Source organism: Vipera berus (assembly GCF_964194415.1).
Source record: "Vipera berus genome assembly, chromosome: 1".
Classification (NCBI taxonomy): Eukaryota; Metazoa; Chordata; class Lepidosauria; order Squamata; family Viperidae; genus Vipera; species Vipera berus.
In genome coordinates, this window is record NC_138202.1 from 276,307,644 (window position 1) to 276,379,732 (window position 72,089).

Here is a 72,089-nt window from a genome sequence, read left to right on the forward strand (position 1 = left end):
CACCTTTGGTGTCTAGTCATGCCGGCCACATGACCACGGAGACGTCCTCGGACAAACGCTGGCTCTTCGGCTATGAAACGGAGATGAGCACCGGCCCCTAGAGTCGGAAACGACTAGCACGCATGTGCGGGGGAACCTTTACCTTTACCTTTACCTTTATATGGAATGTTAAAAATGAAAATTATCAGTTTAAACAAGAGATAGCAGATACAAAGAGGAAGAGAGGAAGTGTTAAATATTGAAATAAAAAGAAATTTTGATTACTACTTAAAAAAACAACTGAAAATTAGCAAAAAGGAAGGATATCATATTGTATCCTTAATTTGTTGACATAGAGGGTGAGAAGTTAAGTAAACGGGATGTGTATTTTGAATATTAGATTTTGTGAGGAATGGTGATAGATGAATTGGAAGTATACTAAAAATCTTGGGAATGATAAATATCAAACGTTAAATCTAAATGTTAGTGGAAATTAAAATTGAAAAATCTATTAGGTCATTGATTGTCTAAAAGATTGTATGTTAAAACAATTAGAATATGTGTAAACTAAAAACTATGGCTATATGTAAGAAAGGTATTTTCTGTGGGATTGATAGGATAAAACCTGTCTTTAAATCTACAAACAGACATGAATGGAAAAAGAGAGGAAATGTTTATGGTAGCAATTTGAAATCTGTACTAATGATATCTGTATGTAATTGAATTACTACTACCCAGCCACCACGTTGCTTTTCAAATATGTGAATGTAATATTAGAAAATCAATAAAATTTGTAAAAAAAGAAAAGAAAAGAGAGAGACCTCAAAATGTATGCACTTCTAACTAAATTATGGTGTTACCATCTTCAAGTGACTAAATAGTATTCAAATTTCAAAAAAAAGTAATACAGTAGAAAAATGCAGTAATTGGAGCTTGTAACTCCCTGAAGAGAGAGATGATAGATAGATAGATAGATAGATAGATAGATAGATAGATAGATAGATAGATAGATAGACAGACAGACAGACAGACAGACAGACAGACAGACAGACAGACAGACAGATGTGTTTTTCGATTATACAAACTGTTCATGTTATCTTTTCTCCAAATGGTGACGATGAAAGTCTGAACACTTCTAAAGGGAATAGATTTTTCACAAAACAAAATTGCTGGTAGGCTTAATTTTAAGTTATGTAAAAGCAATTGTTTCTTTATAAAGAATTATCGCTCACGCTTGTGAGGGGCGTGAGGGACAATAACAGTGAAAGAAGCTTAAATTTGTTTGTTTTCTTTTAATTTCTATAGGATCTATTGATTGCACGCTTAAGTTCTCGCATCCAGCATGGTATTGGGAGAACCTACTGAAAATCTGTGTTTTCATCTTTGCCTTCATCATGCCCATCTTAATCATAACGGTCTGCTACGGACTGATGATTTTACGTCTGAAGAGTGTCCGAATGCTCTCCGGCTCCAAGGAAAAGGACAGAAATCTTCGGAGGATCACCAGGATGGTCCTTGTGGTTGTGGCTGTTTTCATTGTCTGCTGGACTCCAATCCATATTTATGTTATCATCAAAGCCTTGATCCATATTCCAGAAACTACTTTCCAAACCATCTCCTGGCATTTCTGCATTGCACTAGGATACACAAATAGCTGTCTCAATCCCATCCTTTATGCCTTTCTAGATGAAAACTTCAAAAGATGTTTCCGAGAATTCTGTATCCCAACAACGTCAAGCATTGAGCAGCAAAACTCTACCCGCATCCGTCAGCACACCCGTGAGCATGCCTCCAGTGCCCATACAATGGACAGGACTAACCAGCAGGTATGACTAGAAGTGGAGATGTCGACCATGGAAAGAAGAATTCCTCCTGGAGATGACATGAATTCTGAAGTCACAGTCTTGACTGAATTATAGCTTCTGGAAGTTTTATAAAATTCTTCTGATTTATTTGCCCTGGCTGAGGCGATACGCAAAAATGGAAAGACTTATCCAAACATACGAGGGAAGTTGTACCAGTCCTACTATGACTAGGAGCTAGAGAACTCCTCAAGTTGCTTCTTGCATGGCCAGAGTCAGTCTGGGTATCATTGTGTTATATATTCAACATGCCTGAAAACAGAAGAGATGCTTGCGGTTGCTACTTCAGCATTCTAGAACTTTGTGTATTTAGAAACATCTTACACCAAATCAGAGCATTGGGCTATTTGACCTAAAACAAATGACCTGAACTAGCAGCTGCCTCAGAGCCAGTTCTCCAATATCTAATAGTCCTGCAATTACTAGAGACTTCCTGCAAATACATACAGGCAGTCCTCAGCTTACTACCACCACTGCTAAGCAAGGCAGTTGTTAAGTGAGTCATATCTGAGTTTACGAAAAAAAATTGCTTTGGTCGTTAAGCAATTCATTGCCATTGTTAAGTGAATGCCATGGTTGTTAAGCTAATTGGGCTTTCCCCATTGACTTTGCTTGTCAGGAGCCATCTGGGAAGGTCACAAAGGGTGATCACATGACCCCACGATGCTGCAGCTATGATAAATACATGTTGGTTGCCAAGTCCCTGAATTTTGTTCACTTGACCATGGTCGGGGTAGACAACCTTGGCTCTTTTATGACTTGTGGACTTCAAGTCTCAGAATTCCTGAGCCAGGAATACAGTGTATGTATGTATGTATGTATGTATGTATGTATGTATGTATGTATATGTATATAAAATTCCTTGAATTTACCTCCTGTTCTTTAGGCCAACCAACATAACAAAGGTTTCAATTGTATATAATTTGCTAAGCAGAAGGCAGTAACTTTTAACCCACTCACACAGGCAATACTTGGACCAATATTTCAAATTATAATGTCTTCTGAATGCAGTATGCCTATTATTAGTCATAGTATAGCTATTATCATTAATATTTTAACAATAGTTTCTGGTATTAATCATACACATTACAGGCTTCTCCCATAAGAAGAGATAACCAGACATAAATGTATATACATAATATATTTATATAAATTAACACAGTGTTTTAATGATTATTTTTATATTCTACCCTCAAGCCAGGATTCTAGGCAGGAAATATAACTTACGTACTCCAAATGTTACTCTCACAGATAAACTAAAAGGCGTTAGAGTGACTTGCTAACATTCAAAGATGGCTTTTCGCCTTTTTGTTTTCTTAGTATTGTTGATTTCTATCACCTAACACTCTTTAAATCTACTTCAGGCTTAAGTTATTTAACAACTCTCAAAAACTGTCCCTTGTGAGGGTTTCTGCCATTAAGTTTCTAACCAAGACGGTGAAGAAGGCGCTTTGTGGGTTTGACTGCTAAATGGTGCTGATACTTTCTCTGCATCACAGAGTGTGGGAAGAATCAATTAAACTTGATCTCTTTATTATACAAGAAAGATCCCCACAGAAAACAAACATCACAATATTTTGTTTGTTTGTTTTTACTTGAGAAACCCTGTTAGGAAAATGGAAAACAATCAGTGTAAAAAAAACAAACTATGTGCATCTCTGAAATTGTTTATTCATTCATGACAAAATAGAGTTTACAGAAAGGTACAGTATATCCAGTTCTGAGGGCTTTGAAACAGCATACACTCCAGAACTCTCATGCTTTTTTAATGACCCTGCAATCCCTTACTTTGGTGTGGGGTTGGGGCGACTGATTGGAGCTGAGCATTTACAGGCCAGATGCCTTTCCTGATGCCTATGCGGAGTTCACAGCAGACAATTACTCATTGTTCCCAGAAAGAGAAATATCTTTCCCCTATCTAGGACTGAACTCATAGCCTCCTGATTATGAGGTGAGAGTTACACCTTTAGGCTACTATGCCACTCACTAGATCTCTTCTAACCTGTAGAAAAGACTCCAGTAATAAACTTTATCAGAATGTACAAAAATTTGGATTGGGTACATGCCAGCTGACTTTAAGAAATGACATCCTTCAAATGCACTGCTATTGTATCCATGCAGACCCTCAGGAATAGACTGAATGAAAACATAGCATATACTGTACGTTCACTTATAATCTGATAGGGTGGGTTGTTCTTAGTCCTTTCCTTTAAATATTGCCATTGATGGGAGCTAAAGAGTATGCCTATTCTGTGGCAGCCCCTGCCCTGTGAAACATCCTTCCTCTTGTAGTTTGGCAAGCCTCTATCCTCCTAGCCTTCTCAAAAGCACTTGAGGTTTGTTTTTTCCCCCCAATAACTGTAACAGGGTGAGCATCCTCAAAGTTTAGGAGATCTGATCATTTTAAATGACATTACTGGAATTACTCAGCAAGCTAACAAGTATGATACTGAGGTGAGCACATAGCTTTTCACCCATGGCTCAAAGCAGAAAGAACTATAGGAACATGTTTCTACCAATGTGTTTATAGAAGCAGTTTGAAACCTGGCGTACATTATCCTTTGTGTCTGTAAATAAGTTTGTTAAAGATTTCTCTCTATTCAGTGTGGTAGGTTTTGAATGAATGGGATGTAAACTAGTAATATCATGTTTTAATAAGTGAAGAACTGCCAGTGCAGAAGGGAGGATCTGCCTGACATCTTTACAATGTTTCTGGTAGACAGTTCCATTACTGCTGCTGCTGATATTTATTACGGAGAATCTTGAAAGGTTTGCAAGTATACGTAGTATAACCTTGATGGCAGAACTCTGTAGGTAAACACGAACCAATTTTCAAAGGCTCTTCTTGCGTCACCAGGCATATATGGAACTCCTAAAGTTCAAAAGCTGTGCAGGAGAATTTGGGAGAAGAGAAATAAAAGTTTGAAACCATTGCTGGAGAGATCTTACAGGCTCTAGAACAGGGGTGTCAAACTGCCGGCCCACGGCCCGGATGCGTCATGCAGAAGCCACACCCACCCCATTGCCAGCAATGGCAAAACCATCCCAATACGTTGCGCGACATCACGTGACATCGTGAGTTTGACATGTCTGCTATAGAACATGACAGGAGCAGATGAGTGAGAAAATAAGGGTGGTAAGAATTACCACTTGATTCTAAGAATCAGAGCTGATTTGAAGGAGATAACAAAGATTAGAGTTCTTTGAAAGCTAAGAAGCAAATATTTTAATAAATCTCTGTAGAGGTATTTTAGTCTTGGAGCTGGCAATCTTCTTTCTTAAACCGGGTCCAAATTGCATGCAATACAAGCTAATTCCACTTCCTTACCTCACCCTATAAAATAAAGTGTGGTATGGAAAACAAGTATATGATAAAGCCCTATCACTATATTAAGTGCATTTGTGTATAGGAGTTTGAAACAAATCCCTTTAGGTATAAACAATTGTAAAGAATTTTTTGTTGATGAAAATATTCTTAGCATCTAATCCTTTGTGGTGAGGAATACAAGCTAGCTGCAATGATAAAATAGGTCAGTTCTATCCCTGAGATATTGAAAAAGGACATTCATTCACTAAAAGTACAATCCACATCAACTGAAGATCACTCTTTCATAATAATTGAAGCTTCTATCTACATTGAACACCAAACAAAACTTCTTTGTCACGTGTGGAAAAATAGTGTGAACCATCTTTCCTAGCTAGATACAATTCCAATATTTCCAAAGGTATCAGATTATGTAATATTCTTTTCAGACAGATGACATTGAATAATACCTAGGAGTGGTAATTCACGTTATTCTTGCATTTTCTATGAAAAGTGACTAGGGATAGCCAGTTCTGTAAATACTATTGTCAATATCTGTATAGTGCTAACACTTGGGTAATGAAATATATTGCACTACTTCATTTTTTAAATAAACATATTCATCTAATCTGATTTTATCACATGTATTTAAATAAAATATTTTATGTTTCAAAATTTGCATAAATTGAGTAATAGAATAATATTACATGTATATGTTATGAGTCTTCTAAAATAATGCCATTGTGTGTAAATGTTTGTAAAAATGTGAGTGTAATTGTTTCTGTAAAGTAGTGCAGCATTTATATGCATACATTAAGAAAAAATATTCACACAGCATGAAATTAAACTATTTGTTTCAAAAATAAAATATAGCTCTATGTATATAATATATATAACATACATACAATGTGTTATACACAGTTTTCTACATCATTGCAAATGTTGTCATTTGTCTCTCTGTGTGATTGCCACTAGAATTAACAACTTACAAACGTACACTCAAGTCAGAATAATAATACTTCTTTGGAACAACCAAGACTAATAATCATGCACATCATTTGTAGTTAAATAATATGTTATACTTGTTTTGTGTTTTCTGCAATTAAATTGTCAAAATGCACATAAGTAGCAAAAAAAAAGATTATTTTTCCTGCATTAAAAACAAAATCATACCCATTGCTCCCTTTTAAAAATGTTTAGCACTCCGTTTTCACTGCTGGTTTGCAAAAGAAAAAGTTTGTAGGAAGGAAATACACTATTTATCTTTTTTTATTGAAAAGTTTTAAAATACATTTTATCTTTAACAATCCCCCCCTCCCCCTCCCCAACCTATCCCTCCCTACCCCTCCCCCCCTTTCCCCCCTCCCCCCCCCCCGACTTCCCAGAGCTAAGTACAGGGTATAAAAACAAAAAACAATCATAAACATCCATATGCTACCAACAATAAATTCTTAAATCTATCACTCTCTAGCTCATATAAAATAACTACAAGCAATATTAATATTACATATAAAAAAAAGAAAAAAAAAGAAAGGAAGACTTATTCAAATGCTAAGTGAAACTTTTTAGTCCCATATTTCTTCTGAATATATTCAATCCATTTTTCCCACTCCATAATATAACGTTCTTGCGAATGATCTTTCAAATAAGCCGATACTTCCAATACTGACCTATTAAAAGCCTTGCTGCTGTAACTAAATTTAACATCAACTTAGTGTCCACACCAGTAGCACCTGTAATTATACCCAACAAAAAAAATTGCGGACAAAACTTTATCTTTTGCTTGAAGATCTTCTGCATATTCCACCAAATTTTTATCCAAAAGGCCTTGACCTTTTTACAAGTCCACCATATGTGAAAGTATGTTGCATCTTCACCACCACACCTCCAGCATTTTGGCTGATAATTCGGATACATACTTGCAAGCTTTTTAGGATCTAAATGCCATCTATAAAACATTTTATAAAAGTTCTCTCTTAAGTTTTGAGCTTGTGTAAATTTTACGTTCCTCACCCAGATCTTTTCCCACGTATCCATTGTAATAACTTCTTGGATGTTCTGGGCCCATTTTATCATACAGTCTTTGACCAATTCTGTTTCTGAATCAATTTCTATCAATGCAAGATATATCCGTTTGATATGTGCTGGACCCTGATTTCTAATTTGCTTTATCAAATTTTCATCAGTCATTGCAAAACCAGTTTTCTGATCTTCTTTCCACCTGGCCCGTAGTTGAGTATATTGAAACCAGGTTTGAACACTATTTATCTTGAGTGAAAATGTGAGTTAAATGAGATCAAATTATAAAAACTCGTGTATTTATGCATGGAGACTCTTTCTGAAATCATGCTTTTACCAGCTTCAACAATCAGCAAACTGCTTTTCTGTTAATTTATTATGGTGTAATTGATATCAGTCAGATTCCCACCTCATTGGTCATCTGGCCTGCATCTGAAAAGAAGTTCACTCTACCTCCAACCAATTGGAGTGTTCCAATCCTTCCTTTCCAGAAGTTGTTTAATTAACCCATTTTCAATATTTGGATCAAATCTGCCTTCAAAGAAAGAAAAGCAAAATAACAATGGATCAAAATAACAATACCAGCAATTAGGAACAGATAAGAGCATCACACAAGTAATTTTCTTTGAGCCTCACTTAAGATTTATTAAGAACAATTAGAAGTGATTAAATAACAATTACAGCAGGTAACTTTGCCTTCAAACATGGACAGACAATTCAAAAATTCTTACTCTCTTCTTCCATCTCTCCTGAAAAAACTGGCCAAAATGCTCTTGAAAAAATTGGAGAAAGAAATTAGCAATGCAGTCTTCTATTCCCTCCCCCCCCCCGCCGCCATTATTTGACATTTGAACTATTTTAGATAAATTTCTCATAGCAGTCAGAACAAAAATATTGATGCTAAACATAGAATATTTCTATACAGTAGGTAGGTTCATCCAATGCCTTCAACTTGTTTTTCAAGTTTGCACAGGGTATTCAATCACAATGTGCATTTCTTCAAAGCCAAATCTTCAAAGAATTTTGTTGTTGTTGTTGTTGTTAGTTGCGAAGTCGTGTCCAACCCATCGCGACCCTATGGACAGTGTTCCTCCAGGCCTTCCTGTCCTCTACCATCTTCTGGAGTCCATTTAAGCTCACACCTACTGCTTCAGTGACTCCATCCAGCCACCTCATTCTCTGTCGTCCCCTTCTTCTATTGCCCTCATTCTTTCCCAGCATTAGGCTCTTCTCCAGTGAATCGTTCCTTCTCATTAGGTGGCCAAAGTATTTGAGTTTTAGCTTCAGGATCTGGCCTTCTAAAGAGCAGTCAGGGTTGATCTCCTCTAGGACTGACCGGTTTGATCGCCTTGCAGTCCAAGGAACTCGCAGGAGTCTTCTCCATCACCATAGTTCAAAGGCTTCAATTCTTTGGCGCTCAGCCTTTCTTATGGTCCAGCTTTCACTGCCATACATTGCAACTGGGAAGACCATAGCCTTACCAAAGGCTAAAAGTAATCATTTGCAATAGCATGCAATATGAATGGTGCCACTAGGTTTTAAATTAATCTATTATAGTTGATATAAAGTAGCAAGAGTAGCTGAGAAAGGTGCTGGCTGGGGAATTCTGGGAGTTGATATTCACACATCTTAAAGTTGCCAAGTCTCAAAAACTAATCTATACCGTATAATGGTCTGCCTGATATGTGTGAATGAAATGAAGCTTACTAACAGAACACTTCTAAGTGCTAAACTACTAAGCTGTGAAATGCTTAAAGTTTTGCAAGCTCAGTCAATAGGTTATATGTCATGTTGTCAGCAGCTATTGATCAAGACACATTCCTCAATTCCTGAGTTTTGCATCAACTATATACTCATGTTTCATTTTTCAAGAGTCAGATGCAAATAGAATGAAAAAAAAAGTCACTGAATTCCAAAATATCTGGAGGCACCAGGCACAGTACGGTACTTTTATGAAAAGTCAGGCAACGTTATGTTTCTTTGTATTTCCCTGTATGGTGAGCTCCTGAATTGAAGAAAGCTATATTCTCAAAATAAATTCATTCACAATTTGCCTTGATCCTAACCACTTAGAATGGATTTTCCCACATAGAAACATGTCAAAACGGGGATTCCTGGGCACAACCATATTTTGTATCCTTTGTTATTCTTTGGTGTGTATCACATTGGATTTTTCCTTCTATAGTTTTAATAGGTGTGGCCACATTTTTGCTCTTTGAGGGAGGATTAGAATTTTAAAAGATAAAAAAGTAGAGAATTAAAAAATTTCCCCTTTAAGCTCCTCAAAATTCTCCAGTGAGGAAAATTCTCCAGTGGGAGGCTGCAGGGGATGATGGGGAGTTAATATCTGCAAGAGCTGAGGCACTCATCTTGCCTCTTAAATTCCAATTTTCAGAAAACCAAAACTTGCATCTTTATCCATTAAAGGGCTGCAGTGAGGTCTAGAATGCCTTTGGGCAGGGGTAGGCAACCTCAGCTCTTTTATGACTCATGGACTTCAACTCCCAGAATTCCTGACTCAGGAATTCTGGGAGTTGAAGTCCATGAGTCATAAAAGAGCCGAGGTTGCCTACCCCTGCCTTTGGGGGTACAAAAACTGATGATGGTTCCTATGGTCTTTGGGTCAACCCTGTGCTCTACAAACAAGCCATTTTAATGAAGTGTCTTTCTATTGAGAACAGTGGACAAAATGCACAGCTAGACAGAGCGTCAGCCTGCCTACCGGCTAGCTCTTTTGCTAATTTATGCTACTATGAAAAAAAAACATGGAAGAGAAATGTTAACAACATTGCCTAAACATGAAAAATTGTGACCCGACTGTTGCATGTACCGATGGATTTGAACTTATGGTTTTAAACAAAGGGTAGAATGTTTTTGTACTGAGGCAAAATCCGATATATATTTTTCTCTTCCCAATTGTTTCAGCCAATTTTTTTTTTTGTTTCATGAATTCTTTTTTTCTTTTTATTTTCCTTATAGTGGATACTACTTTCTTTAAGCACAGTGCTTTACAGCTAAATAAATTATTTTTTTCCTGGAAAATACATATATCCCTTTCCTTTGGTATGTGATGAAGATAGATGAGAGAGAGAGAGGAGAAATAGATAGATGAGAGAGAGAGATGATGATAGATAGATAGATAGATGATAGGTAGATGAGAGATAGATGAGAGATGATTGATAGATAGACAAACAGATAGATACATGATAGATGAGAGAGAAGAGAATTGGGTATGTGTAGTTTAATGAAGAGAAGGGTGAGGGGTGACATGATAGCAGTGTTCCAATATCTCAGGGGCTACCACAAAGAAGAGGGAGTCAAGCTATTCTCCAAAGCACCTGAAAGCAGGACAAGAAGCAATGGATGGAAACTAGTCAAGGAGAGAAGCAACCTAGAACTAAGGAGAAACTTCCTGGCAATTAGAACAACTAACCAGTGGAACAACCTGCCTCCAGAGGTGGTGAATGCTCCAACACTGAAGGTTTTTAAGAAGAGACTGGACAGCCATTTGCCTGAAATGGTATAGATGACCTCCAAGGTCCCTTCCAACATTATTATTATTATTATTATTATTATTATTATTATTATTATTATTATTATTATTATTATTATTATTATTATTATTATTATTATTATGAGAGAGGAGATGATAGAAAAGAGGGAGACCTCAAAATGTATGCAATTCTAACTAAATTATGGTGTTACCATCTTCAAGTAACTAAATAGTATTCAAATTTCAAAAAAAAAAGTAATGCAGTAGAAAAAAATGCAGTAATTGGAGCTTGTAACTCCCTGAAAAGCCACAAGGTTGCACTCATGTACCAGTTTTGTCAGTTTCATATCCTTACATGCAGCTGAAACTTATATGTGGCTTAGTTTGAAATAAATAAATTGGATTCTTTCCTAAACGAGATAGGGGAGATGGTGATGATGGGAAATACATTTTTTTCCTCTGCAAAAGAATTTGCCTGAGTATTTTTTAAAGATGGGGATTTATTTATTTTTCTATCATAGATATCACATCTTTCATCCAAAACAGTGATGAATTCAGGCTACATTGAAGTTTTGATAAGAAAGAAAGAATTCCATATCTATCAATCCTGTACTTTGGAGACTGTAATCATATAATCCTACATAGGATTGACACATGATCAATCTTTTAGCAAACCCTAGTTTCAAAGAAAGTATTTTTAAGTGATCTTGCTTTAGGCAGATATTGGCTGCATTTTGCACTTAAGAAGTTAAACTTACTGAGCCCATCCTTTTTAGACTTCGATGCTGTGGGCTGCAGTCATCCCTCAAGATCAGGCCACATGCCACTGTTCTGAAACTGTATCATCATGTTCTTGTGCTTAGTTAAAAATACTTCAACACTGCACTTCACATCTAAAGTGTGGAGCAGCAGAAATAGAAGCCGTTAATAACTTTTCTTCCAGAATATTGTTGAGAGAATATTGGGCCCCAGGAAACAGGCCCACATTGGATACTATTATATGCAAGGGGATGGATAAATCCCACCCTACATGCTTAAACGTTCAAACCTGCAGCTGTTCTGTGCAAGCATTCCCTTAATTTTCAGCTCGGCCACAGGCTTAACTTGTGTCCCAGCAACACACTTTTTGGGCAGCAGCAGGTGCCGCAACCAACAGAGTCCTAACAATTCAACTCAGCTCTTAGCATTCTGAATATGGGCATTAGTTTGGCCAATACAGAACCATTTTTTTTTAATTTAATTTATTTTTTTACTAGTTTCCTTTCTCGCTCTTAGGGCAGGCTCATGCCATAATAATAGAAACCACAGAACCGTCTTCCTTTTGTTAGTTCACCCATCCTATAAAGCAGAGGTGCCCAACTTTTTGGGCACCAAGGACTGTTTACATGGAGAGAGGTTTTTCCGTGAACCAGAGGGGGCATGGTTTTGTGTGCTGCCTGCTTGTGTGGACCGGTTGCTTGCATGCTACGGTCCAGTACTGGTCCACAGACCAGGGGTTGGGGACCCCTGCTGTAAAGGAAAAATCGCATAGCATGAATGTAAGGGTTTTTTAAAAAAACTGTTCAAAATGGTAGACTTCTCAATTTTTATGGCCACCCACTCACACATTAAAAGACTTACCAGGAACTTTGGCAGGCAAAAGGTTGGGGAAGGCCAAATGGATTACCTGACTATTTACCTGTATAAATTTGATTAATAGGTAAATAATAAACTCCAATGTTCCTATCAATTTTTAATATTAAATCTTTGGTGGGGCTTTCTTTACCAGAGTGCTCCCTTATATCTTGTAAATCATCCATGCTATTTCCTATCTCAGGATTTGGCTAGTTTGATGCATACTATTCATTTACAAATTTTATATCAAGGTATTATTCTGCTCATGGCAAACCTGCAGTCTAGATGCTATCATCTCACTAATTCAGGGAGAAGGAAGAAACATTCAACCATGAAACAGTAACTACTGTATGAGTTCAAGCACTTGTACAAATTGGTTTGGGGGCTTGATGGGGTGGTGTGGTGATGGTAGGATTTTCACTGAAATCACTTCACTTCAAACCAAACATTCAAAGTAATAAATATACTACTCAAAAAATAAAGGGAACACAAGATAAGACATCCTACTATTAAATACAGTACATTGTGTTCCCTTTATTTTTTTGAGCAGTATATATAGCTACATACTCTAATTTTCCAAAAGCAATAGGACATTTTCACCGAATAAAAATGCTTTTCCTTGATCAGAGGCCATGATTTAAACATTTCTGCATGTCTAAAATTAGGACTAATTTCAAACAGGGGACTGGGGATCAGAAAGGGAACTGCAAAATGCAAGAACAGTAGTGCAAGCTCAGTGACCAATTGTGTGCATTTTTATAAGGAATCCCTGAAAGAAAGAAAAAAAGGCAACATTGAAGTGCTAGGCTTTGTTTAGATGGAATGTTGACTTGCTTCAATGTCATCCAGCTAAAAAACGTACTAAAGATATATGTATGCATGCAAACTGAAAAGGATTCAAATTTGAGAAGAACTGTCAAGTCATGCCTATCATATAAATTGGTTTTAAGAGCCATGGTAGTGTAGTGGTTTGAAAGCAGTATTGCAGACTAATTCTGCTGACTACCAGCAGTTTGATTCTCACCTGCTCAAGGTTGACTCAACCTTCCATCCTTCTGAGGCCAGTAAAATGAGGACCCGGATCATTGAGGGCAATATGCTGACTCTGTAAGTGCTTAAAGAGGGCTGTAAAGCACTGTGAAGCGATATATAAGTCTAAGTGCTATTGTTATTGCTATATCTAGGCAGTTTTCATGGCAACAAATACAAACCTTGGCATGTATTTGTTGTCTCACACAGCATCATGCCAAAGTCATTTTACCAATAAGTAGCAGCTATAACAAAATCTATAAAACCTGCAGAAAACCTGCCATTGCCTATTTGTGGGCTGCTCTTTTGGTTTCTAAATCTAATTTATACCACTAGACTTTCCTCATGATCTTCTATCCAAGGACAATTCGGGTTTGGTTTAGCTTTTTGAGATCAGCCACATATGGCTACGTGAGACTGAAAAAAAATATCTAAATATCTAAATAAATATCTAAAAAAATATCTAAAAAAATATCTAAAGCTTATATGTCTGTGTTTTGTACTTGTTTTCATTTACAGTTTGGTTTATGCTCCATAAAGCATTGAGGAAAGACGGACACATACATTTTGGCCAATGAATTTATTTGCTCATAAAAAAACAATTCAAATACAACTTTGCTGACATGATAAATGGATTTTTTCCCATAAACCAGAAGATATTATGACTGAAACTGTGTCCTTTGAATAAATCATGAGAAGGCTATATAGAATACAAACACCAACCTTCTATTATTTATTTCTTCTGTGACTAAAAACAGTCCATCAGCAGAAACAATTAAAGCATTGACAAGCTGTGGCAAAATTGTGCATTTTGTATAATTCTTACCCTGTAGTTTTTTTCCAGCCTAAAATTTCCTGGTACTCTCTCAACCAAATTTAAAATGACCCAAGTCTTCTTGTGTACACGCCCTACATTCAGAAACCCAAGAAATGCATTTCCTAAAATATTATACTTATTGCAAAGTTGACCCAATTCTCATCCACCAAATAAATGTTCTTCTTAGAACTGTAACAAGAGTTGCATCATGGTGTGCTCATTAGAGGAGATTTTTCCTATCTTCATGGAATATGGAAAGGGGAAGTCATGCTCTGGGCAACAATCTCTGTATTCCAGGGCCAGATTAAGGTCAGTTGATGCTCTAAACCAGGGGTGTCAAACTTGCAACATCATGTGATGTGTTGCAATGTATCATGACTTTTTCTCCATTGCCGGCAATGGAGTGGCCGCAGTTTCGGCGTGATGCATCTGGCTCGCGGGCCGGCAGCTTGACACCCCTGCTCTAAACCCAATGCTGCTCCTCAACTTTTCCATTGCTTAATTGATAATATATTGAGACTCAGTAAGTGCTGAAAACTAAAGTTGAGCATGGCAGTGAACGAATTAAAGGCATGATCACTAGGAGAAAAAACTCTATGGTGCCCCCCCCTTTCCTTGGTACTCTAAGCATGCGCTTATTTTGCTTATTGGTTAATCCAGGGCTGCTCTGTTCCAGTACAGAAATTACCAGTAGCAATGGAAACAAAACCTGAAGATGTGGCAGTTTAAACTGAATGACTGAAGAGATCAGTGATGGAAAATTCACTGCCTTCAGATAGAATTTCCATTGAATACTAATCATCCAATACAAGATGACTGTGTGGTCATTTCTAATTCTGTGTTCTCTCCTTCAGTTGTAGTCAGACTGTCTGGTGGCTCGTAGATATCTTGAATCAGAATGGAGTTTGTATTCTTCCACTCTCTATACTTTTTTGCTGTTAGCTGATGATCCTCCAGCAGCTGGTTTATCATGGCCAAGTCATGTTCTTTGCACTATCCAACACAAGAATTAAAAACAAGTTACTAGACGTAGACACTGGGACAGATAAATGATCCAAGTCTACTTGTGTATATACCCAACGTTCAGAAAACTGAGAAACTGTCTCTTAATTGTCAAGTCTCCTAGACTTCTCACTACTTTTTTTAAAAAGAAAAACTATTTCTCATAATTACTAATTAGTTCCCTTGTTTTTAAAAATAATCATTTCACAATAGAGAAAAATATTTTTTTAACAGTTGCTAAACATCCTACTGGCTGTAATAGTTACATTTGCATTATATGAATAATGGATTGCATTGCAAATAAGCTAAATGGGCTGGGTTTGTACAAAAAGCTAAGCTATAATCATATATGCATGTACATATCACTAACTAAAACTAAAATTAGCTACATGCAGTCCATCAGGTGAATGCAACCATAGCTGTTTTTACTAGCCTGATTAAGCTGTTCATGTGAATACATCCAAAAGGCTTTCCCCCCCCCCACAAATCCAAAACACCTAGAATCTCTCTCCTCCATCAACCTTTACCTTTAAGGTACTATTCAGAGCTCGGATTTGATGAAGTTTCTCATTTACAGAAGGGTTTTTACTCCTTTTGACAAAGGACTTCCTCAACTCTTTCTTAGTAGAAGGTCGCCGGTCCCCAATGGGAGATAAACTTGCTTGCTCTAAAGACTTGTACAGTTTCTCCATTTCATCCACAGAACATTTGGTACAATCTGCATGGGACATAAAAGAGAGGATTCTGTGATACAGTCCAGGTGAACTAGATATTTTTTTTTAAGTAAAGCATGTTCAGTGAATGGGAGAGTGCTCCTTCTGGTGGTCTGCAGAAAATTAGGAGGAAAAAAGTAATATATGGACTATTTTGACATTCTCATCCATGAGTTGCTCTGTTGACATGCTATATGAAGAATACTAAAAAAACAGGACTCAAGATTCCAGGGGCAATGGCCAAAATGTACACATACCAGAAATGATATATTGATGGTGGATGTCTCTATTCCAGCAACTTATGATTGAAATGTCTGGAGCAGCTTCTTAATAGGAAACATTTTCTCCACCTAGCAGTATAACTGGGCATATGACTGTACAGGGTCAACTATTTCATTTTTAGCAGCAATATTGTAATACTGTGGTGCACCTCAAACATGTGTAATTAAATACTCCCTAACATGTCTGTTTCATTTATTTTATAGAATTATGCAAGTATAAACATGCCATAATTGTCGTTGGATAAAGGCTAAATTTAGGTTACTACTTTAGCCCAATGTTAAAGAAAATGCCTGGACTCTAGCAGACTAGCCTATTATAAGATGCTATTGTAATGTTTCTTTCTGACTCATCGCCTCATTAAATGTGACTCAGTTTGTTGCAGGAAAAATCCAATGTAAGCTATAGTTAATTAAGCAAGAGCCAGTCAGGCAATTTTTATCTCCACAGCTTGAATGAGAATAGATAGAAAAAATTGTAGAATTTCTCTGCATGATATTAATTTCAACTTTTATAGAACATCTGTTCAAAATTCACATTAAAGAACTGAGGAAGCAGTTATCTTTGGAACCTATATGGTCTTTATCTGAAGTATACTAAGTTTTTTAGGTCTTATTCTCTGACATAATCAATCATTTTAATTTCTTTCAAAGATCTCTAGAATCCTCCAAAAGGGAGTAGACGACATTGATATACTAAAGCCTTCTTTTCAACTGGAATTCTTATAAAGATCTCACCAAAATCTTGTGAAATCAAGGTGACTCTGATCTCTGTACTTTGGAATGCTTTTCTTCTAGATATTCAAGCAGCCAATTCCCTACTGAAAATGTGCAAAAGTATTAAAACAACATTACTTGGGTGACTTTAGATCAATTTAATTTATTTCCACTTTTTTCCTTTAGGCCTTCAGCAAGTGTCCTTATCACTCAAGTGATACAAGGAAAATGTTTTGGCCACAATTATGTTTTTTTTTTTTCAAACGAAAGACCAGGATGATATCCCACTTGCATAGAAGAGTCATCCTTAAATCACAAATATATTGAAGCACTACTGCCATCCTTCTGCATTTCAGGGGTGCTAGAAGCTTCTGTCTATCTTGCCTAATTTCTGAAAATCAGGTGTTAGAATTGTCTAAAGTCATTTTCTACCAAGTATAGATATCTCGTAAGGAGGCAGTAAAAATGATTGAACATAAAAGGCACTGGACCTGATTCGTCTATAACAATTGACTGCAAAAGGTCTATAAATATCTCAGAAAAGAGGGTGTTATTGCTATCACAGACAAACAATACAACATAAATAAGGTCCATTCTGTTGTAGCTGTGTTTCATTTTCTACAATTTCCTCTTCATTATTATTAGTTTTTATAGCCTCATGTTAAAACCAAGCATATGAGGCTCCCATCAAATAAAAGAAAAATGACAACAACTAGTTGTTGCTTCTGTTTACCTGTTCTTTAGATTAGAAGCAAACCTCTGGATTATAGTTTTACAGTTTTAAAGTCAAACAATGTGCAACTGGGAATTCTGGTTATTCTTATCTTGTGCTACTACTTTGCTATTGTTTTCTTCTTTTAATAAAGATAGATAGTCAATCATGGCATTCTCTCTAGCCATTTGTCCAGCATTTCCTTCCAGAGAAGGAAATAAGAGAGGCCACATAAATGTTTGCATGTATTAAAAAGCATGCATTTCCTTCCACAGAAGGAAATAATAGAGGCCACATAAAGGTTTGCATGTATTATTAACACATGTAAAAAATTTAAAAGCATGCATTTTTAATACATGCAAACATTTGAATTTTAAGTTTTAAAAAGGGACATTCAATAGTGTGAAACTCCAGTGATACTAGTATCTCATTTCTGGCTTCTAAAATCAATTCACACCTTTTGCTTTCAGAAGAAAACTTGCAAATGATTGAGTTCTGCAAGAAACTAGTTAAAGCTTCCCAACAGAATAAGCATCTATTAAGATTCTGTTATCTCTTGTACAAAAATGCAGTAAACCCTCAGTTTAAACAGCCTATTCAGAAGGCAGAAGTGTACATTCATCATGAATGACCATCAAATCCCTGATTGGTGTAAACAGTCTATGCTGCAATTTTTCATTATTTTAACTTGATGACTACAGGAAAAGTTTATCCGTTATATTTGAAGTCTGCTAAACCAAGTTATTTTAAAGTCAAGAATGTAGTGACTTCCCGGTGGCAAGGCTCCGTCGATAGTGGTCATTTCTGACCGTCAGCCCCGCTGTTCCTTTTAAACCACGAAAACAGTGACGATCAGCTGTTTCACAGTTTGGGAATCCCCCCTTCGGGAGAAGGGGGGTGAGTATTCAGGCAAGAGGTAGAGCTCCCCTAGACCCCCAGAACTTAATCTGGGGGTTGAAGGGTGAGAGCTCCCTCAGAGCCTGAATTAACTCCAGACTCAGGACTCTTCTGTTTCAAGGCTTTGGAACAGAACAGGACGCTGCAACCATCCCTGCTTTCAACATTGTATTTTGGATTACTTGGACGCAGGCAGAGCTGAGCGGGAGAATACAGAAACAGCAAGTATATGATCTTTAACTCCGGTTTAACTTAAAAGAAGGGGAGGAAGATGGCGCCGGAATAACTTCTAAGAGAAAGCATGAAGTACAAAAGAACAAGGAAAATAAAATAAAAGCAAGGGGGAAGACAGAAAGTGGATTTTTAAACGTTGTAAAAGACTTTGTTTAAAACATTTGAAGTTGGTTCAAAGATGATTTAAGAGACTTGGCTATTTGACAGTGAAGCAACAAAGTTGCAATTAGTGCGGAAAAGTGAAAGTGAGAAACGAAAGTTAATTGTGTGTTAAAATGGCTTCCAAACCACCTAGATTCCCTGCTTCTAAAAGTGCGGGGGCTTCACCAGTTCAACAATCTGGTCTTCAATCACTGCTGCCACCCCCTGCAGCATCTGCACCCATATTAACATTGAAAGATTTGCAAGATGCTTTAAAACTCCAATCTGAGCAAATATTTGAGCAAGTGGAAGAGCTTATTAATGAGAAAAATAAAGAAATACAAGAGGATATTCTGCTGGCACTTCAAGGATTGACAGTCTGTATTTAGAATCTGGATGATCGTGTGGAAGAAGTCAATCAAAATAATTTGATATTGGAAGCCAAAGTCAGTGAAGCTGAGAATAAAATGGAAAAAATTGATGATGAGATGGTGATGATACAATATAGGAACATGGAGTTTGCTTTGAGGATCAGAGTTCTGAAAGAAAATCCACAAGAAAATTTGGAGGAAATAGTGGCAAAAGCTGTGGCGCCTATTTTGGGTTGGCGAGTTGAAGATGTTATACTGGAAATAGATAAAATATTTCACGTCAACTCTTCGATTGCTAGGCAAAGAAAATTGCCAAGGGATGTGGTTGTTTATTTTACAAAGAGAACAATCAGAAATGCGATTATTCAAGCTTTTTATAACAACAGATTTAAAGTGGCTGATCAAGAGGTTTTAATTCTGAAAGAAATTCCACCAAAAATTTTAAGAAGGAAAGAATTTGTTTTTCTGGCAGATGAATTAAAAAAACAACAGATTCAGTTTAGATGGGAGATACCAACCGGGATGGTGGTGAATTATGTTGGCACAAGGTATCGTCTTAATACAGTTCTTAAGGCCCAAGACTTTTATTGCAATATACTGAAGGCAGGCTCACCGCCATCCCCAGAAATTAAAAGGAGAGAGGAAAAAGAAGTGCAACAGACACAATTGGAAGGTACACAGCGAGATGAAGAAATCACCTTGCTGATTTCAAAAGAAGTACAGCAAACTTTGGAAATTGCACAGCCCTTGGTCCCATTAGAAGATCCAAGGGCTCAAAGAGTGACAAGAGCTGTGACTAGACGCAAGGAGCAACAACAACAACAACAGAAACAATATTCTACAATTACAACTCAAGAATCTACTAATACAGAAGCAGTGGGAGGAGCGAGACCAAAGAAGCAGATGTTTGTGAAGCTGCAAGATATGCTCCGAAAGCTTCAAGTCACAAAAGATGGCGACAAAGTTCCTGACATGGAATGTTAATGGTTTAAATTCACCACAAAAGAGAAAGAAAATATTTCAGTACCTGAAACAATTTAAAAATAATATTATATGCTTGCAGGAAACGCATATTCATGTAGCTGATCAAAAATATTTGATAAACTCTAGAGTGGGTATACAGTTTATTGCATCTGCTCCAGAAAAGAAAAATAGTGTAGTTATTTATGTGAAGAAGAATCTGACAGCCAATCTAATTGAAGCACTCTTTTAATTGGATTATATGCACCTAACCAACAGCAAGGAGAATTTTATAAACTTTTACATAACAAAATAATTCAATGGGATTATAAATCATGTATTTTAATGGGAGACTGGAATGGAGTGCTGGATACACAAAAAGATAAAAAAGGACCTTTTAAAAGTACACCAAATCACGCTAAATTGCCTAAATCCTTCTTTGACATGACAGACAATTTGGAACTGAGAGATGTTTGGAGAGAATGAAACATGGATGAAAGAGATTTTACTTTTTTTTCTGACAGACATCAATCCTTTTCTAGGATTGATTTTGTATTAACTACTAATGATTTTTTTTCTAGGGTTAAGAAGATCAAGATATGTCCAAGAACCTTATCAGACCACAGTCCAGTATGGATGGAATTGGACAAGGAGAAGGGAGATAGGAGATCTTGGAAGTTAAATGAAAACTTGTTTAGATATGAAGAAAATTTGGAAGAATGTAAAAAAATGAGATTTTTTTTGTTATAAATATGCATAAGGGTACACCCATTGAAATGGTCTGGGATGCAAGTAAAGCTTATATGAGAGCAGTGTTAATATATTTGAATAATAAATATAGACGTAGATTGGAATATAACCGTAAAGAATTAGAGGAGGAAATAAAGATGAAAGAAAAGACTTTTATTTTGGATTCATCTAATAAAAAGTTGAAAGAAGCAATTAATTTGCTAAGAGGGCAGTTTGATATGCTGATGGCAGATCAGGTGGCAACCAATTTACGATATGTAAAACATAATACTTTTTATTTTTTTTATTTTTTTTATTTTAATCCCATTTATATCCCGCCCTTCTCCGAAGACTCAGGGCGGCTTACAATTTAAGCACAAACCAATGTGCTTAGCAATATATAATGCTAATAAGCCAGGTAGATGGTTAGCTTATTTGTTAAGGAAAAAACAAAAATCACGTAACATAGATAAGATAGAATATAAGGGTAAAGAGGTGTTTCAGCAAAATCTTATTAAAAAGGCTATTAGTGAATTTTATTCTAAATTATATGCAAGGGATATAACTCAAGGTTTAGACATAGACAGGTATTTACAAGAAGTGAATATCCCTATACTCACACAGGAGCAGAGGGAAGGGATGAACCAACCGATAACTGCTGAAGAAATTATTTTAGCAATTAAACAATTAAAAGTGGGTAAATCACCTGGAACAGACGGTTTGACAGCTATTTATTATAAAAATTTACAATTAGAGTTGGTGGAACCTTTAAAAGAATTATTTAGGACAATTCAATCTGGAGGGGAAGTGCCTCCATCATGGAGAACAGCATTTATATCGTTGATTCCAAAGGAAGATCAAGATCTTACCCAACCTAAAAATTATACACCTATATCGCTCTTAAATACAGACTATAAGATATTTGCAAAGATCTTATCAAATAGATTAATGAAGGTTATGCAGCAAATGATTTATAGTGATCAAACAGGATTTATAAGTGGTAGACAAATGAAGAGTAATGTGAGACATATTGTAAATCTATTAGAATATTTGGAAAGAAATAATCAAGTCCCTGCAGCGCTTATTTTCTTGGATGCTGAAAAGGCATTTGATCAATTGAATTGGCAATTTTTATTTAAAGTTTTAGAGAAGATGGAGTTTGGTGATAAGTTTTTACAACCTATTAGGGCAATATATCAGAAGCAAACAGCTCAAATAATAATTAATGGTAGTTTAACAGAAGCTTGTAAAATTGAAAAGGGTACAACACAGGGATGTCCGTTGTCACCATTGCTGTTTGTTTTAACATTGGAAATATTATTGATTAAGATACGTGACTCAAATAAAATAAAGGGAATTAAAATTAAAGATCAAGATTATAGATTGAGAGCGTTTGCAGATGACTTGGTTATTACATTAGCTCAACCGACTCATTTGGTTATAGATTTAATGGAAATAATTTTGCAATATGGGCAAGTTTCTGGATTTAAGGTTAATAGACAAAAAACTAAAATTTTGTCTAAAAATATGACTATGGAACAAAAGGTAGTTTTAGAAAAATTAACAGGATTTGAGATAGCTAAAAAGATTAAATATTTGGGGGTATATCTTACAGACTCAAATGTGAAATTATATAAAAATAATTATGAATTGTTATGGTTAAAAATACAAAAAGAATTAGATAGTTGGAAGAAACTACAATTGTCTTTATTGGGAAGAATTGCATCAGTTAAAATGAATGTTTTGCCAAAATTTTTATTTTTGTTTCAAATGATACCTACGGTATACTTAAAAAAGATTCAAATTTGGAAGAATGGCAGAAAGGCATTAATAAATTTATTTGGGCAGGAAAAAGACCAAGAGTAAAACTCAAGATAATGCAAGATATACGTGAAATAGGTGGTCTTAAATTGCCCAACTTTAAATTATATTATGAAGCTGCGGTTTTATCATCAATTAGTAATTGGTTTAATTTAACAGAAGGAAGATTGTTGAATATTGAGGGACATGATTTATTATATGGCTGGCATGCATATTTATTGTATGATAAAAAGGCGGATAATATCTTTAAGAGACACATATATTAAGGTATGCCCTGTTGTGAGTTTGGAAAAAATATTGATATAAGTTAAATTATAAAATACCAATTTGGGCAATACCTAAGCATGCAATAGAAAATATAAGTCTGGGATTTAAACATGATGTGACTACATATAAAGATATTCTTAGACTGGAGAGGAATGGATGGCAATTAAAGCCATTTAATATCTTAAAAGAAGGGAAAATAGTACAAACTTGGTTTCAGTATGGTCAGATACAAGCTAGATGGAAAGAAGATCAGAAAATTGGTTTTACAACAACAGATGAAAATTTGGTAAAACAAATTAGAGATCAAAGTCAAGCGCATATAAGAAGGATATATAATGCATTGATAGCAATAGATTCAGAAATGGAACTTGTCAAAAAGATTGTATGATAAAATGGGCCCAGAATATTCCAGAGCCAATAACGATGGATGTTTGGGGGAAAATTTGGGTCAGAAATGTAAAATTTACTCAGGCTCAAAATTTAAGAGAGAATTTTATAAAATGTTTTATAGGTGGCACTTAGATCCTAAAAAATTAGCATGTATGTATCCAAATTATCAGCCTAAATGCTGGAGGTGTGGTTGTGAGGATGCAACCTATTACCACATGTGGTGGACTTGTAAAAAAGTTAAAGTTTTTTGGATTAAAATTTGGTGGAATATGCAGAAGATATTTAAGAAAAAGATAAGGTTTACCCCACAGTTATTCTTATTGGGTATTATTACTGATTGTACTGTTATAGAAATTAAATTGATGTTGAATTTAGTAACGGCAGCAAGACTTTTGGTTTCGCAATATTGGAAGAAGGAGGAACTGCCTACTATAGAAGAGTGGACTTTAAAAGTTTCAAACGTGGCAGAAATGGCAAAAATTTCAGCATACCTGAAAGAACAATCGCAACAGAGATATATTTCGGAATGGAGAAGATGGATTGAATATATTCAGAATAAATATGGGACTAAAAAATTTCATCTAGCATATGAATGATTATTAGAATTATAAGATGTACTATTATTTACCTATGTATAAGGGGAGTTAAGAAGGGACGCGGTGGCTCAGTGGGTTAGGACGCTGAGCTTGTCGATCAGAAGGTCGGCAGTTTGGCGGGTCGAATCCCGAGTGCCGCGTAACAGAGTGAGCGCCTGTTACTCGTCCCAGCTTCTGCCAACCTAGCAGTTCGAAAGCACGTAAAAATGCAAGTAGAAAAATAGGGACCACTATGGTGGGAAGGTAACAGCGTTCCGTGCGCCTTTGGCGTCTAGTCATGCCGGCCACATGACCACGGAGATGTCCTCGGACAAACGCTGGCTCTTCGGTTATGAAACGGAGATGAGCACCGGCCCCTAGAGTCGGAAACGACTAGCACGCATGTGCGGGGGAACCTTTACCTTTACCTTTAAGGGGAGTTAAAGTGTATTCACAGTTGGTTAGAATATTTTAGTTTAAGCTTGTTAGAGGCAATACCCTGTTTTCAGCTCTGGGAAGTCGGGGGGAAGGGGGGGAGGGCGGGGATGTGAGGGGGAGGGGGAGGGATGGAGTATACTTAAAATATACTGTAAAACTTTTCAATAAAAAAAGAATGTAGTAGATATAGAAAATATATTGCAATAGGAATTTCAATGAATTTGGCATGTTGTTAAGAATTGTTAAACTGAGAGTTGAAATGCAGCTGTGTGGCAGAAGCAGCATCTGGATTGACTCAGTCCACTTTATTTATATAGACTGGAGTTATGCATACGTGTACAAGATTATTCTAAATAGAAAAGGAACCCCCCCTGAAAATTCCAATATATACCATCACTTGGGAGTTGTATTAATATAGAAAATCTAGGATAACACACAAACAATAGCTTTCTTCCCATGTGTCCTCCAATTAAAACAGCCTGTCTGGGCATCCAAAGCACTTCTGGTGCTTTATCTTGGTCTGAAATCAAAGTGAAATGGCTCTTGATCATTGGCTTATTTTAAATATATCTGTACATCCAACTACAGATGTCTTGCGAAAAGTGAGTAATCAAGATCTATTTTGGTTTAGCTTCAGGCCTGAATAAAAGCCAGGTCCTCAAAACTCAAGGAGAGCACTTTCTTTCCAGATAATAGGTATAACTCTTTTCTTAACTCAGAAGCCAAAGGATTTGTATCTTGGCTGAATTGCAGTATATGTGACGGCTATTTTTCAAAATAATCCAGTTACCTGGATTTTGAAAGTACAAGAATCCTGGACTCTATTTCATTAAAGTTCAGACAATTTTATAGGGTACCTGCCTACTTCTAACCAGAGAAACAATTTTCAGCTGTAATGACTCAGATATTAAATCACCTTCTGGGAAGAAGCTTTGTCCAACACTTTCCTTCAAGCAAAATCATGTGCATTCTTGGAAATGTTTATTTTTATTTCGATATCTATCTTGTCTTCCTACCTACATTAAGCATTTCTAATGCTTACCAATGCTTTCTTTTTTATTTACCATCTCTTTTGCAGGCAGTCCTTGACTTGCAGCTACAACTGAGCCTGAAATTACAGTCATGGGTCGTAGGAGTTGTTAAGCAAGTCACACCGTGATCGTACTCAATTTTATGATCTTTTTATGAATGGTCGTTAAGCAAATACAGTGGTTGTTAAACAAACCCATTTTTCAATGGTTGGTTCTTTTACCAGAAACCAGCAAAAACAGCTGAATATCATGATCATGTAATAGAAATAGCACTAGCACTTAGACTTACATACTGACCCATAATGCTTTACACACACTCTGGACAGTTTAAAATATTGCCCCAACTATCTAGGTCAGTGATGGCGAACCTTTTAGAGACTGAGGGCCCAAATTGCAACCCAAAACCCACTTATGTATCGTCTGGTGCCGGGTGGGCATGGCCCATTGGGTGGGTGTGGCCCATTGGGTGGGTGTGGCCCATTGGGTGGGTGTGGCCCATTGGGTGGGCGTGGCCCATTGGGTGGGTGTGGCCCATTGGGTGGGCGTGGCTGCGGTGGTAATGGCAGACTAGGTGGGACTAAAAAGTTCAATCCATTCCAACTTTGCAAGATCTTTTTTTTCTGCGAGAAGTTGAAATTGATTGATTGATTGAACCTTTTTTTTTTTGCCCACAGCGGCAGAGGCCTAAAGTGAAATGGTTTTATAAAACCCAGCTGAAGGGTAGGACTGGGGCAATGGCATGCATGCCCACAGAGAGGGGTCTCTGTGCCACTTGTGGCACGCGTGCCATAGGTTCGCCACCATGGATCTAGGTCCTCATTTTATCAACCTTGGAAGGATGGAAGGCCCAGTCACCCTCAAGCCCCATCAGGATCAAAGTCCAGACTGTGGGCAGAGTTAGCCTGCAATACTGCATTCTAACCACTGCACCATCAGAGCTCCTGCAGCCTCATGTAACTCATGTAGAATGCTGCAAATGACAATATGGGCCAACTGCCAAGTGCCTACATGTGAACACATGATTATGGGGTGGGGGCATCTTCGGAACTCCAGAACTGGATTGCAAATGCCTTGTGGGGACGGGTCCATCATAATTTCAAATGTCACTGAGTGAGCGGTTGTTAAGAAAGGTCTACCTGTATTGTGTTTTCACACTGTCTTCTAGTTTTGTAAGACAATTTTGATTTAAAAGATGGATTGAAAGCAAAAAGGAGGAGATACTAGAATAAGGTATAAGGTAGCTTTTTGTTTTACTCACCTTTACTTAGAGCTGCCAATGCTATGTTTCCAGGTACAGCTAAGTTATTATCCGCATTGCCTAATGAAGATCTGTCTTCATTCACTGTATTCTGAATGTTTTCCTTGGATCTAAAACTTTCCACTGTTTCATTATAGTCTGTCAACTGGCAATCAGTATCCGCAGAGTCACCCCAGGCAGCTGGAGGTTGATTGTCCACTTCTCCTTGAGCAGAAGAGCTGCTAATTAAGTCAAGCCACGACTGTCTCTCCGAATGCAAGAGGTTGCACAGTGAGGAAGAAGAGGAACCTTGGGTTTTCATCGAACTGCTTTCTGGGTAAGATAAGGAACGTGGTACTTCATTTAAAAGATGTGATGTTGAGGAAAGCTCTTGTCCGGCCTGTTTTCCAGAACATTTTTTTTTTAAAAAGGGAAAAGATTGCATTGTTGTTATTGCCAAGAATCAATAAATTTGCTTTCATACAGCTCCTTGGATAGCTAGATGTCTGGAACTTAGCACTACTTCTAAAACTTCTGGAGACAACTGTAGCCTGTGGTCTCAGCTGAGCTAAACCCCTCTTGCTGCAGTTCTGAGACAGACGAAAACTACGATATTAATCCTGAGCTAGGTTTAACACATTTTAAAAACCAGGAAAAATAATACCTCCATCCCTAGAAAATGGACAAAAGGTATGGTGTGACTCGAAGCACTTTGACCCAGAAGGACATTTTATTCATTCCTTCGGGAAAGGGCGGTATATAAATCCAATAAAATAAAATAAAATAAATCTCCTTTAGTAGGCCCCTTGTTAAGTTTGGGGCTTATTCAAGAATTGGTTGGCCACCATTCTTTACACTGTTATTTAACTGTCATTTTTAGAGAGTATTTTTCAGGTTTTTAGGCCCAGAGTTTCCATAGGAAATGTTCTTCTCGAGGGAAAAAATGATTTCTTTTTTATTGGTACAGGTAGTCCTTGGTTTACAACAGTTTGTTTAGTGACTGTTTGAAGTTACAACAGGATGAGAAAAAGTGGGCTGTCACCATTTTTCAAGTTGCAGCATCTCTCTGGTCATGTGATCGAAATTTGGATGCTGGTTCATATTTATGACAGTTGCAATGTCTTGGGTCACGTGCTCACCTTCTGTGACCTTAGGAGAGGAGTCTTCAAACTTGGTCCTTTTATGACTTGTGGACTTCCAGAATTCCTCAGCCAGCATGCCAGGTTGAGGAATTCTAGGAGTTGAAGTCCACAAGTCATACAAGGATCAAGTTTGAAGACCCCTGCCTTAGGACAAGCAAAGTCAATGAGAAGCCAGATTTACTTAACAACCATGTGACTAACTTAACAATTTTCAGTGATTCACTTAACAACTGTAGCAAGAAAAGTTGTAAAATGGGCAAAACTCTCTTAACAAATGTTTCACTTAACAACAGAAATGTTGGGCTAAATTGTGATTTTAAGTCAAGGACAATCTGCACAGTTTTTTCCATGAAAAATCTGTTCTGAAGGTTGGAGGGCCTCTCAGAATAATATAGGAAGGCAGCAGGATAAACAGGCAAGAACAGCCTTTTCCCCTGGTAAGAAGGTTTTCAGAATTACAGACCTTTTCACCATAAAGTAGAAAAATGTGATTATTTTTTTTCACTCCTGACTTGCATAGGCATGTATGTACGTGTGAACACTTGTGTATGGGTGCATGTATGTGCATGTGGGTGCACACATACACTTATTCTCCATCACAGAATTGAACTGGTTTGGAGGCAGTTGGAAAGGATTGCCTTATCTTACTAAAACAGCCAAAAACTATTAGGAGAAAATATTGGCAATCACATGGCCTTCTATTCTTTGCAATAACATAATTTCTGTTTTGATATTTGCAGACTTGACAAGGCTAAAACCTGGGTGAGCCAGGCATCCCTCCATCCCTCAGCAAAAGGCCATTAATTATATGTAAAATACCTCACTGGTGAATATTTAGAAGTCATGGTTTGTGGATAACAGCTAGAAACTGGGCTGTCTGAATTACGTGGAAACATTATTCAGGGTAAACACTGAGGCAGCTCAAATCATTTTACTCCTCAAAGCTTTTGTAGAGTCTGTCTCAGGTACATTACGTTTATTTTAAAAAATGAACCATAGAGTTTTCAAACCACATTTCTCTCTCATTGGAAGCAAAATAATCAGGTGCATAGTCCAGAAGATGACATTTTGAAAGGCTTGTTCTCTAAATCAAGAATGAGAAGTTTGTCTGACTGTGGTGCTTTGGTTAAGTTCTTACTAATGCTAGCTAAAATATTCTTTGTACAGGGTCTGTATGTTCTGTCACATATCCGGTATTTCTCATCTTCAACAATTTTAACATACATGGACCTCAACTCCCAGAATTTCTCAGCCAGTCTACTTGCTGGGGAATTCTGTGGCTTGAGGTCCAAACGTATTAAAATTGTTGAGGTTGAGAAACTCATTTTAGTTGCTAATTGGCTTCCAGAAGAAGCACAACCCAAATACCTTACTGTATTCCCTTGTTAGTTGGAGAATAGTAGAAAGTCTTCTTTCTTTCTTCCTAGTTCCTGTCATCTCTAACCTCCTCTTCAGACAAAGATGCCATTTTTCTGTTCCTTTCCTGATGCTCTGAGGGATGGGCTTCATCATATCCCAGTCCCTAATGTGTCCATTTGTTTTTGACTTTTTCTTCCCCAAGGAAAGAAAACATGGTGAAAGAAGAACAGGGAAAGAGAGCTACTTTTGCCAATGGTGCTCTTAAATACTCCTTCAGGGATCAGGAGCAGGGACACTCAAGCACAGTGGAAAAACAACAACGTTCCTTATTGTTGGAGAGGGGGAAGGCAAAGCAAAATCAGCAGCTTTGTGAAGGGGAATTCAGTGTGTGTGTTTGTGTGTGTGTGTGTGTGTGTGTGTGTGTGGTGTTATTCTGGACTGGAAAAGAGGGACTTACAATCCATGAAATCCATGTTGTGCTCCTGACCTTTTTGTTTTTTAAATAATTTGATAAATAAATCAAATAGTTGTAAGGCAAGAGGACCATGGTGTGCTTATGTGATGGTTCTTTAAACTTTTCCACTCAATTCCTTGCATCCCACTGTGCATGTTTTATTTAAAAAAAAATGTTAACAGGACAGCCCTTGATGTTTGATCAAAAGTCCACCTTTTTATGCATAGTGCTTTGATTGTACCATCTTGACCATTGTCTTAACTTTTTTTAATGCACTTTGATATTATAAAGTGCCAGGAGAGGAGCTACATGACACCTGGTATAAAATGTGCAAAATAAGTGATACTTTAAAAGGAACAAAAACCCTAGTAATTTGCTTAACATTTATTTTGTCACATGACTGGCTTTAAACAGAATAAACAATTCACAACTCTTTCTATGGGTTGCTTATCTTGGAGCCATCTTTTAAACTTTACAGAGTGACATTTGGACAAGCCATTTAGCAAATGGAAGCAAGTTAATTACTATAATTCATACCAAATCAGACAGCAGCAACTCATCTGAATATGGAGGGGGTGGTGTCTCTGCATTTATTTCTGGATCTTCATGCTCACTTTCACTATAGCATTCTGAAACAAGATTGTAACCATTAAAAATGTGGAAGACATTCTATTTAATGCCCTGTAAAGCAGAAAGCATGTTTCATGATCACTTTAATGAAAAGCAGAACAGATTGGTTTCTGACCCTATCATTCAGAAAGGGAATGTTGAATGCAAACTACTATTCTATTCTATTCTATTCTATTCTATTCTATTCTATTCTATTCTATTCTATTCTATTCTAGAATAGAATAGAATAGAATAGAATAGAATAGAATAGAATAGAATAGAATAGAATAGAATAGAATAGAATAGAATAGAATAGAATAGAATAGAATAGAATAGAATAGAATAGAATAGAATAGGAATTATGAAGCCTCTTTTAGCAAGAAACACCAAAAGAGGTATGCAATTTATTCAGGAAGGCAATGTAAAAGTCACTGTACAGGAGCAAAATAAATCCTTGCATATACTACCTTTCTAATCACCAGAAAACATTGTGATTACATCTCTTAGAATGGAATGACTTAGCATTGCTCAATAGGAATTCTGGGAATTCTAGTTTCAACCTCTTTGGAAGATAACCATTGAGGAAAAGTCCTCTCCAGTGGAACTAAAAAAATATTATGGCCAACTTATTACTAGCAAACTACTGTAAATGGTAGGCCTAGGGCAGGGGTAGGCAACCTTGGCTCTTTTATGACTCGTGGACTTCAACTCCCAGAATTTCTGAGCCAGCCATGCGGACGCAAGGAGTGTAGCAAAGTAATTAGACCTCGCCATCCTCATTGCCACGAGATAAGATCTAGTAAAGGATCTTAGTCACGATTGGTCGGATTCAGATCAGGTGGATCTCCAACAGCTCTCTAGGCCCCGTCTCCAATGCTTCATCTCCCGGAGCTCCGCGGAAAACCATGGAGCGAACTGGGATCTGCACCGGGTCAGGGGCCGCAAGGGAACAACTCGGTCAAGTGCATCCGTGGCAGCCTTTTCCCAGGCTTCCACTAAGGCATCAACCGAGCTGTCAGCAAAGGAGGCAGGTGGAGACCCCAGTGCTGCCTGGAACTTCTCAGGGTCCATTAAGCACCTGGGGCGGAACCATCTTGATGGTTCAACAACTCCACAACGGGGGGTGGCAAAACAGAAGATCAGCCTCAGGAGATGATGATCGGTCCATGACAGGGGTATAACAATTGGGGAACCCCCACCAAGATCATCTAACCACCGTCCAGATAGAAAAACCAAATTGAGCGTGTGGCCCCCCACATGAGTCGGGCCCTGAATTACTTGCATCAGGTCCATGGCCGTCATGGAACCCATGAACTCTCGGGCCAACTCAGATGATCCTGAGGTAGATTGAAATCACCCAAAACCATAAATTTGGGGAACTCAACCACCAGCCCCAAGAGGATATCGAGAAGCTCAGGCAGGGCTGCCGCTGTGCGACTGGGCGGAAGGTACACCAGCAGCAAGCCCAACTGCGCCCTAGGGCCACATCTCAGGAGGAGGGACTCACACTCGGCTATTTGGACGATGGTGGACTCCTGAGGACAAAGAGTCTCCCTTATAACTACTGCCACTCCCCCGCCCCTACCCTGAGCCCAAGGTCGGTGAAGCACCCGGAAACCTGGTGGGCAAAGATCAACCAGAGGGACACCACCCTCTGGGCCCAACCAGGTCTCCGTAATGCAAGCCAGGTCCGCATGCTCACTCTCAATCAGATCCCGGATGAGAGGAGCCTTATTGATTACGGACCTGGCATTCAAGTACACCAGCCGGAGCTCAGGTGGCTGCTTATCCTCGCTCCCGGAGCCTCGGGAAGAAACCAGAGGGTCGGAGCGCTTCACCGCTTGGAGATAGCGGAGACGCAATTCCAGGATATTACACAACCATTCATATAATGTTAGTGTATTTGCCCATAAAATATACAGTCTGATACATTTCACCCGAAATGAACATTTTGTACTCACTTGATCCTATTAATGAATGTTTGCACACATTTTAATCTAAAATGTGCATTTCCATATGTGTTTTGTACCTTTTTTAGCTGATATCACATCATGAAAACTGAAGGATAACTGCTACATTCGTTATATTGGTACAAATAGAAATCAAGTAAGATGGTTTAAGAATACATACTGAACCAAGTCCTCCCATATCCCAGAACCAAGCTTCTTGAAAAATCCTGTCCCTATCCTGCAAAATATTATGTTAGAAGTATTATGTTCAATACTATCCATAGGTCATAAATGTTATTTAGATTACGTAAATCCTTCCCGAGGGATTCATCTTGATCTAATCAAATATTTAAACTCCCTATTATTATTTTTCCAAATAGTAGTCTTCGTATACAAAAGCACAAAGTGATTCCTTGTAAAAAGCTGACATCTGAACTTACCTTCTTCATTCTTTTTATTAGCCTGTTTGTCTAGGACTGCCACGCCTAATTTATTTAGCCACCTGAAATTTAAAATGGAGATACATTTGAATGGAATGTCCTATCAAGTCTGTCTTAGAACAGTGTAAACTAATATGCATTCATTTAAACACAATAAAGCAACAATAGCTCTTCTAGCTTGCACCCTTGATGCAGTCTAACTGGTCCTAACTCTTCCTTGAAGCCTTGTCTCTTGGGAAAAGAGAAACAAAAAGAGGCCTCATTGGAACATTAATGAGTGGCCGACAGCTCTCCATCATTATTAGCCCATATACAATTAGGCTGGCAAAGTGGCTTTTCCTTCACAATTGAAATTTATTTATCATTTATACAAAACATTTATACAGTTTCCTGACATGTTTCCTGAACTGAGAGGGGAAGTTTAATCTTCCCTGTTTGCAATCTTCCTGCACACATCTTACTCTGAAACTTTTCAGGCATAGCAAAGATGGAGTTGGATATGTTTGCATGGATCAGTGGATGAGAAAAAGAAAGAGATGTAAGATCTTTATTTGATTTTACATTCAGCTGTGAAGATATGTGATGAGGAAGCTATGGAGTCCAAAGGCAAAAAAAAAGACTTCTTCTGGACCAACATGTTATTTATTATTTTATTTTATTTTTTACAATTTTTTATCCTGCCTTTACTACTTTATAGGTAACTTCACATAGTGAACATACATAATACTCCTTCCTCGTCCGATTTTTGTCACAACAATCCTGTGGGGTAGGATGGACTGAGAAAGAAAGTGACTGGTCCATAGTCATCCAGTTAATTTTCATGCCTAAATGGGACTAGAACTCATCCTCTCCTGATTTCTAGACCACCACTTTGACTAGTGTCACTGAACTGACACTTCTGACAACAGTCTAATAGAAATAATAATCAAAACAATACAATCAATCAACTTAAAGAAACTGAAGTTGGGTATTTATTTTTACTTACATATTCATTTCCTGCACATTTTCTGCTGCGAAATAGAATGTCTTGATCTGTGGATGTGTGATCTTCATCGCACTTCCAAAACAAATTAAAATATATGTGAAAGATATTAGATTTTCTAAAAGTTAGGTTGAATGAAAGAATCAGAAACAATTCGATACGGTGAAATATCCCTGAAACCTACCTCCATGAGGTATTCCAGAAGACTATAATAATTGTGGGGCAAAATATCCAGTTAATTCAAGGGAGTTAAGAAGATCCTGCTCTGAAGATCATTTGGGCAATTTCAATCTTATATTTCAGCTTAAATCCATACTGTGTCAAGAGATGAAAACAACCACTAAACTAGGAAAATCTTATGTATACGGTAAGTTCTAATAATTGTAATGAAATACAAAATTTGGGGGGTCTATCAAGGTGCAGTATTGTGTTCTTCTTTTTCAGAATAAACCAATATCATGGATTTTCATGGATTATTTTTTAAGTAATATTCAATCCCAACTTCTGCTTTATTCTTTATGATTCACTGTAACTTCAAAATAATTTGTAACTTTCCCAAGGACCGAAACAGAATGATGGACTTACTGTTTTTTCTTGCATTCTGTTGCTTGATCCACTGTGAAGTTTGGAAGGTTGAGGAAGCCTTCTGCTTTCTCTGCCTAGGGGGAAAACCCACAATATATTAATATATGCCATGTTATTGATCAAAATGGGATATTGGAAACTGATGAATTTCATATCACTGTTCACATTATAGAAAGGATATTTTAGCTACATGAGCAAAATTGTAAGCCATAGTATATTCTGAGGTATTATTTATAATTATATAATTATAATTATATAACAAATAGGAGGTGAAATATGCAGGGCCTTTGCTCAGATTGTTAGCAGTTATTTAATTGGACAAGGTAGGGGTTTATTTTCTCTCACTAGTTCATAAGATTCTGGACAGCTGTGAAATCTAAACTAACTGTGTACTCTGATAGAACTGCAGAAATTGAAATCAATTAAATAAAACAAATATAAACAATCAAATATGAAGTTGCCATGGATGCCTATGAGCACATCATTCAATAGCTGAATTTCTGAATGTAAGGCAGTGAATACCATTCCTACTATCAGAGAGCTGCTAAGTGATCTGCTTCTAAGATATTTCAAAAGAGGAAGTAAAGAAGATTGGTAACTGATATATCATTGACCATGTATCTTTCTAGTGGAAGGTGGAGAAATAATTCTCGTTTCCAAACTTTACATTAGAGTAGACTCTAAAACCCATTTTCCCCCAGGAGAAAAACTAGTGGATTTTTGTACTTATGAAAGCTGCATTTCTCAAACAAATGGCACTAAGTAAGAAGCCTGCAAGGTTTTAGAACAGGGGTGTCAAACTCAATTTCATTGAGGGCCACATCACCATTGTGGTTACCCTCGGGGGGACCGGGTGGGTATGGCCAGGGTGGGCGTGGCCTACTGGGTGGGCGTGGCTGGAGTGCGTATGGCCTACTGGGTGGGCATGGCCAGCTCTACATCGTTCGCATCAAGGGTGCCTATGGGGGCCTGGGCAGGAGTGGGACAGATCTGAGGGTCTCTGGCAGAAGGAGGGTCCCTGGGCCAGAGCCAAGGCAGTGGGGGCCGTTCCCTCACTGTTTCCAGGATGGCTTCGCGGGCCACATGAAACCACTTCGCGGGCCGGATCCGGCCCCCGGGCCTTGTGTTTGACATGTCTGTTTTAGAAGGATCAGTTCATTAATTTTTATTATCTTCAAATGCAAACGGAGTGTGAATCAGCTGCCCATTCCTTGGCTAAATACATTAGCAAGCAAAAGTTAAGAAAAACTGGTTCAGGTGCTAGTGAACTAAACACTATTCAATGCTTTTCGTGCAGTCTGTTAAACTGTCACTATTGTCAATTAGGGGAGTTAGGCTACAAGGATATAAAACAAACACTGGTAGAAACAGAACATGAACAAGCATTTGTCAAACTGCACAATTTCATAAAATCCTTTTTTTATATATCCCCACTTTCATGAGAATTATTAGCTTATATTATAAGCTAATATATCACGCAAAACCCTAAAGCAAAACTGTGGGACAGTCTTGGTAAAACCATTTACTGTGGTTAGAAAGTAGATCCATCAGTAACAAAGCTCTCTCTCCTTGTCTAATTGTGACATTTTTCCCAATATAAAGAATTTGCTTGCACTGGCTTTGGTTACACAATCTGGTTCACCAGGTTAGCTAAAGAGATAAATAAAAGCAATCCCTATCTCTCTTATTTTACATATTCTAAATCACTAACAATATTTTAGGAGGATTCAGATTCACATTTGTGGGTTTTTGAAAAGAATTTCTTTCATTTCGGTTTCCTAGGTCAAGGCTTTTCAACCAGTGGTATGGGTACCACCTGTGGTACATTGGCACCTGGCAGGTAGTACGTGACCATCCTAGAAAAGAGGTAGTGGGGGAGGGGAATGAGCTGAACCGGTGGCAGCACTGCACAAGCCTGAGCGAGAGATGGCTGGAGCTGCAGGGCTGTCAGGGCTCAGCGGAAGCGCCAGGATCAGCACTTCTTCGGGGCTATCAGGGCTCAGTGGAAGCACCAGGATCAGCACCAGGCTCCAGCTGGACCTTGGCGCTGTTCCTGGTGCTTCTGAGCCCAGAAGAAGTGCTGATCAGCTGGAACATTGCAGCATCTCGAGGGTCTTGTGATTTACATTCAGATGCTTCGCAACTGATTCATATTTATGATGGTCACAGTGTCCCAGGGTCATTTGAAGTGACCAAAACCTGCTGCAACCACCCAGAAGATGGGGGGAATAAAAACCAAACACCCACCCCACCCCAACCCCACTGCCAATCCTCAACAGAAATGCTCACAACAATGAAAACCTCGGACAGGAGCAAGAGTGCCGCCGGGCGGGCAGGCAGGTGTCTTGCTCAGCTGTGGGTGCACTTTTTTCAGTGCCATTGTAACTTCAAACAGTCACTAAACGAACTGTTGTAAGTCAAGGAATACCTGTAATTCATCACTTTTTTTCCTTTGGGGGGGGAGTCATCAAGTTTTTGACACCTTGCTAGGCAACTGGTGGTACTCGGATGTTGCCATATCCTAAAAGTGGTACAAGGGGTGAAAAGGTTGAAAAGCCCTGTCCTAGGTAGTTCTCTGGGAAAGAATCTAATGCAGGTAAAGGCAGAAGGAAAGGGAAGAAGAGGATGACCAGCTGTAAGGTGGATTGACTTGGTTACAGTGATGATGGCTGAACAGGATAAATCATCCTGGAGAAAGTCTATCCATGTGGTTGCTAGGAATCAAAAACAACCTGATAGCAATAATCAATCAACCTGTCTGAATTTGCACAGTTCATTTTAGCTTTTATCAAAATCTAAAGTTCTGCTAACAGCCTGTGCAATTCAATGAGAATTGGCCTTCATATAATTGGCAAATATGTGTGGAAAGGGCAAAATGTAGGCTGAATTAATGTAAAAGCCTAACTAATACTTATATTCTCTGGAAGCTTATTGACAGACAGGAGATATACTGCACCAATCTGCTGTTGCTAAGTTACACTTCCCAGAATCTCTGGGCAACAAAAGATATTGTTTAAAGACAATAGTCTTCTTCCTTCATAAAAAATATCACTTCTCATCCTAAAGAAGCACAAAGCAAGCATGGCATGGCCGGCAACCAAATGTTTCTGTGATGAAAGCATCTGCCTCCACAAATAGTGCCTAAAATTTCTGTTTATAACTTAAACTATCCATTTCAATAAGTGAAGTGAGGATAGGGTTGCTGAGAATAGTGAAGGTTATAAAACACCATATTCCTAAAACCCCAGAAAGTAATCGGTGCTAGGTTGCACTTATAATTTCTGCTTGCAGAAATAGCTTTTGATCTTGAAAAATCTACTTTTATAGGGAGACACAAAACATCCTTGCAGTATTTATATCCAGTGCACTCTTGCTAACAGAAGTCACCTTTTTATAGGGAAGCCCCAAGAAAAATAAGTGCTATGAAATGCTGGTCAGATACTTTCCCCTATCTGAAACACATAAGTTTTATCTAGCCAACATGGCTAGGATACAGGGCATAGTCTTCCTCAATCAAGAGAGTTTGGGTTCTAGCTGTCACCCATCTCTGATAACCAATAGCAATGGAATTTAACGCCTCAACATGGCACAGGATTCAACAAAGCATTCTCATTATTGGAACTATCTTGCTTAGTCAAGATATGGATGTATTAGAACATTTCATCTGATAGTGGTACAAAGAAAGTGAATGCCTGCACAGCAATTGTCTTTGCTCGGCAGTTCACTGACTGTTTCCATATGGAAGTGAAACCTAAATTATAATTTCTGTTTATAGTACTACAATTTTATTTTATTTTTTGCTCCTGAGCTCTGGGGTCTTTCCCTGAGAGTCACTCATGGAGAAAGCTTTTTCTTCTCACAGATAATCAGCCTCTCTCTCTTGGGCATACAAGATCATTCTATGATTGTAAGGTTATTTAATTTCAAGTCCTTATTTTATGCTGGGCTTAGAGAGTCCGAGGTTAGCCACATAACCAAAGAAATTCACTGTTTTTCCACTATGTGATTATTAGGTGAGAGAAACACATGTCTGCATATGTGACTGACGCCTTAAGTACTTAGAGCACCACATGTTTCAACTTGTAAAAGCATTTCTTGGGTAAGATGGCTGATCTTTTAGTTGCACTTTATTCATGAAAAAAAATCACCTATGGAGTAGTACAAGACTTCTGTGGATCTGATCAACTAGGTGATTTCTATTTGCACACTTCTATTTGCACAGCCTCAGTGGCGTAGCGTGGGTTGTCAGCACCCGGGGCAAGGCAAGTAATTTGCGCCCCCTAACTGCACTGCACGCCTGGCACCCCCCCCTCCACAGTGGGCGGCGACCCGGCGGCTCGGATCGGATTCGCACAGCCAGCACTGCAGTGAGAGAGAGTGAGTGAGCCAGGCAGGGGCAGAGAGCTGCGAGTGCAAGCGCGCCCCCCCAGATGTTGCGCCCGGTGCAGCCGGCCCCCCCTGCACCCCCCACGCTACGCCACTGCACAGCCTTCATGATCAGAAAAATTCAATTATCAAAATATCTCTTTTCTTCACTATTCAGTAAAGATAGCTGCTGATTAAGATTGCCCTTGGTTGCAGTTTTAGTCCAGTCATCCATGGCACCTCCTGGGGGAAACATTAAATAATCAGTGTTTCAGTTCCAAACTTTTAGAGGTTGGATAGAAGACAGAATGGTGCTTAAAGATCGTTGAGGTGTTCGGAATGCCTTCACTGTCAAAAGAATCAGCCTCAAACGTCTCTGCTGGTAAAGTTACAATATAAGTTGTATTGTGATGGTAATGCTCTGAAGCAGGGGTCTTCAAACCTGGCCCTTTTATGACTTGTGGACTTCAATTCCCAGAATTCCTCAGCCAGCGTGCACAAGTCATAAAAGGGCCAAGTTTGAAAACCCCTGCTCTGAAGACTTAGCAGCCCGCAGCCAAAACCATATTCTCAGCCTTCTCCTACATACATATATAGTCATCACATACCCTTTTAAGCTAAGCAATATTATGTAGAGTACAGGAAAGAGATAAGTAATAAAAGGAAAGTAGAGAGAGAAAATAGTTTGCCAATCAATAATGTTCATTATAATTCTCCACACCTTTTCATCTCTTCAGACAGTCCCTCCTCCTAACCCATCCATGTATTAATTCAGGCACTCCCTTTCGAACTTTAAATTCCTCACTTCTGGATTTTCAGGATTTCATCAATTCCATCCAATTCCATTTTCCTCTCTTCTCATTTCATTCCATTTTCTTCATGTATTTGCTTTTCAGTCCAATCCTTGTTCATTCTGTCTATAGATCAACCGATTGCAATGCATCTTTTTTATACCTGTTAGTCATTTTATATATAGTCTGTATAATTCAGCACTCATCCATCTTCAATTTTCTTCATGGTTTACCACAGACACTTCCCTCTCCATTCAGTTTACTTTTATATTTCTTTTGATATACCCAGCTCTCCTGTTTTGTAACAAGGTGGGCAAAATCATATACTTATACACATACGGTACATTTTTCTTTGGCAATAATAATTTCTCAGAACAGACTTTGTATTATATATTATCGACTACCATTCTACCATCATTTGCCCATCCAACATTTTTCCATCAATTTTTCCCTCTTTAATGAACAAACTGCCACAGTACACAAGAATATGTTTATATTCTATTTAGGTATAGCATGCAATCATTCACCCCATCTTTCTTGTCAGCTACAAATACCTTTGCTTTTGATATATTAATTTTCAGATCCATATTTCTTTTTGCATCATACAATTTAATATTCATGGCAAATCTTTCAGGTTTTCAACCAAGAACATGGTGTTACCTTCACACAAAAATGTACATTCATGCACCTAGCCAAAAAGTCTGTAATATCATTAAAACAGCCTTGATACATTTATACATCAATCCCTTAAGCAACCAAGTGGTCATACCCTGCTCAGTGTTGAATCTACACATCCTGTTTATCCCTGCAGATAGTTTAATTCCAGCATATACCTCTCTTATCACATTCAGGAACCAATCTGCAATGCTACATTAGCACAAAATGTTCTATACTTTCAGCCTATTAACTGTATCATATATTTAATAAATCACCTTGAGTTCTGAGGAGTAGGGCAGTTTAGAAACACAGGTAATGATTAAATCATACACTTTCTGTAGTCTAATCAACAAATGTATAATAAATTTATCAAATTCGTGCATTTCTTGCTCTCTCTCTCTTACTCAATGGCAATTCCTGAAATATTCTGTTGCTGTGCAAAGTATTCTGGAGCCCTGTGTGACTTTGGGCCAGTCATTCTCTTTCAGCCCAAATCATCTCACAGGATTGTTGTTGTGAAGAAAATAGGATTAGAAAGGAGTAGCGTGTGTGTTATTTATAAAAACCAATAAAGGTGGGATATTAAATAAATAAATAAATAAATAAATTGGGAAAAACATACAGCAGATGGAGTTTTTCTTATCATTCTTGCTAGAGGGCAATGAAAATATAAGAAAAGCCATGCTAGACTAAACCAAAGGCTTTCCAGGTCCACCCTGGTCCAGCATTCTTTTCCCACAATGGCCTGGGAGATGCTACTAGGGAATCCTTGGTGGAAATCAATATCATCTCATCAGTCACATGTGATATGAAGAATCTGTAGCTCTCTAGATACTGATGGGCAACAACTCTCTGGAATTAGAAATGAAGAACTCTCAGGAATTAGAAATGAAAGCAGAATCTGCAGGGAATGGTAGTTCAATAAGATGAGGATGGGGAAGGCTATATGTTAGTGATTGCACAGTGGTTCTCAACCTTTTCTTCACCATGGACCCCCCTTTAAATACCTTTTGTGGCCACGGGCCATGGCTATGGAGCACCAAGACTTAAGATTTAAATCATAATATTTTTTTCAAGCCTTTGGGGATGCCCTGTGATGACATTGTGGCCCCACAGACAAAAGGTTGAGAACCAGTGTCAGCATATGGTCATCGGAATAATAGCCGTAGTTTGACTGTTGATTAAATATGTCATGGCAATGGTGTCAAATCAAATCACAAAGGATTGTAAGGAACAAAACTGTGGGCAGAAAAGAGCAAGATACTTTCAGAAGTGTTGAGCTATTGGTCATAAGACTTGCTATAGTCTGAATCCTAATGGTAAATCCTAAATAGATCATAATACACTAATTCACTCTAGCTTTTCAATAGAAATAGCTTCTAAATGCTCGATCCTAATTAAAAAAAGAAATATTATCCTCCAAGAATAACATAGGAATCAACTAAAGCGAGCACTTAATCGTTAATAAAGACCATGATTCCATTTTTAAATAGCAAATCATGTTAATCAATGTTGAGTGGATTTCCCCATTAATGTCTCCAACTCTCTTAGGATCAGGCTTAAAAAATTGTTAATTTTGTCTATTTAATGTATTTTCATTCTTCTTTTCAGCAAAACCTCAGAGGCAGTAGTGAACCAAAACTGAAACTATTTGTTTAACAACATCATTAAAACAAAGGCAAAAGGAAGCCAGTAATAAAGCCTAGTTCAGCTTTACATACCTTCAAACCTAATCAGAAAATCTACAACAGTGGTATTTCCACACACTCCTCTCCAAAATCCTGCTGCACACTACCCATGCTATCATTTAATAGGATACCACTAAAAGTATTGTGATATCCATAGATTAAGAGGAGGATTCTCTTAGAACAAACTTCTTAATCAAGGAAGAACTTAAGCACTGAATCCTCTAGGACAGGGGTAGGCAACCTCGGCTCTTCTATGACTCATGGACTTCAACTCCCAGAATTCCTGAGTCAGCTATAAAAGAGCCAAGGTTGCCTACCCCTGCTCTAGGACTAAAGGTGTAATCAAGTCTGGTAACAAAATGTCTCCAAGAAAATATTCAAGGTCCACAGTTACTAAACCTTACAATGGATCAAAGAGACACTGATGTCAAATTTATTTTTAAACAAATATCAAAATAACGTTGGCACCTTGACCACCTGACTGCCAGGTCAGTATTCTAACCGGATTAGAATCCCAGCATTTAAATTGACCCATATTTCTAGTATCACCTTGGAGTTGTCCTTTGTCCTAACTGTCACAGTTTTCTACTTCAACAATGGGGAGGGGAAAAGCCTCTTTAAACAATGGTAATCATGTACCTAGCCAAAAAGTCCTTTCAAGGACATTAGCAAGTCTCTCCCTGAAGGAAGCTTCAGGTCTTTGGCCTAATCCAACTTTATTTATTTATTTGTTTGTTTTTTTGTTTGTTTGTTTGTTTGTTTGTTTTTATATACCGCCCTTCTCCCGGAGGACTCAGGGCGGTGTACAGAGCAATTAAATAAGAATACAATAAAAATAAAAAAAATTAAAACCCAAATCTATCAGGCCAGGCCGGCTTGTTGGAATAGATAGGTTTTTAGCTCATGCCGGAAGGAGCGGAGGTCGGGGGCCATCCGGATTTCAGCTGGTAAGCGGTTCCAAAGGATTGGCGCACCCACCGAGAATGCTCTCCCCCTGGGGGTCACCAGCCGACATTCTCTGACCGGTGGCACCCTGAGGAGGCCCTCTCTGTGGGAGCGCACAGGACGGAGGGATGTTGACGCTGGCAGCAGGTGCTCCCGTAGGTAATCCGGAACCATGTCATGTAGGGCTTTGTATGTCATCACTAGCACCTTGAATTTCACCCGGAAGGCAACTGGAAGCCAGTGCAGCTCACGGAGCAGAGGTGTAATATGGGAGTATCGGGAGGCCCCCAAAAGCACTCATGCAGCTGCACTCTGCACCAGCTGAAGCTTCCGAGTGGTTCTCAAGGGCAGCCCCATGTAAAGAGCGTTGCAGTAGTCAAGACGAGAGGTCACAAGGTCATGGGTGACTGTACGCAAGGCATCCAGGTCCAGATAGGGTCGCAGCTGGCGCACCAGACGAACCTGAGCGAAGGCCCCTCTAGTCACAGCTCCTATATGATCTTCTAAGGAGAGCTGTGAGTCTAAGAGGACACCCAGATTGCGAGCCCTATCTACGGGGGGTAATAACTCGCCCCCGATATTGAGAGATGGAATACTCTGAATATCCTGACATGCTGGTATGTACAGCCATTCAGTCTTGTCCGGGTTGAGTTGAAGCCTGTTCTTCCCCATCCATTCCCGGACCGCTTCCAGGCAACGGGACATCACGTCAAGGGCATCACTGATGTGGTTTGGGGTCGAGATGAAAAGCTGGGTGTCATCAGCATAACCCACTCCAAAACCACGAATGATCTCACCCAGCGGTTTCATGTAGATGTTGAACAGGAGAGGCGAGAGGACCAACCCCTGAGGAACTCCACAAACGAGAGACCTTGGAGTGTGATCAGTGGTTGTATGCTATTGTTCATAAAGTGCAAGTGACAGTATCAGATGAATAGATAGGCAAATTATCCATAGGCCCACAGGGAGGTTCAACAAAGTCAGGATGGCAGTTGCCACCACACAACCAAAACCTCTTCTAATGTTCATTGCATAGCTCTTATAGATACCAAAAAAGGATGGTAGCTTGATTGCACTTGCCATCTTAATTTTTTGAGCTCCTATGCATGGCCCTGAACTGACTGGAGGTAAATAAGAATCTCAAATGGATCATACATTGGGGAAATGGTGCTTTGTCCTGCTTACTGTGGGCCCAGACATTTACATTATAAGTAACTCCCTAACTGGTTGTTGTTGTTGTTTTTTAAAAAAATGTTATGCCAGATTACCCTTATGAATGCAGTAGTAGAAAGAAAATTTTAGCCATGTTTAAACGCAAGTTCTATAATCTCCAAACAGGGCAGTGACTACAAAGCTATTGTAATCCAATCTTTGTGGAGGCCACAAGAGTGGAGAAGACAGATGAAAACCAGTTGTCATGACAACAGTATTAGAAAACAGAAACTACTTATGTTATACTTTGCTGACATTAATTTATCAACGTGACTTCCTAAAAAATTAAGGACAATCTGAAAATGCCATCATGGAGCAATAATGGAAAGGACATCTGTGAATCGTACACGAGTGTAAGGAAAGTGGGACATAAACACTTATATCCAATAAATAAATTGCTTGGATTGTTGATCTATAAGTTCATTTCCATCAAGCTAGTGAGAACAGTTAGATAAAAAGACCACACACAGCTTTCATTTGTTGACTGATTCAATCACATTGATATAGCCGCCCATCCCACAAACTGACTTTGCATGGCATTCAAAATAATAACCTAAATATATAAAAAAACATTAAAACAACCAATTTGAATGAAAAAAACAAAGTAAAAGAAATAAAAAACAAAATAGCAGTAAAATGTCCCTAAGATAGGGAAGTAAGATTGATTGATTTATAGAAATGAAAAGATTAACATTCCTACCAGTTGATAGCTGTACCAATATAATGACGAAGCCTTCAGGACACACCAAAACTTTTTCCATTTGTTGCCAATAAAGCCTCCTTTTTCCTTTTTTTTATACAGCCATCCCTGACAATCAGCCAGTCCGAGATCCTTACATGAGATCCTTCGGCGACTCATGTTGTGAAAACCTGTGCAATTAGAAGCAAGTGTCACTTTACAAAAAAAAAAACAAGCAAAACTGCTATTTTTTTTTCCTTTTAAATACACCCTAGGATTTTCAGGATATGAACAGTGTCACTTTTTTTTTAAAAAAAAAACATGCAAAATACTATTTTTTTTTCTTTTAAATAATACACCCTAGGATTTTCAGGGTATGAATAGTTCACCAAGTTAAATTAGTGAAAGCAATGCTTTTAGACGCTTTTAGAAATATCCCACAGAATGAGAAATATATTTCCAATGAAAATCAGCTGCTAATTTTTACTCTTAGAGATCTCTCCAACAAGTATTAATATATGGCTAAAGTATCCTTCAAAGCCGATTTGCCTCAAAATTATTTGTCACAGCTGATATTTGTCTTGTTTCACATACACAGAGAGAGAGAAGAGATACACACACACCATTATTTACATACCAAAGCAGTTTAGTCCAAAGGAAGAGCATGTCATTGTTTTCCGCTCTTAATCAAACCAAAAATTGAACAGAGTACGATATAGCAGTCACCACCGCCACCACCACTAGCTGATTCGAAAAGCCCTCAGTTTCACACGAGCAAGATATCAATGTAAACAAAAAGAGGAACAAAGCAGACTCAGTACCTTGATTTTTCTTCCTCGTCTTCTGACGCAAAGGGATCTGCAAGGCACGCAGAAAAGAAAGAAAAGAGGAAATTTCAATTGGTGTTGTAACATTTGCAGAGGACAGAGGAGGAGGACGAGGAGATGGAGGTAGAGCTTGCTATAGAATGCGATCTTTCAAACACGCTTGCCACACAGCAAATGGGAAAGCCAGGAGCTGAAGCATAACATGCTGTAATTAAAATTGATTCATGTGGAGCTCCTAGAGAAAAAGTATTGCGCTCTTCTGTCTCTTTCAGTACAGCTTCCTGTTTCACACCTGCAGCAAGCTAGTCTGTGTTAAGGGTGGCTAGATAGAGGAACACAAACCAAAAGCAGCCATCTGAAAATGAAGCTTTGCAGCTTTATATCGGTCCCTAATATTCAAAGGGTAAAAGCAAGTACGGTGAGTATGTGCATCCAGGACTCAACGGTATGTAAAGTATGAATACCTGCACGTGGCATAACTACCAGCAATCTTTGTATCACTCGGCAGCCATTCCCATGGCAGAGCTGGGCAAACAGCAAGGAATCAGGGGAAGGAGAGACTCAGCCTGTATTTTTGTCACTAGTTCGTACCACAACATAGCCAAGTTAATCCTACCAAAATCAATGAGTCATAAATATGAAGGTTCAACCGACAAATACCACCCAGTGAATCCTTCCTTAAGGACGAGCAGTTAAACATATGAATCATCTCTAGTGGAAGTAGTGTGGTTACAGTGATCAAGTATTTGTAGATTTTGAACTGGAATGAACTTCTACTCATTGGTGTGTTACACAGCTGGTCATTCACATATTTAATCAACGTAAGTATGCAAAGTTCTAAGTTCTTTGTTCAACCCTAGCAATAAAGGGTACTATAGTCTCTCAACACCATCACTTTAGTCTCTCAACACCATCCTTTTTCTTATTATTGAACTTTTTAAATTTTAAATAGATTTGCATGGAAGTGATTTCCCCATAACACAATGCATTTTAATTTGGTGGTTTTCTTTAATATATGCACTGTGTGTTATAACTTGAGAAAGAGCAGATATTGGAACAACATGTCTCTGGGTAAATAATCAAATAACATTGATTAAAAAAATCATGGAAAAAGGCAAGATTGTCTTCACAAAGATAAAAGTCTTCACAAAGTATCACACAGTTATACTTGGGTTTGATATCCAATGGTCTTCCACTAGGGCAGGAGATTCCTGAATTGTCTTGCAAGAATACCTTGCCTTCTTCCGAACCCATTGTCCATTTTGAGTTTCCTCTCACATCATTCATTCATACCCAAACTACCCTTTTCCATTCCCAGGTGTATGCTACGCCAGCTCTCACTTGCTTTTGTGCCTGTAAATTCTTTTAAGTCCCCAGAGCTATTTGACAAGTGTCTCTTTAGTTTACCATTGATATTTCATATTATAACATAGATTCTTACCTGAAGCCTCAGCCACACAACCAAGCATCTCCACATGTTGAATTTGCCCTATAAGCAACCTGTCACATGCCCATACTGCAGCTTGCTAGAAATGTGGGCCTACTTGAAAGCTGAGTGGCAGGTGTAGCCAAGATGCCTTTGATCATCTCGGTGTGAACAGCCACTGCATCTGTTCTTGATAAGGTCCCTGTCTGGCTATGGTGACACATGCCTTAGTTGGATCTAGATCCAATTGTTGGAATGTGCTCTACCTTGGACTTCCTTTGCATCTTTGGGAACTGGAATTGGTTCCGAACATAGCAGAAAAAGTGGAAGTCAGGGTCATATTACCTGATCCAGCAAGGCTCTATTGATACTCTATTTGTTTGTTTCTGGGCACTATTATTGATAATGAGCTTTAAAGTCCAAAAAGATGACAGCTGAGATAATCCTCCCTCCTTAAATATTAGCCTGACCAAGCTTGAGATCTGATGACCACACTTGGTGGCATAATTTAGTGTGGAAAAGAGAAGGACCTACTCACTATCTGTGGTGATTCTCAGTCATCCACGTCATGGTTGTCCCAAAGGTGCTTTTTCACGAGGCAACTGAGCTTTCTTTTTTCTCTTTGAAGAAGCTTCTTGGATGAGAAGCAAAATGTCTTCAAAGAGAAAAAAATCAAGTCCAGTTGCCTCATGTAAAAGCACCTTTGGGACAACCTACTCACTGATCACACCTAAATTATGAAACTCTCATCTCAGACACAACTGACACCTCACTCTGCTTATCTGATTTTGCTGGCCTCAAGTGCTGCAAATTTTCCTTGAATCTTAAAATAGAAAGACCAACATCAACACACTGCAGACTACAATTAAGTTAAAAGTTCAGCTGCAGTAAGCAAGACAGAAGGATTTAGTAGCTTTCAGACAGGTCTGCCTGAACTAAAGCTTAAGGGAAAGACTTTAAAATCCATGCAGATAAATACATTAAACTTGTTTTCACTAACTGAACCCTAAGGTCTATTTCTGAGGTCTTTCTTCATGGATCCCTATCTAGTGAGGCAAGAGGGGTGGCCACAAGGGAAGAGGTTGTTCAATAGTGATTCTTCCTCCCCCACCTCCCACCCTGCCATCTGTGAACCGAATCTTGTTGGACACTTTTCTGATATCCGCTAAAGACCTTTTTAAGCTACGAGGCATTTGAAGAAGATTTCTTAAGCATATCAACTATTATTTCTCCTGATGGATTTATTATTATTTTAACTTCTGTTAACTATTAGTGTTGTTTTTGTTTTACATTGATTTGCTTTACTTTCTTTCTTTTCTGTTAAATACTTGTACACTTTTCAGGAAACTGTAATCAACCAACCAACTAAGAAATAAAAGCTGAACTGAAGTTCAGAAACTCTCTCAAAGTGTACTCTTTTCTTAGAATCAAAGTGTTAGAATGGAGGCAAAAAAATTACTTCTCCCAGGATGGAGTTACGGAGCTAGTCCATAGCATTTCAAATTACTTCACTCAAAAGATTTGAGCCATAATTATGATTTGGGGTGCACATAGGTGAGCAATCTCACGGACAGGGCCAAAATATTCCAATCTTTTTTGCTATTTTGTAGGTAATTTAAAGCATTCATTTTGCTTCTTAAAAGCAAGAAGAGAGTTTTCAAGGGTGCCTTATATATCTTAGGTGTCCATTTTGTATCTTAACCTCTTCAAAACATGGGAAGTTGGAAACACATTTGGAGTGCTGGAGGTGGCATAAGATCCATAAAGGCAGAAGTGACTTTGATTTTACTGAATGGGAGATTAGAAACTCATCTCAATCAAGGTAAATTAAAATGTTTCAGATGTGAATTGATCTGCCCCCTTCCTTGGGAAACTATCACATCATCTCTGTCTCAAAGACTGTGTCGAAAGCACAATGCTGTCTCATCATCATCCTGCTAATGAGGAAACAACACACCACATTGTCACAGGAGCAGCATGGATGTCAACAGGGATGAAAATTTGCAACATCAGAGCCAGAAATTGTTCTTTCACCCAGTTTTAGTTGCCCCATGAAAATGTATTTGAATTTAGCCCTGATCTATATGAATTCTTTTTCAAAAACTATTCAAAGAATGTTAATATCACACTTTCAGGGATTTCTTAAAATTTACAATTTAAAATAAACAGTTGAATTTACTTAACCTGAGGAGATCATTGTTACAGAAAAGTTTAATGTATTACTAAACAAAAGTGAATTGGCACAAAAAAGGCATCTGGTGACAAACACACACACACACACACACACACACACACACACACACACTTTGTTGTTGAATTCAGTCTATCAGAAAATATTATGTTCTGGATTAGGGGTCTGTGTGAAGCTTCAATTTAGAAATTGCATTTGAAATTGATTCAATCAAATCTCTGAATCAAAATGCTCTTCTGCAGCAAATCTGAAGTCAAAGCAAATTGTCAAATTGAATTAAATGCAGTGAAGTTACTCCAACAACTTAGAAGCATTTGCCGAATTTGCAAATTTCTAAACAGATTCAGTTTGATTTTTTTTCCTGAACATTGTTCCTGGAATTGTTGCAGTGATACTCTCTAGGTCAGAACAGCTGTAAATAATTTTATTCCCCACCACACAAAGTCTTTAAAAATTGCAACCACTCTTTAAGAACACAATGCTCGTGACAATGTCTTCTAAGCTTATCCTATCCCCTAAGTTTAATCAAGCCCTAGTAAATTGTCCGACCCATTGTGGAATGAATATTTTTCATCTTCCCTCAACACAAACCTTACTATTTGCATAATTGTGGCACTTTAGCCATGATGGAGGTAAAGTGATGGAGTGATTATGTAAAAGGGGATGTCATCTGTCCATTTCCTGCTGAATAAGCTGGAGACTGGCATGTCTGACACCCTGCTAGTCATTAGAGTGAATAGAAACTGACAAGCAGTTCATGTGACAGAAAGGGAAAATCTTACTCTTTGAAGTCATTTTTACTTCCCCCTCCCACATCCTTGCACAGCCTTCCTGTAGGTTGCAGAGGAATTGAAGCTGGCTAAAGAAGGAGTGTCTATGGAGATTCTCAGTCATCCAGGTCATAGTTATCTACAACATAGTTTTCTACAAAACAGTACCAAGAAGGCTCCACACCCATTTGCACTACTCAAGTGACCCTGACAACCCAGATAAACCTCCAGGTGGGCTCAACGACTCGCTAAAAGAATGCAAATGACCAGCTGTCTTCAAAGAGTATGAATCCTTCCATTCCCCACCATCCAGTCGGAGCTAAAGAAGCTTCTTGGATGAGAAGTGATATGTCTTCAAAGAAAACGAAGTCCAGTTGCCTCGTGAAAAAGCATCTTTGGGACAACTAATGAAGGTGACTTTCTCTGTTAACCTTAGTCTGTGCTCCTTCCCCAGCCCACCCCACAAGATTAGGGAGGGGCAACTATAATTTTGTTAGATAAATGTGTATGCCACTGTATCCTTTCAAATTCAAGCTAGCTTGCAACAGTACCATATGTTATAAAATGTCCCTGGTAAGAATAACCCTTTGGACCATAAAAAAGGCTGAGCACCAAAGAATTGAGGCCTTTGAACTTATGGTGCTTATGGTCCACCTAATGAGAGGACTCACTGGAGAAGAGCCTAATGCTGGAAAAGGTTGAAGGCAAGAGAAGGGGAGGACAGAGAATGAGGTGGCTGGATGGAGTCACTGAAGCAGTAGGTGTGAGCTTAAATGGACTCTAAAAGAGGGTAGAGGACAGGAATGCCTGGAGAAACGTTGTCCATAGGGTCATGATGGCTTGGACACGACTTCGCAGCTAACAACAACAACAAGAAGAATAACCCTACAACCATTCATAACATATCAAAACCAATAAATGACATTAATACAGAACACACATGAATATACCAATGATGAGCAACCATTCCAAAAGGTCCTCTGGAAAAGTTTGGTCTTCACCAGTTTCCAAATACAGTACATACAGCATGTCCTGTTTGGCAGCCCATACCAACCCATGGCTCATCTGCAGCCACTGATCCATAGCAATGGCTTGAGCTCGCTCTGTTCCATGGCTAAAGCATTGCAGGTGATCGATGCAGTGGACAGGAGCAAATGAAAGAACAAAGTGGCACAGAGCTGTCAACGTATCTAAAATTGCTTCTGGCAGAACTCCCTCCCATCAGCAGCAGGGACAATAATTTGTGCTTTATTCTTTTCCACCAGGCAAATGAGAATGTTAATGGGAGGGAAAACTCAGCCACCAATCATTGTAACTTAAGTGGCCCTACGGTAAACCGCCAGGACAATACCATTGTAATTTTCACTGCCATCAAGTACAGACATAGTCATTATGAAACAGCAATTCAAGCCATCAACCTGGCTACTTCACTACTGCCAATTTTCCAGTAAAAACTGAGGAGCTGCCAGAGAAAAGGCCCAAGAGCCACTTTGCCAACCTTTGGTGCCTTCTATTTCTGAAATGTGGTTGGGATTTTTAAGCCAACTGCTTAATACATAGCCATATGCTATGTAATTATTCACAGTATCCTGTGCACCAGAGGGATTGCACACCCACATTTTTGAGAGGAAAATAACTCAGAAAGGGAGAAATATTTCATAGTTTGTTGAGTTATGAAAACCAAGGAGATGGATAACGGAATGGATCATCTAGAATTCTGATAAAAATAATTCTGTATTCCAACACCTTGTTGAGGCTTGTTGCTTTAAATTAACCCTGGAAAGGTTAGGAAGAGAAAAATCTACACGATAATATAACCCAACAGTTAATGGGTTTTTTTTCAAGTGGATTTGAGAAAACCCATCCATGAAGCTTCAAATCTGCCTCATCTGTATTAGAAAAAAATGGTTTATATATATCCTTCTAATTTCAGCATTATTCTTTTCAGCAGCGTAATACATCAGTGCACCTAGTTACCCGAAGAGCAATCTACATTGCATCGTATCATTGAAAAGGAGCTTGCTGACCAAACCAACCACCATAATCTCTAGGAGCCAAGAGAGCTGAAGATGCTATTTTAGAGACAAATATTGAATTCAAGAAGGTGTCATCAGATCACATCTTGTTTCAAACTTGCAAATCAAGAGGTGACCAATGCAGCCATTTTGGAGTAGAAAGCATTAGATGTTCATTCTTACCCATTTCTCTGCAAAGATACTTATTACCTCAGGAAGAAAACTTCCCATTAACCATTCTCCCATAGATATTGACATGTTATGGCAGTGTATGGAGTGTGTGTGTGTGTGTGTGTGTGTGTAATGGCAAAATGGTAATTGTGACCATTAGAGTGAAGCATTTTTAATATGTCTATATAGTGAACATTAAAATGGGGTGGGGCTTGAATCACATGAAGACAGCCACCATCTTGATTTTTTTTTTAACCTTGCTGCAGATACTGCTGGTGGTTTTACAAGGAGAATGCAACCCACTATTAGGAAGTCAGCAACTGTACCGTGTCATTTTTCTGTATATAATAAAACTTCTGTATCTCTTTTGGCATTAAAAAATGCCAAATGCTGGTTGCAAATACTCTCATCATATGGTCCGACCTTTGACTGTCATCCATGATGCATTGTTTACTAAGTACTGTATCTAAGTATCATCAGGCAGTGGCACTTTGGAAAATGTCCTCATCTGAAAAAATAATTTACAATGTTCCTGCCAAAGTCTTTATCCCCCTTGGGTTCTTGAGAGTTTACTGGATGATTCAGTGGGGACAAAAGAACACAGAAAAGCTTTTACCAGGTAATTTTCTTGCTAAATGAATAATATTAATTTCTTTTCTCTCCTTAATATTAATGTTGCATACTCACCGTGGCTTTGCCATCAGCTGCCATCCAAAGTATTGAAATAAATGGAGATGCTGGAAAAGAAAGACATAATAACATCTTAAATACTAACAATACTAGGAAAATGCTTGTCATTAGCATTTACTGGACATACTGGAGTGTTGCTAGTTACACTGCAGTGTATCCCATGCAACAGAATTCAAATAACTCTCTGAATAGCCAGCCTGCAGAAGGAATACATTCAGTCCCTGAGGCCACAGATTCAGGACTGAACCAAGGAACCAAAGACAAACAGCCAAAAGAAAGACACCCCCCCCCAAAGAGGGAAGAAAGGGGTTCCTTTCACATATAGCACTGAACTTGAATTCTTTAAATCATAATTTGGTGGAGCAGTGGGCTAATGCCTCCTTAAGTAACACCAGCTGCCTGCAATTAGTGCAGGTTTGCATCCCACCAGGCTCAAGGTTGACTCAGCCTTCCATCCTTCCGAGGTAGGTAAAATGAGGACCCAGATTGTTGGGGGCAATTAAGCTGACTTTGTAATAATGCCGCTTGGGGTGTGTGTGTGTGTGTGTGAAAGCCCTAATAAGCAGGCATATACATAGAATGAAGGCTACTGCTAAGCTTGTAAGCCGCCCTGAGTCTTCGGAGAAGGGCGGGATATAAATGGAATTAAAATAAATAAATAAATAAATAATTTGTTGACCCATTAAAAAAAATTGTCTAGTTGATACATGATGGGTTAGCCCCCAACCAAATGGGTTCATATAGGTTGTCTAAAAATGAGTAAACCACCCTCCTTCTAGTTCCAGTAACTGACTATATAAGATGTAGCTTGGGGAAGTAGGGTATAGAGGCTGAAACCCACGAGGACAAAGGACAAAGAATAAATAGTGAAAACAAGCAAAAAGGCTCCCCAGAGATTCACAACTATAGCACCAGATTACAGTGCTGTTCTCTGGTTCTTCAGATAGGAATAAAACATTTTTCCCTCTTCTTCACCCAACCCTCTGACTTAGAAACCAAAGTAGGAAATCCATTGATGTGTGGGGCACTGCTGCAGGAATCTTTGTTCTGAGCATAATTTTTACTCTGTGGGCAATAACAACAACAGAGTACATATCCATTGTGCTTAAAACAGGAGCACCAACAGTGCACACTGTGATGTTAGAAAGCTTGGTGTATTTTTTTTTTTCATCTATAGCTCTGCAAAGGCAGGCTGCAGTTTCTAAAGTTTAGAAATTAAATCTCTGATTGCCACCTTCACTCTGGATGAAGAAATGTCTTTGTTTTTATTTTTATTTATTTTTTCTTCTTCAAATTGTTTCCCATTCTCCCATGGCACTGAAAAAGGCATATAATACCTAATGTAACATCTATGTAGCTGCACAGCTCTAATTCTCCACCCATCGACACAACTAGATTTTGAATTATTCCTTCTAGTAAATGATGATATTAAGGACAGAAGCACATCTTAATAAATCACAGAAGCCTCAATTACTCAGAAGTGCATTGTAAAAATATTCCCCTCCGCCTTTTCAAAAATATTTGGCCTAAGGAATGAAAAGTTAACTGAACAAAAATTAAAATTACTTTATATATGGACAGACATTTACACCGACACACAGGTCCAAACCTCAAAAACCTGGACTTGAACAAGTCAGCTTCATGAGAAAAACTTTGATGCATTATTTTTAATTTCATAAACCACCGCTGCTAACAATAGATCAAAACACTCAGGTTATCGTATTTAACTATAATGAATTAAAAATAATAGAGATGTTAAAGCTGGCTACAAAAAAGTCTAAAACAAATAAAGAGGAATGCTATAAAAAACATTTTCAGTGCTGTTTGAAAATTGCATCCCAAATATAAACAGATAGGAAACCCTTTCTCTGATATACAGTAAATATTATAAGGAATAGCAAACATTAACCAGAAGAGAAACAATACAACAAACAATATTTTCATCATCTGAAACCTATAGGAAGCAGTGAAGAGAAAAATGGTCTGTAGTGAAGTGCTACAATTCCCATTGCAACCAAAAAAGGGAAGTTACAAACGCCACCTTTAAAATAGTTGTGTGTTTCCTACCATGTCTGATGGCATCTGGCTCTAGTGGTCTAAAGCTTCTCCCAATTTATCAAGGACACACTTCCTAACTAATGTTATAATGGGATTAGTGTTGGGTCTGCTATATTTGTCTGAAATTCTACAAAAGAATCTGAAAGAAGATTCACCAGATTCCATGGCGGCAGATGGAAATCATATTTACCTTTGGTTGTTTTTTTGTTGTTGTTGTTGTTTTTTTGCTATGTCAAATAACTCAGCTTTGCTTAACCTTTAGAAACTCAGCTGTTTGCTGAGAAACATCTTCCTTTCTCCAAGCCTTCCTGGAATGACTATGTCGGTTTGCAATGTCATGAAGTCAAATGACCAAACTAGGAAATGCAGAGAGATGAAAAGATCCCTGGTCTGCCTTGTGCAGTTTAGTAATTAAGTGAAACCTTCCTTACAGATTTTTTTTTCTTTTTTCCTGGAAAAAAAAAGGAGAAAATGGAACCGAACCTGCTCATTTCTGTTAATGCACATCCCTCGGTGGATATGTTGTTATTTTCGCCATTCGATCGTGTCTGACTCTTGATGAGTTTATAGACAAGGGCTCTCCATGCCTACCCTGTTGAGCCCAGCTCCTTTCAATTGTTGGATGTTTGTGTCAGATTGGATGTTATCAAGCTGGCGTGTTCTTTGCTTGCCCCTTCTTCTCGTTCCATTAACCATTCTTTAGCATCACTGCCTCCTCCGATGAATTTGCACGCATCGCATGGCCAGAGTAAATCAGACGTAGCCTTATGATTTTAGCTTCTGGTGATGTGTCTGGTGGATCTCTTTGGAGGAAAATAGCCTGTTTTGCTTTCAGCAACATTCACTGGATTGCTTGTGGCTGGACTGTATTAGGTCACTGTCAGTCAGTAACTTTATCAAAACGGAGGCTCCCAGATGATTGGGATTACATAGCCAATGTTTGCTATTGTGGCTATGATAGTCCAGAGCATACAGAATGCATCCAGGAACGGCTGCCGGAATTGGGTATGTCTAGTTTAACGAAGAGAAGGACAAGGGGGGACATGATAGCAGTGTTCCAATATCTCAGGGGCTGCCACAAAGAAGAGGGAGTCAAGCTATTCTCCAAAGCACCTGAAGGCAGGACAAGAAGCAATGGATGGAAAGTAATCAAGGAGAAAAGCAACCTAGAACTAAGGAGAAACTTCCTGACAGTTAGAACAATTAATTAGTGGAACAACCTGCCTCCAGAAGCTGTGAATGCTCCAAGACTGGAAGTTTTTAAGAAGAGACTGGACAGCCATTTGTCCGAAATGGTATAGGGTTTCCTGCCTAAGCAGGGGGTTGGACTAGATGACCTCCAAGGTCCCTTCCAACATTATTATTATTATTATTATTATTATTATTATTATTATTATTATTATTATTATTATTATTATTATTGTTGTTGTTGTTGTTGTTGTTGTTGTTATTATTATTATTATTATTATTATTATTATTATTATTATTATTATTATTATTATTATTATTATTATTATTATTAGCTTGCCCTGGCTTGAAATATTCCATTCCTTTAACTCTCTTAGTATCATCTGGGGTAAAAAAACAATTCATATGTTTCCTTGTGCGACTCTGAGAAAATGCTCTGATCATTGCTCTTTGGCTATAACAATAACTAATTTCTAAAAGAGTACAGCATGACAAAAGGCCCTTCAAACGCTAAGGAAGGGCTGAAACTGCCTGAATTTCCAGTGCCACCATGCATTCAGATAAGTAAAATCTTTAGCTGCCCAGTCCAGACAGAACTAAAACCGTTGCCTCCTAAATCATCTGAAAATACCCCCTTGGCAAATCCAAATATGAATTTCCAGGTTAGAACAGAAATGAGGACTTTATTATGTAAATAAGGGAGAGGAAAGTCCTCACTGTTTTGTTTTGTTAACATTGGTTTCAGCTCTTGTAAGGGCAGCTAGAATTTATTCTACCTTTCAGTCAGATTTGTAGTTGTCTGCCAATATTAGATGGGTCAATCCACTAGGGCTGGGGCATAGTTTTAACCAGTAAAGGTAAAGGTAAAGGTTCCCACACACATGCGTGCTAGTCGTTTCTGACTCTAGGGGCTGGTGCTCATCTCCGTTTCAAAGCCAAAGAGCCAGCGCTTGTCCGAGGATGTCTCCATGGTCATGTGGCCAGCATGACTAGATGCCAAAGGCGCACGGAACGCTGTTACCTTCCCACTGTAGTGGTCCCTATTTTTCTACTTGCATTGTTACGTGCTTTCAAACTGCTAGGTTGGCAGAAGCTGGGACGAGTAACAGGTGTTCACTCTGCTACGCGGCACTCAGGATTTGACCTGCCAAACTGCCGACCTTCTGATCGACAAGCTCAGCGTCCTAACCCACTGAGCCACCGTGTCCCTTTTAACCAGTAGGTAAAGCTATTTATCCAAAGATTAGATACATCTTAATTGACTCCTACTTCCCATCAAAGTATACATTTGTAACACAGCGGGTAACCTCAAACACAATTCTTAACATTTTCTTTGAATCCTTTCTAAGATGATCCTAGGTATCATCCTCCTGCCTCATCAATTTTTATTGGGATTTTTTTTTTGCTAAGAAGTCCACAGTTCCTATTTTGCATAACCTTTCCTAATAATCCCCCCTTCCATAATACAATAAATATATTTTAAAATATTTACCTTTCTCGGTGTGGTGGCAGAGCAGTTAGAATGCAGTATTGCAGGCTAACTCTGCCCACTGCCATGAGTTCAATCCTGACCAGCTCAAGCTTGACTCAGACTTCCATCCTTTTGAGGTTAGTAAAATGAGGACTTTGAAAATCATCCAGGGAGTGCTGTAAAGCACTATGAACCAGTAGGTAAGTCTTAATGCCATTGTTATTGCTATCTATATTTCTTTGATACATATTTCCAACCATAACATTTGTACGGATTTTAAGTTGGAGTGAGGAATAATAGATATTTCTATTGTCATTTATCTATCCTGAAAAGAATTCCATTTGGCAGATGATGTTACTTCTAGTTACTTCTACTTCAAAGAAATCCATGTTGATTTTTATGTACAGCAAAGCTGATAAGAAGATTGGGAAAGTATTTATACTGATGGCAGAAATGCAGTGCTATTATGTGATAAGGAAGAGTCAATTATTTGTAATATTGTAAGATTTATTTAATAGGTGCCAAAATGTACATATACCCAGAGAGTGTGATTGATGCCTGATGCCATTGCTAACTTGGAAAGAAAGTCAGAGTTGCTGTTTGGGTTTAGAAAAAGTACAAAATTTCAACATTACAAAAAAGCTTCCTTGAATTGAGAGGGAGCTACTCAAAGACTTCTAACCAGCTCTGCATAAGAATCAGAGTTAATAGTGAAAAATACATCAAATTAATGGATTGCTTACCTGCAGCAAAACAAGATATGCTTTTGTTATTGCATCTAAAATGCTTGCTTCGGTGGTAAAAACCTGGAAAAAAATAGGGGAGAAGGAGAGAGTAAGAATCATTGTGGAACAATCAGAAATAATAACACTGGAAAGGAAGTAACTTGTATAACGTGTTTCCTGTTAATTGCAAAAAAGATTGAAAGATTGAAAGATTGTTGAGCACATGTTGAAGTGACACTTTGCCTAAATGAAGAGACTCCGGTTTGGGGTGTACCAATCAGATCATAGTGGTTAATTCTGATGAATTGATAGGTAGAATACAGTGAGAGGATTTCTCCATTAAACACCCAGAAGAAAGATGATTATCTAAGAAATGAAGGGTATGAATTCATATGGTTAAAAGCAAATTCAGTACAAAAATGTACTGCCTGGTCTGACCTGTTACCATTTGCTGAAGTTGCTTATTATAAGGCTGTGCATTCCAATACAGGTTTCACTCCATTTCAAGTAGCTAATGGTCAGACCTTCATAGCCATGCCTGAACTCCCCACCAAGGAACCTTAAATTCCCTCCTTGCAGCGATCGATTAAGCAGTTACAGAATACCTGGCCAGTAGTCAGGAAAGCTTTGGATGAAGACAGGGAGGTGTATAAGGCTCAAGCCGCTAAAAAACATATAAAGTTGGGGACAGGGTATAACTCTCCACTAAGTATTTGCAATCTTTAAAACCTTTGAAGAAATTAGGCCCTAAATTTGTAGGACCTTTCGCTGTCAAGCACATCATCAACCCTGTGACGGTTGAATTGGACTTGCCAAGAAACCTACAGAAAATCCACTTTGTTTTCCACCACAGCTTACTCAAACCGGAGGTTACCTCTAACCTTAGGCCTCCTGCACCTCAGGTGCCCACACCTATCATGGTTGAGGGTGAACAACACTTTGAAATTAAAGATATTTTGGATTCTCGAAGACATCATGGAGTCACTCACTACCTAGTGGCCTGGTACACCCAGAACGAGTGAAACATGTTAAAGCCCCTAGATTTATCAAATGTTTCCATGCTAAATATCCAGATAAACCTGACTGATATGTCTGTGTTGTTTCTTTTCCCCTTCCTTTTCTGTTTTCTAGATGGATTTCCTGTTCTTCTAGGGGGGGTGGGTATGTCAGGTCCCCAAATCTTTATTGTTTTCCCAGCATATGTGCTCTTGTTTGGGGCCTGCCATTCTGCTGGGGGGATTTGCTTTTGCTTAGGATAACTTTCGCTTTCCGCTTTTCCTCTCCCGCCCCCCCTAGCCACTTAAGAGAAAATTGTGTCTCCCTTATCAGGGAGACAACTGCGGAGAAACGAAATTGGAGAAGACCCTGAAATGCACTCCAACTGTGCCAGTTACCCAAACATCATGCCACCTGTGGATTGGCTGGATTTCAAATGAACACTATGACTTTGGTAGGAGGAAGAAGATTGCTATTTTAACTATACTGTTTAAGCGGGATTTTTCCCAGATCTCGCCTTGACATCCTTACTGTCACTAACCCCTAATAAAAGTTCCTTTTGGGACAATGCCTGTTTCAAGAGTTCTGGTTTCTTGGGTGGTTAGTTGAGGTGGGTCCTTACATAGCCTTTTAAATTGATCTCATTTATTTCCTGATTTATTTTTTCCTTCTGTCCGGTACAAAAAATAGTAAAGACCATTTTTTGTTATTTACTATGAGGCTGGCTTTCACCAGTTGCTTAATTTGTAATTACCTTTTTTCAGGTATAATATGTGAAAGTGACAAGCACATATGAAATTGTTGTCTGTCTATTCATTACTTTAGTAGGCAGTTTGCTGGTTTATATCCAAAAAGATAAGCAAGTGTACTTCATTAATTGGAATAACTGTTAGGACTTTCTGATCGTTTTCTGTTTCTTGAAGAATAATTAAGTAGTGATCAACTAAAAATATATATATATATTTTATTGAAAAGTTTTACAATACATTTTTAAATACAAAAAAGCCCCCCCTCCTCCCCTCCTAAAAACATATTTTAAAAAACAGAAAAACAAGACAAGAAAATAGAAACCAGACAAAAGGCCATAAAACAATGCATAATTATAAATATTAAGTATATTTGCAATCTTAAGCAAAAGTTCAAAACATCAGTATTTATGCCTTGAAAAAGTAATATAGAGAGTAATATAAGATTACTTCATTAATATCAGTAAAAATAAGACCAAATTTGAATAAAACAATGTTTAATTTAAAAATTCTTAAGAATTTTTTTTGTGCTAAATTTGTGTTGCATGATTTTTGCAGCCTAACTTCCATTGAAATGTCATTGCCAAAAAGATGTACTTTAGTTTTATACCATTTTGAAATAATAAACCTGACACATAACAATAAATACTGAATTAACCTCTTGCACTGAACCATTGTATATAACCAGAGGAAAATGAACAGTAAAATCCCTCTAAAATTGATTAGCAAAAATTCTTCTGTGCTTTTCCATTTTTCCTCATTTCTTATTCCCTTATTTAAAATTTCATATAAAACTGAGAATGCCCCAAAAGATGATAATATGTTCCAATTTGAAATTTCTCCAATACAAACTAGAAAAATTTTAATTTTTAAAGAAAAGAGTGCCACACCTATTTTATTTTTAGAATTAATTCCTGTAAATGTGTCAAAACGCTTGAAACTTGTAATCAATTCTTCTGCAAAGTACATTAAGCAGAGCTAAATTTCCCATCAGGAGCCAAGCTCTCTCTGCCTGCCTCCGCTCTTTCTCCCTTGAACCAGTCATATTTAACTTAGTAACTGGGATAATCAAGGAATAGGAGAACCGGAAATGGAGGCAAACATTATTCCCAGCTTTTTTTTCCAAACTTCTAAGGAAAGTTTTATATAAATTTTTGTGACAGTTGTTATAGGATGTCTTAGTATCTATGAAGAAGCATAACAGGCTGTCTACAGCCCTTCTGAGTTCTGAATAATTTCTCTCCTAGCTTAAATTGAAGAACATTGCAATGAGGGTTATAAAACACTTCTGGTCAAGGCTAAAGTTAAACAGTGTAGAAAAGCAATCCACAACTTGAAGCAGAATCCAAGAAACATTGAGATGTGCCCTTTGTTTTTGTGCAATCTTACAGGTGAGACCTGGTTTGCTGATCCTGCTGTATTTCTATATTTACACTAGGCATTATATAATAATGTCTAAAATATTATAAAGCCAATCAAAGTTTCTAGGGCATGGGTATAAAATTCAGGTTGTTGGATCTTTTCCCAATCAGCCAAACGGATGTCGCAAAACATAAGCAACAAGTGCAGATAAATACAACTGTGTTAGACAACCATCCAAAAACATGAGAGTATGCACAGGCTTAGCTTTAAAAGCAAATTATCAATTGTGCAAGTTCTGACAACGAAGGATATGCTCATCTGTACTTGTTTTGATTGCAGTAATAAAATCTTTATTCTGAACCTGAACTGTTCTGTTAGCATGTCCCCTACATTTATTTCACTATGAAAGTTAAGCACAATCTGAGTCCAACGAGCAGGCTAAAACCCAGAGGAAAAGGTTTCTGTTCTCGGATTAAAATACATGCACTGAAGGCAGTAATTCAGAAATAAGCCCCTTTTTAAACAAGTTGACTTATTTAAGTCTCTCTCCTTGAAATCAGCGGGAATGTAAAATGTTTAATTTTCTCTGGGCCGTGCCCTATCTCCTTGCTGCTTATCTGCACTGCAGAACTAAAGGAAAAGAGGAAGTCACACTGATCTTTGAAAAAAAGGAAAACGGCAACAAAACTGCTAAAGCCTGTTCTCTATCATTAATTCCAAACAATTATTTTACAGTAAGCACCAGAATGGCATTTGAGTTTTAAAAGGAGCAAATTGCACATACCGGAGAGCTAGGGGTTCTAAAGAATCTGCCGGTGGTCCCACGTTCTCTCCTTTCTCAAAGGAGACAGGAAGCTTTGCTCATTTCTTTGAGTAAGAAATGTTCTGCAATGAAAGATTACACAAGAGGAAGCTGGAGGAAAAGTCTTGAGGAGGCAAACCAAAGGCAATAGCTTCGTTGGTATAACAACCGTAGAAAACCATATTTTAAAAAAAATTCCATTTATATCCCACCCTTCTCCGAAGACTCAGGGCGGCTTACAAGCTTAGCAGTAGCCTTCATTCTATGTATATGCCTGCTTATTAGGGCTTTCACACACACCCCAAGCGGCATTATTACAAAGTCAGCTTAATTGCCCCCAACAATCTGGGTCCTCATTTTACCTACCTCGGAAGGATGGAAGGCTGAGTCAACCTTGAGCCTGGTGGGATGCGAACCTGCACTAATTGCAGGCAGCTGGTGTTACTTAAGGAGGCATTTGACCAACAGGCTTATTGCTCCAAATGGAGACATAGCATGGAGTTTTTCTCCTTCAAAGTTGGTTTTGTGCAGTTGATGAGATGAATGCAAGAATAGCTTACGTAATTCATTTATCATTTATTTCAGTGATACATACGTGGTAAGAAACTAAGGCGAAAAAAACACACCAAAACCCTTTCTCTAGAAGACTGGCAGCCAGTTATATTTATCAGTTATTTGTCTAAGATTAGAACAGCCCTCTTCCACTCTCAATAATTTATTTATTACCCAGAGAGGTTTGTTAATATTTGGAGTGCCATCAAAATATTTTCAACAAAGGAAAGATAAAAGCATGTCCTCCATGACAGAGATGGGATCAAAAGCTCTCCAGATGTTGTGAAGTTGGAGTTTCCAGGATCACAAAGCTTTGTGGCTTGGCAGAACTAACCTAAAGCATCACTTGCTATCTTGTTAAATGTCTTACAAAGGACAAGCAGAAATCTTCCTAATGGCACTAGGTTCATGCTGTGCATTCAAAATGTATTCCTGTTTCTTGCTTATGCACTGTTTTCTAAAGTACTTTTGTGTTAGCTAATGAAGGCTGGTTGGTTAAGATCACAATCCAGCCCAACAGCTTACCACTTGTTCCTCATTATGTGATAAAGCAGGTTGCTGCTTACATTACTTCACTAACAGAGATGGACATGTTAATATTATTCCCAGAATTGCAGAAGAAGCACTTCAGATTTGAACAAGTGCAGTACTTCAAGCATTATTCAATAAATGACAAGTGATGCTTTTCAGGATTCAATGTGAACCAGAAAAAAGAGTTGCAAATACTTTAAGATCACTTCTGTTTTAAATGTCTTAACTACAGTTTATTTTCAGGCTCACTGAAGTGAGCCTGAAGTGCAAATTCTGTGCACTACAAAATTTATACTGTGTTTAGCGGGTCTTCTTAACAATTGAGAAATGTGATTGTATGCTACAGCAAGGCATATTTTATAGTTTTTTATTTTTATTTTTGATGACATTGGTTTTACAAGGAATTCAGTGAAGAAGTGTTACCTGTTATTTATCACTTGTGAGAAATTGCTACTGTGAATTGTCTAATTCTTTTTTGCTACAAATGTAGTGGCTTAACTAATTCACTGCATGAAGGGTATAGTCTTAGTAAACAATTATTCCCAGAACCATATAAACAAATTGCAGGCTCGCACATTTATTTATCTAGATATTGGACTAAAGTAATCAAGCTAACAGTTCTTTAGCGTAAGAGTTGGCCCATGCTTAGGAGCAACAGAAATTTTGGTCTCTTACCTGGGAAACTTTGATTTAACAAATCATGGATGATCAGACATAGCTGAACGTGCAAACCCTTTTTTTGTACATCCGGGAGGAGTTAGTACGTTCTTCTTGTTTTAAGTTATCTCAGTTTCATATTTCATCCAAAAGCAAAACAGCTGTTTAACTTAAGGAGAGTTAGCTTAAATAAGTTAACTTCGAAATTCATTGAAATATGCTAAGTTGCAAACAAACCACAACATGGTTTTAGTAAGATATTTGATAGCTTTTCAAAAATTTAATTCTAAGTTTTATCCACAGTTTCTAGTTTCAGAAAATCTGGCATACTACAATTAACAAGACAAAAAATTCAGGTTTGTTTATCCCCAAACTCATAAGTCTAAAGCAGGGCTTTTCAACCACTGGTATGGGTACCACCTGTGGTACATTGGCACCTGGCAGCTGGTATGTGACCATCCTATAAAAGTGGTAGCAGGGGAGGGGAATGAGCTGAACCAGTGGCAGCACCACACAAGCCTGAGCGAGAGATAGCCGGAGCTGCAGGGCTGTCAGGGCTCAGCAGAAGCGACAGGATCAGAGCTTTTTCGGGGCTGTCAGGGCTCAGTAGAAGCACCAGGATCAGTGTCAGGCTCCAGATGGAGCTGGGCGCTGATCCTGGCGCTACTGAGCCCAGAAGAAGCGCCGATCAGCTGGAATGTTGCAGCATCTCCGGGGTCTTGTGATTTACATTCAGATGCTTGGCAACTGATTCATATTTATGACGGTCACAGTGTTCCAGGGTCATGTGAAGTGACCAAAACCTGCTGCAACCACCCAGAAGATGGGGGGAATAAAAACCAAACACCCACCCCACCCCAACCCCACTGCCAATCCTCAACAGAAATGCTCACAACAATGAAAACCTCGGACCGGAGGAAGAGTGCCGCCGGGCAGGCGGGCAGGTGTCTTGCTCAGCTGTGGCATGGGGTGCACTTTTTTCAGTGCCATTGTAACTTCAAACAGTCACTAAACGAACTGTTGTAAGTTGAGGACTACCTGTACTTCATCACTTTTTTCCTTTTTTTTGTCATCAAGTTTTTGAGACCTTGCTAGGCGACTGGTGGTACTTGGATGTTGCCATATCCTAAAAGTGGTACAAAGGTTGAAAAAGTTGAAAAGCCCTGGTCTAAACTAGAGGAAAGCAAGCAGAGAAACATTTTTGGAACTTGGAATGCTAGAAATCAGCCAATCAATTTGTCAATCACAGCTAGTTGAGCAGTGGAAAGATGCTTTTCATTCATCCGACCTGAACCAATAAGGAAACCTTCATTTCAGTGGGACCTCGTGATTACCATGCAAGACCTAGAAAAAGATGGGTCTTCTTTAGCAGGCTGCTTACAGGTATACAACCATGCCAGGTTCAGAGCATTTTCCCCATTTTGGGATCCAAATACTGCACAGTATACAAGACATTCTTTCCTGGAGAAAGATTCATACTACATTTTTCCCCCCTGGAGAATTTTTTAAGCTTTTCTTTGATTCAGGCTTCTCCTATTTCTGTACATTCTATTAAACCAAGAATGGGCAACCTGTAGCAGTCCAGACACAGACCAGTTTCCATTCACTTTAGCCAGTAGAGTGACATGTAGTGGATCACATGCTAGCATATCACGGCAAATATTGTGCTAGCTTATCACACTTTGTCTTTTAATATGATACACGGTATGACCAATAAACACCCACCTTTAGAAATTGGTAAAGGTGTTTTGTCTGATGTATTGCACAATAAGGTCTTTATGAGTCAGCTTTCCAACACATTTGTTCCTTCTTCTTTTTTTCCAAAAAGTAATTACTCTCAGATCAAGCTCCATCCTGGTGGCTTCATGCAATCTTTCTCGTAGTGTCCTTGTCAAAAAATATGGAACTGATGTGTCATGGCTTCCTTCCAAAATTCTCTTCCAATTCCCAGCCTAGGCTAGATCCCTTATGTTTTCTGATTGTTTCTTCATTAAGTATATCTTGCTTAGATTAGGCGGGGTTGGCTGAGTACTAATAAAGATGGATGATACCCACATTTACATCTCTGTGGTAGGTGGAATCTGCTATTAGTTTGTCAACTGCAACCAATGTAAAGATTTTCCCCACCCCATTGGAGCTCCAAGCCAGCTGGCAGAGCCAGGTCTTTAAGCAACTGCAGAAGATTAAGAGGATTGGAGCCAACCTCTCTCAGGGGGGTAAGAGGTTCCAAAGAATAGAAGCAATGGCAGAGAAGGCTTTTTTCCCTGGACCCCACCTGCTGGAATACCCTGGCTGATGGGGCCTTCAGCCTGCCTCTTCTGCCAGAATGGGTGGAGCAGGCCAGTCCCAATGGGATGAGACGATCCAACAAATAGGGCTTTATTGTATCCATATTAACTGACCCAGTTTACCTTGTTTCTCTAACAGTTTGTCACTTGCAAGGGTTTAAAGCCCTACAGAACTGGAATAGATGTTTTCCCACTCCTGAGCTGACACACTCCCCAGCCCTCCTTCTGCTGACCAAAACTGCAAAGCATATCATTGGTAGCTGAAAGCATAAAGATCAGCTTCAGCTGTTGGAAGATTTTAAGAGCCTGTCCAAAATAGTATAGGGTTTCCTGCCTGAGCAGGAGGTTGGACTAGAAGACCTCCAAAGTCCCTTCCAAGTCGTCGTCGTCGTCGTCGTAGTAGTAGTAGTAGTATTCATTATGGCACAATCAGCCAGATGTTCAGACTGGATTTGGCATTTTTGTCTACCTATCAAGTCCTTACCAAGGACCTGGGATAGGCAGATCTGGATGTTTGATGGTGTTACAGATATCATCACAGGATGGAAGCTGTTCCAAGTAAAGCTGCTTTTTGCAATTGATTGATGGTGAATTTGTCAATGCCAATGGTGTCCAAGTGGTGCTCTGGGATTGCACCCAAGACGCTTATTACTATTGGTACTACCCTTGATTGCCTTTGCCACGGTTGTTCTATTTCTGTTTGTAGGCCTTTGTATTTTATCTTCTCCAGTTCTTTCTTCTATTCTGCTGTCTCCAGGCAGTGCCACGTCCACTATCCAAACTTTTTTGTCTTTCTTATTGACTATCCAAACTTATTATTATTATTACTATTACTATTATTATTATTATTACTATTGTTGTTGTTGTTGTTGTTATTATTATTGTTGTTGTTGTTGTTGTTGTTGTTATTGTTGTTGTTGTTGTTATTCCATGGACCCTGTTTGAAGCCATGGCAGTCAGTTCACTTTCCCCTCTAGCAACAGATTACACATACCTTGAGGCTGCCCTCTGACAGTGTCACATTATGGAGAAAAATATTTGTTTAGCACCAATTTAGCTAAGCTTGACATAAAGCCTCTTTCACCGACAGGCTAGAGAACAAGATGAAGGCAACGTCATGGAGGGGAGCAGGACAGAAGAAAGGTATGGCCCATTGCCAAGCCATGTTTGTCTTGTGGTAAGATTTTCAAGGTGGGGGAAGTCCTCTCCTCTGCTGTTTTTAAACCCACACAATGTGCCTTAATGAATGACTCAGCCAGCCCATTTGATCGCAGAGAAACCTCCCCAGGTGGAATGATTCAGACAGCATGTTGCCCTCTCTTTGACTTCTTCTCCAAGTCAGTCAGTCACCCCCATCTACCGCTGGGATACAAATAGAAACTAAAGTCACCCACCAACTTTAAAATGTTGCCTCCTCGGGCAATTCACACCATTCAAACGTGGGCAGTTTCAAACATAAACAGATTGTTCTGTTTCAAACTCACTTTTTCCACCAGAAGATTATTAATGGCTGAAACAGATCATGGGACAGATCTAACTTTTTCCCTCCCGCCTCCTAAAAGCCTTCACACAGGAAGCCCCTGACTATTCTGTAAATAAGTGAGGAGGGAGCCGGTGATTAGTTTCATTAGTGATGAAGATAAAGAGGAAATGTTTTTCATCCTCTCACCTGGGCAATTTTCCTAATGAGTTATCCATGCATAAATAAACATGCTATAAGGAATTAATCCAATTGCTTGAATGTATTGTGATGCTAGATGCTTCACACATTACATAAAATGTACCTGGCTAGTTGGTGAATCAGTGCCTTGTGTGAAGGCAGCACTTGAACTGGGTATGGATAGCCTTAGGGAGCAAAACCACAGTTATCAACCCTTGTGGATAAGCAGATTTCAAGTTCATGGTGTCTATTTTTTTTCATTCTCTAATCAATGGAAGTTTTTCAGACATTTAAAGTGTACAGTGCTGTTTCTTGGATATTTGAGCACAAAAATGTACATTTACAAAATCGTGTTTCCTTTCATTTTTTTAAAAAAGCAATGCAACTTCTAAATATAATATTCAGATATATTTCAAGATGGGACTTTATAGTCTTTGAACTTTTCCAAATTTAACTTTGAAACCTTGTCTTTTTCACTAAAGTAAATACATTTCCATTTCTGTAAGAGGCAATGGTTTAGTATGCTGTATAAAAACATCTACTTCTGCTTCATTGACTATGCTAAAGCCTTTGATTGTGTGGATCATAACAAACTGTGGCAAGTTCTTAAAGAGATGGGCGTACCAAACCATCTTATTTGTCTCTTGAGAAACCTATATTGTGGGCCAAGAAGCAACAGTGAGAACTGGACACGGAACCACTGATTGGTTCAAAATTGGGAAAGGAGTCCAGCAAGGCTGTATATTGTCACCCTGCCTATTTAACTTATATGCAGAGCACATCATGAGAAAGGCAGGGCTAGATGAGTCAAAAGTTGGAATTAAGATTGCCAGAAGAAATATCAACAACCTAAGATATGCAGATGATACCACTCTAATGGCAGAAAGTGAAGAGGAACTAAAGAGCCTCTTGTTGCGGGTGAAGAAGGAGAGTGCAAAAGTTGGGTTAAACTTAACATTAAGAAAACCAAGATCATGGCATCCAGTACTCTCAATTCCTGGCAAATAGATGGGGAAGAAATGGAGGTAGTGACACATTTTATTTTCCTGGGCTCCAAGATCACCACAGATGGGGACTGTAGCCAAGAAATTAAAAGATGCTTGCTCCTGGGGAGGAAACCCATGGCAAATCTAGACAGCACACTAAAAAGCAGAGATATCACCCTGTCAACAAAAGTGCGTATAGTCAAAGCTATGGTCTTCCCAGTTGCAATGTATGGCAGTGAAAGCTGGACCATAAAAAAGGCTGCCAAAGAATTGAGGCCTTTGAACTGTGGTGCTAGAGAAGACTCCTGCGAGTCCTTGGACTGCAAGGCAATCAAGCTGGTCAGTCCTAGAGGAGATCAATCCTGACTGATCTTTAGAAGGCCAGATCCTGAAGCTAAAATTCAAATACTTTGGCCACCTAATGAGAAGGAAGGACTCACTGGAGAAGAGCCTAATGCTGGGAAAGATTGAGGGCAATAGAAGAAGGGGATGACAGAGAATGAGGTGGCTGGATGGAGTCACTGAAACAGTAGGCGTGAGCTTAAATGGACTCCAGAAGATGGTAGAGGACAGGAAGGCCTGGGGGAATGGTGTCCATAGGGTCGCGATGGGTTGGACACGACTTTGCAGCTAACAACAACAACATAAATTTAAATGTTAAGTTACACCATGACAGCACTTATATATGTTTGAAATTTTGCACATACACTAAAGAACATATAAGCACATAGTTAAAGATTTTCTTATCCAGTTGTGAACTTGGCACTGTGCTTTTTGAATTTATATCACCTTTACTATATTATATTTTTTAGAATAAATATAAACCGTTTCCTTTTGATTTTATTTTCATCTGTCAAATCTCTCATTAATTTTTTTAGTTATTCAGCTGTTTTTTTAAAAAAAAGGCATGAATTAGATTTTAAGCACTGTATCTATATTTTATAGACCTGGAAATATCAACAAAGGACCCCAATTATTTTTTAATACCTGTCTGCTAATTACACTCATGAGCTGTTGTTAAAATAATACAGAAATTTAAATACTGCTTTAGGTTATTCCTATATTTTCCACAAGGTGGCAGTGTCTACTTTGTGCAATCCAGTAGCTTCCATGGTTATAATATTTCTCTGAATAGAAGCAGCAAAGTGATGTATAGAAAACAAGAGCCACATGGCTAGAATAGTACCATCAGGCTAGTTACTAAATACTGAAGCACTGGAAACATTCTACATTGGGAAAATAGTGGCCTCAGTGGCGTAGCGTGGGGGGTGCAGGGGGGGCCGGCCGCACCGGGCGCAACATCTGGGGGGGGCGCGCTCGCACTGAGCTGCTCAGGGAGCCCCAAGGGCTGCACAGAGTTGGCTTGGCTCCGCTCTCGAGCTGCTCTTTCTTGCAAAGCGAAATGAGTCCGGCAGGTGAGATGGGCGGCCACATAAACTGAATAAAATAAATAGAAGCGGCCAACTCTCCGCCCAGGCTCAGGCCAACCGCAAGCGCCCCGCAGGCGCCCTGGCAGGTTTGGCCGAGCGAAGACGGACCCGCTGGCCGGCCGGCCTAGCTTCGTGCGCATGCGTGGCTTTATTTAGCGGGGCTCACGTGCGAGCTTGAATGCAGTGGCTCTTGCAGGTCGGAGCCCCGCCCAGCCGCCCTCGAGAGGGACCCGGAAGCATCCCGCATGCGCGCGACTCTTCTTGGAAAGTCTACGCCACTGCGGGGCGCGTCTTTTCAGCAGTGCCGTGACGTCACCGCCCGCCCGCCCCTCTATTTCCACTTCCGGTTGCCTTGCCCCGCCCCGGGTGCTGACAACCCACGCTACGCCACTGAGTGGCCTCAATCCAACCAAAGTTAGTAACTTGAAAGGCGAAGATGTACGCAAGTAGAGAAAGAGGGGAAAGTAAAGCACTTATGCTAAACGAACCCAAGTATCTATAATTTTGATCCAGCATCTGGCTGTCCTTCTCTGGATTCAGAAGCTAAGCAGATCCAGCTTGCTTGGTATTTGAATGGAAGATCACCAGGAATTATCAGAGCCATAGATTAATCTGAGAAGCAGAAAAACATCTCAAAAGGCAGTAGAAAAGCATTTCCACACTGAACTGAGGAAAAGGTTATTCATTTGATTTGATTTGAATTATATGGATCTATTTATGAAGTTGTAAGGAAGAAGAAGAAGAAGAGAATGACCAGGAGAAAGGTGGGTGGATTCAATTACTGTGGTGATGGATACATCTTTGGCAGAACTGAAGGACTAAATTAGGGGCAATTCATTATGGAAAAAAATCTGTGTAGTCACTAAGAGTCAACATGGATTTAATGGCACATTATCAATCAATCATCTATAAAATCACCAAGAACTGAGGGCAGTTTGAAGGAAACTTCAGCTTTTATCTAGTTGATGGCTTTTCTGTTCTGAAGGAATCAATTATGTCACTGGTTTACTTACAAACTCTGGCCAACTTAATTCAAATGATATCTCCCTAGATCCAGTGCCCTAGAAGAGAAAACTATACAGAAGCCACCTCTATCAGATTATTCAAGGATTTATTTAGAATTCTGTCTTTATATCATTGCAGTTAATTCCTATTAACAACTGCTTCCAAACTCAAACAATCAATCAAAGGCCAACACATAAATTAAACATTCAAATAAAGCAAAACTAAACAGAACCAACACAAGAAGACATAGCAATATATTACAATTAATGATGTAATCAATGGGTGACCAAGGTCTGCCTAGTTTTACAGACAACAAAACAAAAATTAGCTACCATCAGAAAAACTGAATCATACTGACCTGACAATAAAAAAATACATTGAATATAGTCTAATGCTGGATAAAAACATGTAATAGAATTAATTATAAAAGATTATTTAAAAGATCTAAAATGTTTATTTATGTTTCTGGCGAATCCCCAATGCTGCTGCGCAAAATCAAGCCACCTGCGCCGTGATCACTGCTTCCCAACTAAAAGTAACTACATTTCTTCTCAGAGGCAGCTAAATAATCTTCCCTTCCACTTCCCACAAACTTCATTACCCCTGTTGGTCTATTTTTCTCAGAGGGAATGGATTGAAATGTTTTTTGTTTTGTTAAAATATAAAACAGATATAAAAACATAACACATACTCACAGTGTACATAAGTTTCAAACTGTCTCCCTTAACCTAATGCAGAGATGGTGAACCTTTTGGACTCAGTGTGTTAAAAATTTGGAAAAAACCTAACTTGACTCTGCTGGCATGCTATACATACACAGAGAGAGAGAGAGAGAGAGAGAGAGAGAGAGAGAGAGAGACCTGAACAAAAGAGAAACAATTCTTTATTACACACACACACACCAGCTCATCTAAGGCACTCTAAAAAAGGACATTCAGCAGCAACACCAAAGTTGGGCCTGAAGTACAAGTCCAGGCCACAATTTCAGTCTTAGCACCAACACTGCCTCTTAAAAAGGCCATCTTGTGCCATCCCCAAAGCAGGGGACCCTTGGG

The 72,089-nt window shown here is 38.6% G+C and overlaps 2 protein-coding genes across 3 annotated transcripts in view; one reads left to right on the forward strand and one right to left on the reverse strand.

The window, feature by feature from the left end:
• The window catches only part of OPRM1 (opioid receptor mu 1), a gene marked incomplete at both ends in the record, with an annotated part of 19,228 nt that extends 17,417 nt beyond the window's left edge, over positions 1-1,811 (forward strand). Inside the window, one exon of the mRNA XM_081329121.1 lies at positions 1,285-1,811. Coding sequence (XP_081185247.1) covers positions 1,285-1,811 — 527 coding nt within the window. The remainder of the gene's footprint in view (positions 1-1,284) is intronic.
• An 11,850-nt stretch (positions 1,812-13,661) lies between these two features.
• IPCEF1 (interaction protein for cytohesin exchange factors 1) lies at positions 13,662-58,088 on the reverse strand. 2 transcript variants are annotated; one of them, XM_081319409.1, is made up of 11 exons: positions 58,038-58,088; positions 52,575-52,624; positions 45,309-45,345; positions 44,509-44,678; positions 34,151-34,224; positions 33,569-33,640; positions 32,584-32,645; positions 30,123-30,214; positions 26,652-27,030; positions 15,647-15,837; positions 13,662-15,110 (listed from the first exon to the last, which is right to left on the reverse strand). In XM_081319409.1, exons 2-11 carry the CDS (start codon positions 52,596-52,598, stop codon positions 14,916-14,918), a joined length of 1,296 nt encoding a protein of 431 aa, XP_081175535.1. In that variant the 5' UTR covers positions 52,599-52,624; positions 58,038-58,088; the 3' UTR covers positions 13,662-14,915. The 2 variants fall into 2 exon arrangements, with proteins under 2 accessions (XP_081175535.1, XP_081175536.1); XM_081319410.1 differs by lacking the exons at positions 45,309-45,345; positions 52,575-52,624; positions 58,038-58,088 and adding an exon at positions 45,125-45,214.
• Positions 58,089-72,089: the final 14,001 nt, after the last annotated feature.

Coding starts and splice junctions, on each gene's coding strand:
- IPCEF1 (XM_081319409.1), bottom strand. CDS start 52,598: ATGGCAGCTGATGGCAAAGCCACG. Junction 30,215..32,583: donor TAATAAAAAGAATGAAGAAG/GTAAGTTCAGAT, acceptor ATCTTGTTTCAG/AATGCTATAGTGAAAGTGAG. Junction 27,031..30,122: donor AGTTGCTGCTGTCTGATTTG/GTATGAATTATA, acceptor TCTGGAAAACAG/GCCGGACAAGAGCTTTCCTC.